The sequence below is a fragment of the Lathyrus oleraceus genome, chromosome 4 (assembly GCF_024323335.1).
Source record: "Lathyrus oleraceus cultivar Zhongwan6 chromosome 4, CAAS_Psat_ZW6_1.0, whole genome shotgun sequence".
NCBI lineage: Eukaryota > Viridiplantae > Streptophyta > Magnoliopsida > Fabales > Fabaceae > Lathyrus > Lathyrus oleraceus.
In genome coordinates this window covers 240,423,680-240,495,768 of record NC_066582.1, presented here as the reverse complement: position 1 = coordinate 240,495,768, position 72,089 = coordinate 240,423,680, and the positions used below count along the sequence as shown (strand labels likewise).

Here is a 72,089-nt window from a genome sequence, read left to right as displayed (position 1 = left end):
AGTATGCCCAATTTTGTTGACTATGCTGCAGTCAGTATTTTCATTGGAGGAAATCCAGTTCCTACTCTGTTAGCTGACACTTACTATGCTATTCACAGTAGGCATGGTAAGGGTGGGGCTATCAGGTGTTGTCTCCCGCTTTTGCTCAGATGGTTCTTGTCTCTCCTGCCAGTCAGTGGACCTTTTGTGGATGCTCAGAGCACGCATAAGTGGACTCAGAGGGTTATGTCTCTTACCTCCTATGATATCAGATGGCAATCTTACCGGATGGATGTGCGTAACGTCATTATGAGCTGTGGAGGATTCCGTAATGTGCCACTCGTAGGGACTAGGGGTTGCATCAATTACAACCCGGTTCTTTCTCTTCGCCAGTTGGGGTTTGTGATGAAGGGAAGACCACTTGAGGCTGAGGTAGCTGAAAGTGTGTATTTTGAGAAGCAGAGTGACCCGGCTAGATTGGAGCAGATAGGGAGAGCTTGGAAGTCTATTGGTGTGAAGGATGGATCTGTCTTAGGGAAGAAGTTTGCCGTTGCTATGCCTGATTACACTGATTGGGTCAAGGAGAGAGTAGAAACTTTGTTGTTACCCTACGATAGGATGGAGCCGTTGCAGGAGCAACCACCTTTGATCCTTGCTGAGAGTGTGCCTGCGGAGCACTACAAGCAAGCCCTGATGGAGAATCGCCGTTTGAGAGAGAAGGAGCAAGATACCCAGATGGAGTTGTACAAAGCCAAAGCTGATAGGTTGAATTTGGCTCATCAACTCAGAGGAGTGCGAGGAGAAGATGCTAGCAGACTGAGAAGCAAGAAGAGATCCTACGAGGAGATGGAGAGCATGTTAGATGCAGAACACCGGGAGTGCTTGAGGCTGCAGAGAGTTGAGGCCAGCTATCAGAAGAAGATCAGAGACTTGGAGAAGCAACTCAGAGATAAAGACATCCAGTTGAAGAAGGAAGTAGACTTGAGACAGGCATCAGAGAACCACCTTGGAGGAGAAGTGGTAGAGCTTAGACGACAACTGAAGGAGAAGATCACTCTTTTGCCAGAATGTTCAGAATGTGACCTGTTGATAGACCAGTGTCAGTACTTGAAGACTCTCATTCCGGGAGGCCGTTTGTCTTAGCTTGTATCTTTGATGTGTATGTTGAGAATCACCTCCAGGCTTGTTGGATGGGATTCATTGTTGTACTCCGATTGTTTGGATTTTCTTTGTCGACTTTGTTGTATGATCCTGTTACTCATATAGATGAGGTTGTTGGTTTCACCTTGTACTCATCACTCTTGTGTATGTTGTTTCTGTGCTTCTGTGTTGTTCTTGCTGCAGGTTGCCATCTTTTGAGGATGACTCAGGCTCTTTGAATGCCTGAGAAATGAACATATCATGTGCATCATACGCATCATTAGCACCATACTCATATCATTTTGCATAACAGGTGTTCTTGGTCGTGACTTCTCACTCTGGTTCCTGTTTTAGGCAGGATAGCTGATCAACGTCCGCACCGCTACTCAACAAGACTGAATCAACAGAGAGGTATGGATCAAGTTCAAGCTGAGTTGGCTGAGATGAAGGCTAACATGGCCCAGTTTATGAATATGATGCAAGGGGTTGCACAAGGTCAAGAAGAACTTCGAGCCCTGGTTCAGAGACAAGAGGCTGCAATTCCACCGGTCAACCATGCTCCGCCAGAGGGAGGCCCGGTCAATGATAATAATGTTGCTGCTGCTGTACCCATCAACAACTATGCTGTAGGTGATGAGTTGGGGGGTATTCGAATCAACGGTCAACCTATTGCTCCAGATGCCGCTAATGCCAGAGCAGTCCGTGCCCCGGCCCGTAATCCTGCTCCGATTGTTGACAGACAAGAGGATATGTTCACTCTGCTCAGTGAAGACGAAGACGTTCTGGGAAGGGTTGATGAGAGGGATCGTAAAGTTGATGCCCTTGCTGAGAAGATCCGGGCTATGGAATGTCAAAATTCTCTCGGTTTTGATGTTACCAATATGGGGTTGGTGGAAGGTTTGAGAATCCCTTACAAGTTCAAAGCACCGTCCTTCGATAAATACAACGGTACTTCTTGCCCTCGCACCCATGTGCAGGCTTATTATCGAAAAATCTCTGCGTATACCGATGATGAAAAGATGTGGATGTATTTTTTCCAAGATAGTCTATCTGGGGCTTCTTTGGACTGGTACATGGAATTAAAGAGAGATTCGATCCGATGCTGGAGGGATCTGGGTGAGGCCTTCTTGAGGCAATATAAACATAACATGGACATGGCGCCTAGCCGGACTCAGCTGCAGAGTCTATGTCAGAAATCCGGAGAGAGCTTCAAGGAGTACGCCCAGAGGTGGCGTGAACTGGCTGCTAGAGTTCAACCCCCTATGCTGGAGAGGGAGTTGACAGATATGTTTATCGGTACTCTTCAGGGTGTGTTTATGGACCGGATGGGGAGCTGCCCATTCGGTAGTTTTTCTGATGTTGTCATTTGTGGAGAGAGGACTGAGAGCTTGATTAAAACTGGGAAGATCCAAGATGCTGGTTCCTCTTCTTCTAAGAAGCCATTTGCTGGGGCACCTCGTCGAAGAGAGGGTGAAACTAATGCTGTTCAACACCGCAGAGATCAGAACAGAAGTCAATACCGTCAGGTTGCTGCAGTGACCATTCCGGCACCTCAACCTCGTCAACAACAACAACAAAGAGTTCAACAACCGCAACAACAACAACAGCAACGTCCGTATCAGCCCAGACAAAGGATGCCTGATCGACGTTTTGATTCGCTACCCATGTCGTACGCCGAACTGCTGCCCGAACTACTCAGGTTGGGGTTGGTTGAGTTGCGTACAATGGCTCCGCCTACAGTATTGCCTCCTGGGTACGACGCCAACGTCCGTTGTGACTTTCACTCTGGGGCACCAGGGCATCATACTGAGAAGTGTCGGGCTCTCCAGCACAAGGTCCAAGATTTGATCGATGCCAAGGCGATCAACTTCGCTCCAGTGCCTAACGTCGTAAACAACCCTATGCCTCAGCATGGTGGGCATAGAGTGAACAATATTGAGGGGAAAGAAGCTGAAGATCTGGTTGTTAATGTTGATGATGTTCAGACTTCTCTGCTAGTTGTGAAGGGCCGTCTGCTGAATGGGGGTGTCTACTCGGGCTGTGATGAGGATTGTTTGGGCTGTGCAGAATCTGAGAATGGTTGCGACCAGTTAAGGGCCGGTATCCAGGGTATGATGGATGAGGGTTGTTTGCAATTCAGTAGGGCTGTAAAAGATCGTGGGACAGTGTCAACTATCACCATTTACTTTAAACCGTCTGAAGGACGTGGACAAAGGGTCGTTAGTGCACCTGCAACAAATGGTACCCCAGTTACCATTTCCGTGCCTGTAACCATCAGTGCTCCAACTACTATCGTTGCGTCTGGAAGAAGGGCTGTTGAGAATAGTAGAGCCGTGCCGTGGAAGTATGATAATGCTTATCGCAGTAACAGAAGGGCTGAAAGTCAGACGAGACCAGTGAATCAAACTCCAGTGACAATTGGTTTACCGAATAGAGTTCCTGCAACTGTTGGTCCGGCTGTGGATAATGTAGGGGGTCCAGGAGGTTTTACCAGAAGCGGTCGTCTGTTCGCACCGCAGCCTTTGAGGGACAATAATGCTGAGGCTCTCGCCAAAGCAAAGGGTAAGCAAGCTGTGGTTGAGGAAGAGCCTGTCCAGAAGGAAGCGCCCGAGGGCTCATTTGAGAAAGACGTGGAGGAGTTTATGAAAATAATCAAGAAGAGTGACTACAAGATTGTAGATCAGTTGAACCAAACTCCGTCCAAGATTTCTATACTTTCACTGTTGTTGTGCTCTGAGGCACACCGTAATGCCTTGCTGAAGATGTTGAATCTGGCTTACGTGCCTCAGGAGATTTCTGTCAATCAACTGGAGGGTGTGATGGCCAATGTGAGCACCAGGCATGGTGTAGGATTCACCAACCTGGACTTAACGCCTGAAGGGCGAAACCATAACAAAGCCTTGCACATCACCATGGAGTGCAAGGGGGCAGTGTTGTCTCACGTATTGGTAGACACCGGGTCGTCGCTGAATGTGCTGCCTAAGCAGATTCTGAAGAAGATTGATGTGGAAGGGTTTGTGCTTACTCCCAGTGACCTGATCGTTCGTGCTTTCGACGGATCCAAACGTTCTGTGTGTGGGGAAGTTACCTTGCCTGTGAAGATAGGTCCTGAGGTATTCGATACCATCTTCTATGTTATGGACATCCAGCCCGCCTATAGTTGTTTATTGGGGCGTCCATGGATTCATGCAGCAGGGGCAGTCTCGTCGACTCTCCATCAAAAGCTCAAGTATGTCTGGAACGGTCAGATTGTGACCGTGTGCGGTGAAGAAGAGATTCTGGTGAGTCATCTATCCTCGTTCAAATATGTTGAGGTGGATGGCGAGATCCACGAAACCTTATGCCAGGCGTTTGAGACTGTGGCTCTTGAGAAAGTGGCGTACGCTGAACAGAGGAAGCCAGGTGCTTCAATTACTTCTTACAAGCAGGCTAAGGAGGTTGTTGATTCTGGCAAAGCTGAAGGCTGGGGCAAGATGGTGGACTTGCCTGTCAAAGAAGACAAATTTGGCGTTGGTTATGAGCCTCTCCAAGCAGAGCAGAATGGTCAAGCGGGTCCGAGTACCTTTACCAGCGCTGGGCTGATGAATCATGGCGACGTCTCTACAACCGGTAGTGGAGACTGTGACAGTGATTGTGATCTGGACAACTGGGTTCGCCCGTGTGCACCAGGGGAGTCTATCAACAACTGGACGGCTGAAGAAGTGGTCCAAGTTACTCTTCTGACAGAGTAATTTTCTGTTGTTTTTTCATTTTGCATGAAAATCCTACGTTCTGCCCAAGGCGTAGTGGTTCATTGTAGGGCCTCATCATGTTTTAATGATTATCATTAATGAAGGACATTTTTTGCAATCAAACTTTGTGATCCCTGTCTTTCTATTTTTTGTTTTCATCTTTTTTCAAAACAATAAAAATGGCAATGTTTTTGTTTTTTGTGACTTTATTGAACTCTTTTTCTAAAACAAAGCATTAAACATGCAGAAGCGATCTTATGGCATTCACTATGAACAGTTCTGTTATGGCTCAGTATGATTTCGACAATCCCATCTACCAAGCTGAAGAGGAGAGTGAGGAAGACTGTGAACTCCCTGCAGAATTGGTCAGATTGCTGAAGCAGGAGGAAAGGGTCATCCAACCTCATCAGGAGGAGTTGGAGGTTGTTAATTTGGGTACTGAGGACGCCAAAAGAGAAATCAAGATTGGGGCTGCTTTAGAGGACTCTGTCAAGAGGAGGCTGATTGAGATGCTGAGAGCATATGTGGAGATATTCGCCTGGTCATATCAAGATATGCCTGGGTTGGATACAGACATTGTGGTGCATCGATTACCTCTTAGAGAAGGATGTCCTTCGGTCAAGCAGAAGCTTCGTAGAACGAGTCCTGATATGGCAACTAAGATCAAGGAAGAGGTTCAGAAGCAGTGGGATGTGGGTTTTTTGGCTGTTACAAGTTATCCCCCATGGGTGGCCAACATCGTTCCTGTGCCGAAGAAGGATGGCAAAGTCAGAATGTGTGTCGATTACCGGGATTTGAATAGAGCGAGTCCGAAAGATGATTTCCCATTACCTCACATTGATGTATTGGTTGATAATACGGCTCAATCCTCGGTATTCTCTTTCATGGATGGTTTCTCTGGATATAATCAGATCAAGATGGCGCCAGAGGACATGGAAAAGACGACATTCATTACACCTTGGGGCACGTTCTGCTATAAGGTGATGCCATTTGGGCTAAAGAATGCTGGTGCTACCTATCAGAGGGCAATGACGACTCTTTTTCATGACATGATGCACAAAGAAATTGAAGTGTACGTAGATGATATGATTGCGAAGTCGCAGACAGAAGAGGAGCACCTGGTTAATTTGCAGAAGCTGTTTGACCGGTTGAGAAAGTTCAAGCTGAGGTTGAATCCGAACAAGTGTACGTTTGGGGTGAGATCAGGGAAGCTTTTAGGCTTCATTGTTAGTGAGAAAGGGATTGAGGTTGATCCAGCAAAAGTCAAAGCTATTCAAGAGATGCCTGAACCAAAAACGGAAAAGCAGGTCCGTGGGTTTTTAGGGAGATTGAACTACATTGCAAGGTTCATATCTCACCTAACTGCCACGTGTGAACCAATTTTCAAGTTGCTAAGAAAGAATCAAGCAATCAGTTGGAATGATGACTGTCAGAAAGCTTTTGACAAGATAAAGGAGTATTTACAGAAACCTTCAATCCTTATACCTCCAGTTCCAGGGAGACCTCTGATAATGTACCTGTCAGTGACTGAGAACTCGATGGGGTGTGTATTGGGACAGCATGACGAGTCTGGTCGAAAAGAGCATGCCATATACTACCTTAGCAAAAAGTTTACCGACTGTGAAACAAGATATTCACTGCTCGAGAAAACTTGTTGTGCTTTGGCCTGGGCTGCTCGCCGACTGAGGCAGTATATGTTGAACCATACTACCTTGTTGATTTCTAAGATGGATCCAGTGAAGTACATCTTTGAGAAACCGGCTCTCACCGGACGCGTTGCTCGTTGGCAGATGATTCTAACAGAATATGATATTCAGTACACGTCACAAAAGGCCATCAAAGGTAGTATTCTGTCAGACTACCTCGCCGAGCAACCGATTGAAGATTATCAGCCTATGATGTTTGAATTCCCTGATGAAGACATCATGTATCTTAAGATGAAAGATTGCGAAGAGCCTCTTGTCGAGGAAGGACCGGATCCGGATGACAAATGGACACTGATGTTTGATGGGGCTGTGAATATGAACGGTAACGGTGTGGGTGCGGTGCTGATCAATCCTAAAGGTGCTCATATACCTTTTTCTGCCAGATTGACGTTTGACGTCACCAACAACGAAGCTGAGTATGAGGCTTGTATCATGGGGATAGAAGAAGCCATTGATCTGAGGATCAAAACTCTTGATATATTTGGAGATTCAGCTCTAGTGGTCAATCAAGTCAATGGAGATTGGAATACGAATCAGCCGCATTTGATTCCGTATAGAGATTACACCAGAAGAATACTGACGTTCTTCAAGAAGGTGAAGTTGTACCATGTCCCCCGGGATGAGAATCAAATGGCTGATGCCTTGGCTACTTTGTCGTCTATGATCAAAGTTCATTGGTGGAATCATGTGCCACATGTTGCGGTGAATCGACTCGAGAGGCCTGCGTATGTGTTTGCAGCCGAGTCTGTTGTGATTGATGAGAAGCCGTGGTATTATGACATCAAGAACTTCCTCAAGACTCAGGAGTATCCTGAAGGTGCGTCGAAGAATGACAAGAAAACCCTGAGAAGGCTAGCTGGAAGCTTCTATTTGAATCAGGATGATGTGCTGTATAAGAGAAACTTTGACATGGTCTTGCTCAGATGCGTGGACAGACCCGAGGCGGACATGTTAATGCAGGAAGTTCATGAAGGTTCCTTCGGTACTCATGCCGGCGGACATGCAATGGCTAAGAAATTGTTGAGAGCGGGTTATTACTGGATGACTATGGAATCCGATTGTTTCAAGTATGCTCGGAAGTGCCATAAGTGTCAAATTTATGCTGATAAGGTGCATGTACCACCAAGCCCTCTGAATGTCATGAATTCGCCTTGGCCGTTTGCCATGTGGGGCATTGATATGATTGGGAAGATTGAGCGTACTGCTTCGAACGGACATCGCTTCATTTTGGTAGCGATTGACTATTTCACCAAATGGGTGGAAGCAGCTTCCTATGCTAACGTTACCAAACAAGTGGTTACCCGGTTCATCAAGAAAGAAATCATATGTCGTTATGGAGTTCCTGAGAGAATCATCACTGACAATGGTTCGAATCTCAATAACAAGATGATGAAGGAGCTGTGTAAAGATTTCAAGATTGAACATCACAATTCTTCTCCTTACAGACCGAAGATGAATGGTGCTGTAGAAGCGGCGAACAAGAATATCAAGAAGATTGTGCAGAAGATGGTCGTTACGTACAAGGATTGGCATGAGATGCTGCCTTTCGCTTTGCATGGGTACCGTACCTCAGTACGTACGTCGACCGGGGCAACCCCTTACTCCTTGTGTATGGTATGGAAGCTGTCCTACCTGTTGAAGTGGAGATTCCTTCTCTGAGAGTTTTATTGGATGTCAAGCTGGACGAAGCCGAGTGGATTCGAACAAGGTTTAACGAGTTGAGCCTTATCGAAGAGAGACGGCTAGCAGCTGTATGCCATGGACAGTTGTATCAGCGAAGGATGAAGCGAGCCTTTGATCAGAAAGTGCGTCCTCGAAGCTATCAGATCGGTGATCTAGTTTTGAAGAGGATCCTCCCTCCCGGTGCAGATAACAGGGGCAAGTGGACTCCTAATTATGAAGGTCCATATGTTGTGAAAAAGGTATTCTCCGGTGGAGCCTTGATGCTTACAACTATGGATGGTGAAGACTTTCCGTCTCCTGTTAACTCAGATGTAGTCAAAAAATACTTCGCATAAATTGACCCGCTGGACAAAAAGAAAAAAAGAGTCCAGGCAAAAATGGGCATCCCGGCGAACCAAAAAACAGAAAGGAAAGGTTCGGGCAAAAATTAGGGATAAAATGAAAAGAATTTGTACACCCGGTAAGTCGAAAACCCGCAAGGGCGGCTTAGGCAAAAATGGGTATCCCGGTGGATTGAAAACCCGAAAGGGCGATCCAGCCAAAAGAGGGATTAAAGCGAAGACTACAGTCTGAGTTGTCTGTACTTCATCAAGCTTTGTCGTCTGCCATCTCGAAAGATGTGATCCGTCCAGTCATTCTTCTCAGAAAGCAAGGAGTTGGGAGGAAAACTGATGATCTGTGAGTTATAACAGAATTGGGAAATAGTGAATGTCGTGTTCACATTGCCATTAGGATAGATTTTTCCTTTTACGCGCAATTACCTCTTTCTAGGAATTGCTTCCCAATGTATTTGCCTTTTCAGGCACATTTTCAATCAATAAAAGTCGTTATTCAGATAAATGGCTCTTTTGCTTTTATTTTTTACTGTTTTGTTTGCAAAAATGTCCGAATTTTTGATAAGCATTGCATATAAGAACATGAAGGCTACACAATAACGTGCAAAAGTGACAAAACATTTGAAAATCATTTTGAATGTTGAGGACACTTGAGCGTATCTTGTCCATGTATCCCCTGGGGCATTTTGTTGGGCTGTTTTTCAGGTTGGCGTCTGTGAGGACATTTCCCCAGCAGATATTTTCCCCAAGCAAGTTTGGAAGCTATCAGAGCTATGTTCCCCTGCGGAGACGTCTGTGGATAGTGCCTTCTATTCCCCAGCAGATCCAAGGATTGCCTATCCCCAGCAGGCCTGTATTTGCCGATTTCCTCCCCGAGTGAGGCAGGTTCATTGAAATTTATCTCCAGCAGTTATCCTATCTATGGACTGGATGGGTCGTCCCCAGCGGAGTAGCTCTTATTTCCCAAAGCAAAGTTTTTTCCTATTTGTGGATTGGTTGGCTTTCCTCCAGTGAAGTCACCAGGTTGTCCCTAGCAAGTCGTCTTATTACTCCCCAGCGAGTGGTTTTGTTTACTCCTCAGCGCAGTCGTTTTGGTTCGTCCCCAGCGTTGTATTGGTTGTTCCCTCAAGCGGAGTCCCCGAGTGGATTAGGTCCTATGAAGGATATCCCCAGCGGAGTTTACCTTTCCCCAGCAGCAGTGCTATTCTCCAACATGAGTGAGAAGTCGTTGCTCTCCCTGCAGAGTCTCCCCGCAGAGTTGGAGTACCCGATCAGTTTTGGCTCCCCAGCCGGAGTTTTTCATCATTTTTGCATTTTTGCATTTTAGTAATCATTGCATCCTCAAACTGCGTAGCGTTCCCATTCAATATGGAGCATTACGCCATAGAAAAATTCAAACATATGCATTCATGTGTTAACCTCACCAGACCGTATCCCCGGCAGAGGCGGATCATTTCATTCAACATCAGCACAGCAAGTCTGCTACAGTTGCTCTTAACAGCATTCAAGATTGATATCCCCACAGAGGTTTATTACCTCACCCGTTGGCGACAGAAAGTTTGTTTCTCCCCAGTGAGACCCCCAGCAAGTGGTCAACCTTGCCTTGACATATCTAAGATGTCGTTCTTGTGATACCGGTAAGTGTCATGCCAGCACCCGCGTGTGTTTCTTTGTTTGGTGTCGGTAAACACCATTGTTTCGGTGTCTGTAAACATCGGGTATTCTCCCCAGTCATCGGTAAATGTCTGGTCATCATTTTTGGTGTCGGTAAACACCATTGCTTCGGTGTCTGTAAACATCGGGTTTTCTCCCCAGTCATCGGTAAATGTCTGGTCATTTTTTGATGTCGGTAAACATCATCTTTCGATGTCGGTAAACATCGAGTCTTTTCTGCAGACATCGGTAAATGTCTGATAATCCCCAGCTAGAGATCCCCAATAAAGTCATCGGTAAATGTCCTATCTGGTTTCCAGTTGCAAATATTTGTTTTTTCCCTTAGTGAAGTGTTCCCCGGTCATCGGTAAATGTCTGGTCGTTTGTTTTGATGTCGGTAAACATCATCTTTCGATGTCGGTAAACGTCGAGTCTCATCCCAGTCATCGGTAAATGTCTGGTCATGCTTTGTTTCCTTGTTGATAAAATCAAGATCCCCAGAAGTCGTCGGTAAACGTCTTGTCTGATTACACCACAAAGATTTTGTTCCTCCTCAAGTGGAGACGCCATCGGTAAATGGCCCTGTATGCTTCGATATCGGTAAATATTGAATGCCCAGTTTTATCCGCCATCGATAAATGGCCCCGTTTTCTTCGATATCGGTAAATAGCGGATCCCCAGTTGCAGTAGCCATCGGTAAATGGTCGAGTTGAAGTTGATATCGGTAAATGTCAAGTTTCTTTGAAGCCACCATCGGTAAATGGTTTTGCTTCCTTTTACATCAGAAGTTGTTTCCCAGCAGCCATCGGTAAATGGTCTTGCTGAAGTTGATATCGGTAAATATCAAGTTACCAGTTTCTAACCATCGGTAAATGGTTTCGCCTTTCTGAAGTTGTCAATTGCAGGCGTCATCGGTAAATGACGTGGTTCTTCTTGTATCATATCCGGCAGAGTGCAAATTTCTACGGTTCTTGGTATTCAATCCCTGTTTACCCTGAAAGTCTGACAGCCGTTGCTATCATCCGTTCGGGTTCCCAGCTGATTGAATAGGGGCAGCTGTAGCACCTCAAATTTGCACCTTACATTTTGTACATACATTTTCATATTAGGTCATAACATAACATGGTCCGCTGCATAGCATTGCATTGTCCTTTTGCCCAAGTGCAAGATCATCAGACAGATTAGGTCAAACTGGTCAGGAGATCAGTCAGTCAAGCAAGCAAGTACAATTTCCAAGGAGACAAGGCCCTAGGGTTGGTCCAACATGTTCACATGACCTAGGGGTCCTTTTGGAGTGTTTTGGTCAAGGATTGGATGTTCAGAAGTCATCAGTCATGGCTCAGTTCACCAGAAACCCTAAAAAGTCAACTGTTGGTCAATTGTGCATTTAATCAGTGATTTGATGGTGGAAATTGGTTTGAGAGGTCTCATTCATGTCCATATAGTCTTCATATAACATGTCAAACATCATCATGGAAGAATTTGAAGGCAAACAAGAAATTTTCAGAAATAGAAAGTTGACCTGTAATTGGAATTTGCCAAAAATGGAAAGTCTTGATCCTCAAACTTACATCATGATACAAGCTTCAAGTGAATTTTTGCCCAAAATGAAAGTTGAAGATCTTGTTCTCCCATTTCCAAAAAGTCCAAGAACACTCAATTCCCATGTATGGTTGGCAAGTTATGATCAATTCATTCTCCAAAATTTTTGAACTTCGAAAGGCCATATCTCTCAAACCATTTGGCCAAATTGGGTGAGGTTTTTTGCAACAAGTCACATTTGATCCCCTCTTTCCAAATATGCAACCATCATTCACCAAAACATCATAGATCAAAATGGCATTTTTGAACTTACATGAATTAATTTCAAGTGAGGTTGAAATTTGACTTTTTGAAATAACCATTTTTAATCATTTTGGCCATTTGGAATAGTTCAGAAATTGTATTTGAAACTTGTTTGAAGGCCCAATTCGAGCTGCAGCCTCTTGCACCATGCACTTAAGTAAAAATGGCCAAATTAGCAAAACACTAAAATTACCAAATGCCAATTACCAAGTTCACTAATGATGCTTAGCATGCTAAACAGCAGTATATAAGATCATTTTCTTTCTGAAGGAAGCCCTAGCAGCCTCTGAACACACAGAAAAATCTCATTCTCTCAAAGTTGGACATTTTGCATTTTGAACTTTTCTTTGAAAAATTGTGAAGCACTCGACCTTGCCTTGCTTACTACATCATCTACCCACCATTTTGAGCACCTTTCAAGCTTAAAAAACCAACTGTAACCGCATTACAAGCTCTGTTTTCTTCAAGCATTCATCCATGGCAGATTTTTGTTTGAATCATCTCATGCCTTGCTGAGCTAGGATCCTCCTCCATACATCTTGTGGAAGCTATTGGAGTACCTGTTTCGAGCTTTCCTCACCAAACCAACACTGTTTCATCACTTGCTTCAAAATTAAGTAAGAACTCGAATCTCCTTATTTGCTAAACCATGGCTTGGTTCTTATAGATCTTTGTTTGCTGGTTTCATTAAGCTTTGAATCGTGCTAAATGGTTGAGCTATGTGTGAGAAATCTGGGTTTTAAGTTTCGCATTCAAACTTGTTTTTGCTTATTTCTCATTGGATAGCTTAATTTATAGAAAATGGCTTTTGGAATGTTGATGTTTGTTGTTTGCTGATCACGATGGTGCTTCCAATTCGAATTTCTGGAAAAATAATTTTTTCGAATTTGATTGATGAAGATGAAGCTTACTGTTGCCTGAAAACCCTAGTTTCCTGCCCAGAAACACGTTTCGCCTTTACATTGCATGTTCCTCCAAACTTCTGGGCCATGTCACCAATCAGCGTGTGACACGCAGGCTATCCAATGCACACCGTTTCATTTAAATTCCCCAATAATTACCACAATGCCATTTCCGGTTTTAAATTCAATTAAATCATTTATTTTCTCAATTTTTATTTCATTTGATATGCTCAACTTGCAAAATTCATAGATCATTCATTTGTGATCCAAATTTCATGGGAATTTTTGCTAAATGCTCAGCATGGTCTCTAGTATTTTATCATGATTTTTCCTGAATTTTTGGATGGTTGGATTTTAATTGGTGCTAGGGTTTTGTTCATGTGTCCATATTTTGTACCTTTTGCCAAAACAATTGTGAAATGATGATGCTTTATCCAATGGCTCCCAAATTTTTTGTGCTTAAACTAGACACATTCATGGTGATTTTGGTGTAGAGTTTGTGAATTTATCATTTCCGGTTTGTGAGTTATGATTTTTTGAATTAGGGTGTGACAATTTGTGTCACACCAATGATGTGCAACTTGATGATTTTCAATACCATGCCTCTTGACCTAAAATTGGATTGAATTTTTGCATGAAAGTACTTGAGTATGTCTAGTTTACATGTGATTTTTCTTGGAATTATTTGTGGCATTTCCTAATTGTTTGAGATTTTTCTCCCCTGTTTGGTCATATGTTGACTTTTTGTGATACATGTTCCCATTTCATTTGTGAAATTCTCATACTTTATTAGATGGACATGAAATTTGACATGTGATTAGTAGACATCTTAAGGTTTATCATGGTGTTAGTCCCATTCATTTATCATTTGCTATCACTGATTTATGATTTATTCAAGTTGGTACATGTTTGGTTGACTTCTTTGAGCATGTTCAAAATTGTTTTGCCTTTCTGATTTTCATTGACCACCTTCTACTTGTCCAATTGAGTTGAAATTTGACATGCTTACCATGCTATGGATTATGTTTGATCTTGAATTATTTGAGAATTTTTGGAATTGTTTATGATTGGTTTTGAGTTGAGTCTTGCTGTTGACTTCTATGAGCTTCCATATGCCATGCTTTGACTTCTTTTGCTTATAAAATGATGATGATGAATGATATGATTGTGGAACCAATTGAGCTTGTTTCTTGATTGTTTGAACTTGATTTTGGATGCTTGCCACTTGCTGTTTTGACTTTCTCATCCCCTTTTGACCCTAGGCTTGTCCTAGTGGTCCTGTTGCTCACGTTTGAGTTCATTTTTTCAGGTTAAGATGCAATTGCCTTAGGGAGATCAATACAAATTGATTGATGCTTGTTTATTTATCATGACTAACTTGTTTGTTTTGTAGGTTGCTTAGCTCACATGCTTTGAGCCTTGTGCATTGCACATTTAACTGACTATGTTGTCTGTTGACTTATGCTATTTTGTTTTAACTTTGTGTCTGGCATACTAACTGTGCTTGACTGATTTCAGGTACTTTAGTTGCTTTTAGTTCCTTGTGAACTTTGCTTTGCTTTGCTTGATAAGCAATTTGCATTGAGGTATAACTTCTTTACTTCATGTAGTCTGGAAGACCTGGCCTGTTACTCGGCCAGGCAACTGTCTGAAGTCCTCCTTAAGAGGCAATGTTTGTGATTGTTTACAATTTGTCCTTGTACATATTTAAAGACCTCCTAAGTGAAGAGGCATTGGCAGACACAAGGGATGTGCAATCCATCCCCTGCTATTCTGTGTGTCATCTGCTTTGCTCACACCACTGTGTTGATGCATTGCAGGTACCAACCCAAGATCTTGTACAGTTGTATAGTTGAGTCAGTTTCAAATGTGTAGAAGGGTTCCTACTTTCTGAACCCACACATTCTTGTCTTAAGCTCTCCCAGGCCAGGGATAAGAGCTGTGAAGTCCTATCTTCACTCACCTTTCATCTGCTTCACCTTAGCCCCTCAATGGCAAGGTTAAGAGCTAACACTACCCAGTTCCAGTGGTTTGTTTGTTGAGGTTGATATGACCCCTCGACTAAAACCTGACCTTGTTTGAGCCCATTGCTTGCATATAGTGTGTGCTACTTGTGCTTGTGTGTTTGCTTTAGCTTGCTTCCTGTGCAAGTTAGGTTTAGTTTGACTTGCTTCCTGTGCAAGTTAGGTGTGGCTTGCTTCCTGTGCAAGTCATGATTAGGATAGGCTTGCTTCCTGTGCAAGTTAGCTAGAAACCTTAACTTAGGGATGATTTTGCATGATAACATCTAGGCTCGAGTCGTAGTCTCCCTAGTTGTGTCTCCCTCTGTTATCTGGTTAGGCTAGTCCTTTATCCCTGCGTAGGGGAACTACGTCGCCCTGATCCTCATACCGGATGAGGTACGTAGGCAGGAGATGAGCTGATCTCTCCGGGCGCCTTTTTTTCTTTTTCAACCTTTTTGTCTTCAACCCCTCTGTGTGTGTTGTTGTGTGCTTGGAAGTTGATGTAAGTCCATCGAGTGGCATTCGGGTTCCAGTGTGGGTGTGTTTTGGTTCGGATGCTGATGCAAGTCCAGTGATTGGCATTCGGACCCCACGTTTGCCTTTGCTTGTGTTTGTTTGTGTGCGTGTCAGCCGAGCTACGAGTGCTCTGATTCTCCTCTCGTCCGAGAAGATACGTATGCATAGGGTGCGATACCCTAGCGAGCATGTGTCGTTTCCCCAGTCCGAACTACTTCGACTCTGATGTCTATGCCTGATAGACTAAGTAGGCCCAGGATGCGATATCCTGCCGAGTCAGTTTCAGTCTTGTCTGTTTTCTTGTGTCTCCTTCAGCCAGTGTGTGTGTGTGAGCAGTGTTTAGCAACCATTTTCCTTTCTATTGTGCGTGGATCCCGTCGAGTACGACGGATGCGTAGGGGTGCTAATACCTTCCCTTCGCATAACCGACTCCCGATCCCATTCTCTTTGGTCGCGAGACCATGTCTTTTCTAGGTTTACTCTGAGCGTTTCCTTTCCCTCTTCTGGGATAAATAACGCACGGTGGCGGCTCTGTTGTTCTTGTTTTCCCGCCGGTTTTTCGCGTGATGCGACAGTATGCGGCTGAATCTTTCTCACATAAGCTCTCAGATGCATCTGAGGACAGGACGCACCATCGTACTTAGTGAAAGTGGGGATTTTGAATTTGCGAGGAATGGTCACATCGGAGACCAGACCCAAACTTTCGAAATCCAGACCGGGCGCCTTCTGACCCTCCATAGCTAGCATACGTTCTTCCAGCAACTTGTACTTATCATCTCTTGGAGAGTACTGTTCATTTTCATAATCTTCATCGTCGTCTTCAGGGTTGAAGAGATCGACATTCTCCTCTTCTGAATCATTCTCTGTCTCCTCTTCTGGACCATTCGGGATCCCAAACTTGACTCCTGCGGCCTGTCCTTTACGCCTTCTTCCCGGGTTAATGAAACTCACAGCTTTCTTGTCTTTCTTCTTTTCGAGCAAAAGAGCCTTCAGTTCCTCCTGCCCCTTGGATAAGCTTAGCATCATCTCCTTGAATTGAGCATTCTGAGTCTGGAGATCTTTGACAGTTTGTTCGAGATCCATTTTTCTGTTTGGAAGGGAGATCGTAAGAATATTGATCTTTTAGGATACCTGTTATGCAATGTTATGTCATGCAATGCAATGTATGAAATGTTTTCAAGGACTTTTGGAATTTAACTTTGCGTAAACTACCAAAAGAGAGAAATTTTTATTAATAGTTTCTTTAATCATTGTTCATTACAAAAAATAAAAAACTCAAATCTCCCAGGGACGGCTCCTTTTTGGGCGAAGATATGTATTGAGTCTTCGTTCCTCATTAAGCTGGCTGGTGAGCTCTAGTACTTTCTTCTTTTCTGCATTGAACTGAGCTTCGAAAGTATCCCTTTCCTCTCTCAACTGGGTCCAGGATCTCTTCAATTCCTCAACATCGGTAGGCATATCTGGATAAGGAATGATCTGAGAAGTATCTCCTTCAACTTCTGGTTCCACAATCAGTGGTCCGACCGCAAGATATGGCATGACAAGTTCACGAGCTCTTGCGCGTACCCATCTGAGATAAGGCTCCATAGGAAGGGAGTTTTTCTGTCCTAAAGTGCTTCTTTTCACCATGTCCCAAGCTCGTACAAACTTTTTCCGGAGACCTTGAGGGTCATTGTCATAGTCAAACATTGTACCCTGAATAATCATTTCATGTGGACCATCTCTTCGAGCATACCCAAACTGGCGTAGGGCTAAGGCCGGGTTATAAGTAATACCTCCTCTTATCCCCAGGAGTGGTACGTTAGAGAATTCTCCACAGTGGTCAATGACGCTAACATTTTCTTTGAAATGAGAACACCAACGGATGTCTGAATGGGAGAGCGACATTATCCTTTGAGACCATTTCAAATTCTGATCATTCTTCAAGACTGATTGAGGAAGGTGCGAAATAAACCACCTAGACAATAAAGGTACGCAACACATGAGAGTCCCTTGCCTTTTCATAGTACGAGTGTGAAGGGAATGCAAGATGTCTCCAAGCAAGGTAGGCACAGGGTTATGAGTGAGAAATATCTTAATAGCATTCACGTCTATGAATTGGTCTGGATTAGGGAATAACACCAAACCATAGATTAGTAATGCTAGGACATCTTCGAAAGCATGGACCTTCATAACTTTTAGGAATCCTCGGGCCTTACTTATCATAAATTTGGCAAGCAAACCCTTAACTCCACTTCTTGTTACCCAATTAGTTTCAAGGTCGGATTTTGTCAAGTGTAAAGCTGCGGCAACTTCTTCAGACTTCGGAATCTTTTCCAGACCACTGAAAGGTGTATGATCAAGAATAGGTATCCCAAGCAACCTGGAAAATTCTTCTAATGTGGGTACCAACTGATAATCTGGGAATGTGAAGCAATGATATTTAGGATCGAAGAACTGGAATAGGACTCTCATCATATCTTCTTCGAAACCAGTGGTGACCAAATTGAGGATAGAACCATGTCTCTTGATGAACTGAGCATGATCGGGAAGTTCTGACACTAATTCCTTGAGTTGAGGAGAGATTGCCATGAGATTGATCCGGATGGTCTTCCTGGAAGCCATAACCTGTTTAACAAAGCAAAGCTAAATCCCTAAGTCCTTGAAATGGTTAGTACAATGCTATGCTGTTATGATGTTATGATGTTATGATGTTATGATGTTATGATGTTATGTAAATAACAAGCACAAGCAAGTCACACAACAATCATTCCTAGGTTTTAAGGCTTGCATGAGTTCCATAGGTAAGTACCCTCCTCGCTGAAGTTTGGTTGGTTCAACCTGTCCTAGAATAGTAACCGGGTTCTAGAAGGATCTCAAATCATTGACCTTCCTTTAAGTCCACTTCAGTGCAATACCAAGTGGTTGACCAAAGCTTCCCTAAAGTCCAATCTCAAAGAGTGTAGTATCGAGTCTCAACCAACCCCAGTCGGAACCGAAGTCAGTCATCTCACTACTTTCTACTGGCTAGGATGAGTCAATTAGGGTTCTAAAGGTCTGGTTAATGCTTTGACGACACCACGCGAATGCCAAATTTCTCCTCAAGTAAACATGAGGAACATCAGGACATCCAAAGTGTCACATTAACCGTAGCCATCATTTTAACCATTCTAGTATACGCCGGATAGTCGCGATGATCTATTGCTACTTACCTAAGGTACACTAGATCCGGGTGTAGGATCTTTCACTCAAAAATACCCTTGAAAGAAGGAACAATTAAAAAACATAAATGATTTTTTTTTAAGGTGACCTCTCTTTCTTATCCCCAGCAGAGTCGCCAGTTCTGTCATACGGTGAACTGACTTTTTTGTGTTTTTTAATCGCAATGTCGCGGTTAGCAAGAGTCGCCACCGACTTTTCTTTTATCCCATAAGGAAAGGTGGAAAAGAACAGGAAAGACCTAAATTTAGATTCTTAGGTTCGGGAGGTACATTATACAAAGGGAAGGTGTTAGCACCCTTTGTATCCATGGTTATCCATGGGCTCTTAATTGCTCAATCATTTATGTTTTTCTAGTTTTGAAAAGGTGGTTGAGAAATGTGTAGGAAATGTTTTGAAAAGGAGAATTTAACTTTGTAATGATTCTTGAATGAATGTATACAAAGTGGTTATCTCGTTTAGTTTTGAAAATAGTTTAGAAAAATATAACTCGGCAATGATTCTAGTGCGAATGTATGCCAAGTGGTGATTTTCTAATGGAGGTTTTGAAAGGTGTAAGGTGTGAAAAGTAGTTTTAAATTGTGAATAAGCAATTAAGAGTTATACCTATCCGAGGTCTTTCCGGGCAGTTCCTATCCTTATGAGGGTAAAACTGTCCTTACTATTGAGAAGTAAGCAGTTTTATCCTTTGGATGTAGAAGGGTCATCGAAGGGTCATCGATTGGTCATCGATTGGTCATTGAAGGCAACAGTTGTGAGGATACCTTAGCATTCGAAGGGACGATCATCATTTAACCGTAGGCTACACCGAAGGGTCATCGAGGGACAAAGGCAACATTCGAGGGACTATGATGATTTAACCGAAGGGTCTTTGCTAAGTGTATCCCCATATTCGCGGGACATGACCTTAATACCGTAATCGTAGGGTAACAAAAGAGAGGTCCAAGATCGCATATTAAAAGGCAAAGTTTTACAATTAATTAGATAGCCGTAGTCGATTAAGTAATTAGGTCCATATTAAAATCAGTACATTAAGATCAATTAAGCCATTAGGGTGGATCTTCACCATGAAATTAATACATTAAAATCAATTGAGTAATTCAGGGTGAATCTCCATAAGGGTATCCCACACATAAAGTGGAATACCTAGCCGGCCATTTCCTCGGGAATATGTAAACCTTTACACAATTCAGCACACGGGTTAGAGCATCAAAGTAAAGTATAATTGAAAATTGCACTACAACACAACAGTCATAATCTCAGGCCAAATGATGCAGAATTATAATAAGTCTTGGTTAGATAGACATAAGGCAGAATAGAAAAGCAACAAAGCAGCCACTGTCCCGTTCGCCTCTGCTTCGCCTAGCGAAGGCTCAGCGAATGCTCGCTACAGGCTCGCTTAGCGATGTGCTAGCGAGCGGCCACGGGTTTGGAGTTTGACAGCAGCATGACCTCCGAAAACCTGAACTTTTATGGCATTTGATTACAGGAATAGCATGGACAAACATTCATGATATTCAAGCATATTTAAATTCGCATGTGAAATCAAATTACATATTCGAAACTTCAATCATGATGCTTTATGTATATAGAGATCACCGATTAAAAGCATAAAACAATAGTGATGCGCAAACCTGTTTGCAACTAAGCTGCTATGTTGGAGAGACTGATCACTTTTGGTATCGGATGGAGTTGGGCGGCGGTAGCTTCGGAGCGGAGGAGCGGAGGAGCGGCCTTCAGGGTTTCTTTATTCGGAACTCTCTAAGGTAGCCTCCAGGGTTTCTGTGCCAGGGTTTCCGTCTGTCCTCCTTCTGTCGTGACTGAAGCTTGGCTATTTATAATGCTCTTGTTATGACCTAATGGGCTCAGAATGAAGCCCAGAAATTCTGATATTCGCAAGCTTCGCTAGGCGAAGGAGTTGCTCGCCTAGCGAGCAAGCTATTTTGGGCTTTTACTGGATCTGGTGCTTCGCTGGGGCGAATGTCATAACGAGGGGTTCGCTAGGCGAAGGAATTGCTCGCCTAGCGAGCAGGCCAGTTTGGGCCATTTTCTGGATTGGGCCTGTTGTGAGTTGGGCTTTTGTCCCTTGAAGACTAGTGTCTTGCAGAACAAGTTGGAGTGCTTCGAGAAATGTTTTGCAAGATTAATGGGCAAATTTTGGGGTATGACAGTGCGGCTGAATCACCTTCTCCTCTTGTTTTAACAACCTGGCTAACTCCCCTGGCAGTTCACAATCTTCTTCGCCTTCTTCTTCAGCAAGATAGATCGGATTGTCGAAATCATATGAGGGTGTAACAGAATTGTTATCAATGAGATCCGGAGAGGAATCGCATCTGCATGAATTTGGATTCATGCATTGCTTAGAACCGGTACGAGACAAATTGAAAAAGAAAAATAAAAACATTGCCATTTTTATTTGTTTTTATCTTTAAACTGCAAAAATAAATGAAAAACAGGGAACACCGCTTTTAACTGAAAAACATCCTTTTATTGATGATGCAGATTTGCAAATTTTAAACATGAGGTGGCCCTTACAATGAACCATTACGTGTCGGGCAACACGTATGGCTTTCATGCATATAAAATCAAAACAGGAAAATATTACTCTTCCAGCAGAGTGACCCGGATGATCTTTTCAGCCTTCCAGTTCTGGAGTCCCATCCCTGGTGCGCACGGCTTTATCCATTGGTCTATTTCACAGTCACTATCAGCTTCATCACTCATCATGCAGATGTGATCCGGATCCAGCATTCCGGCACTAGTGAAGGTGACCGACGTACGGCGTCCTCTGCCTTGTCCTGAGCCTCGGCCCGGCTGGTACCCTACTCCGAAGCGGTCTTTCTTCGCAGAGATATCCATCATCCTGCCCCAACCAGGAGCCTCTCCATTCTTTACCACCTCAGCGGCCTGCTTGTACGAAGCAATGGACGGTTTCTCTTCTTCTTTTGCAAACAAAGCATTCTCCACCTTAACGGTTTCGAACGCTTGACTCGGCGTCTCCCATATCTCGCCGTCCATTTCAACGTATTTGAATGAGGACAGGTGGCTGACAAAGATGTCCTCTTCCCCGCAGACGGTAACAACCTGGCCTTCCCAGATATACTTCAACTTTTGGTGTAAAGTCGAGGTCACTGCTCCAGCAGCATGAATCCACGGCCTACCCAACAAGCAACTGTATGCCGGCTGAATATCCATGACATAGAAAGTCGACTTGAACACCTCCGGGCCTATCTTCACAGGAAGCTCAACTTCTCCAAATACAGCCCGCTTTGACCCATCAAATGCCCGCACTATCAGATCAGTCGGAGTCAGAATCAGCCCGTCACAATTCAGTTTAGCCAGAGCCTTCTTTGGCAACACATTTAATGAGGAGCCGGTATCAACCAACACATGCGAAAGCACGGCTCCTTTACACTCCATCGCTATGTGTAACGCCCGGTTGTGATTTCTCCCATCTACAGTCAGGTCCATGTCAGTAAAGCCCAACCCATGGCTGGCATGCACATTAGACACGACCGTCTCCAACTGGTTAATTGTTATCTCTTGGGGAACATAGGCTTTCTTCAGGATCTTCATCAAAGCCTCTCTATGCCCCTCAGAGCTTAACAGCAATGATAGAATCGATATTTTGGAGGGAGTCTGCTGCAGATGGTCCACCAACTTGTACTCAGACTTCTTGATGATCCTTAAGAATTCCTCTGCATCATCATCAAGTTTTTCTTCCGACCCAACCGGCGCCGGTGTCACCACTGGAGTACCATCACTCACCACTGCTTTCCCTTTCGCCCTGGCTAAAGCCTCGGCCTTTTCTTTTTTCTCTTTTTCTCCTTCTCCTCCCCTCAAGGCATCAGGAGCAAACAGTCTACCACTGCGAGTGAAACCGCTGGGACCGGCATTATCCACCTTTGAAACGGTGGTTTCACCTGCAGTCTGGTCTTCCACTTTCTCACCGTTACAGTAGACCTCTCCCCCATAATGCCATGGCACGACATCATCTTTGTCATACGGAATTGGTCCAGGTACCGTGATGGTAACTGGAGCCGCCTCAGCAAGAGTTGACAAATCCACCGGATCAAAGTAAATCGTTATGGTGGAGACTTCATCCTTTCCCACATCAGCCTTCTCAATCAAAATACTCCCCTCGTCCATCAGGCCCTGGACAGTCTTCCTCAATAATTCACACCCATTGACAGAAATAGTGCACTCAGCACAATCAACACCGCAGCCCGGGTGAACCCCATTCAACAACAACTGCCTCTTGACCTCAGCCAGAGGAGTCTTCAACTGATCAACCCTCAACAACCCGATCCGGCCCTCCTCAGAGATAGCATTCACCCCCCTTTGACCATGCGCGGGCATGGGATTAGCATTGACGTTGGGAGATGGTGCGAAGTTGATTGCTTTCGAATCCACCAAGTCTTGAACTACGTGCTTAAAAGCTTTGCAGTTCTCTACGTTGTGTCCGGGAGCACCCGAATGGAATTCGCATTTAGCATTCTCATCATAACTGGCTGGCCTCTGATCAGGTCTCAAAGGTGCCAAAGTCCTGAGTTGTACCAGCCCCAAATCCATCAACTTTTTTAACAAAAAAGAATAAGTCACCGGCGGCCTGTCAAACTGCCTATCATTCATTCTCCCCCTGACTTGGTAACCAGCCCTCTGCGGCCTCTGCTGAAACGGTTGTCTCTGCTGTTGAGGTTGTTGTTGTTGCTGTTGTTGCTGTGCAGGCTGATGCTCAGCAGGAATAGTTACCGCAGCAGTGTGCTGGAAGTAACGATCCCTACTGGGTCCTCTCTGAGCATATACCGCACTGGTATCCCCCTCTTTCTTCCTCTGACCATTACTGAAGGGCTTCTTCGATCCTGACGACGAAGCATTACCCTGAATCTTCCCGAGCTTCAACCAGCTCTCAATTCTCTCTCCGGCCACGACGATGTCTGAAAAGTTGGTCACAGGACAACCAACCATTCTCTCAGCGTACGCCCCTTGCAGGGTCCCCATGAAGAGATCAGACATTTCCCTGTCAACTAGAGGAGGTTGCACTTTGGCAGCCAACTCCCTCCACCTTTGGGCATATTCTTTAAACCCCTCATTATTCTTTTGAGACATACCCTGCAGCTGGGTACGACTCGGGGCCATATCAGCATTGAACTGATACTGTTTAAAGAATGCGTCCCCAAGATCTTGCCAATTCTTGATATCTGAGGACTTGAGCTTGGTGTACCACTCCAGTGAGCCTCCGGACAGGCTGTCCTGGAAGAAATACATCCACAGCTTTTGGTCCATGGTGTATGCAGAGATCTTTCGGACAAACGCCTGCAGATGAGTTTCGGGGCAGGAACTCCCATTGTACCGATCAAACGCGGGCGCTTTGAATTTCTGCGGGATCACAATCCCCTCCACTAGCCCCATGTTTGACATGTTAACCACCCCAGGAGTGGCATAACTTTCCAAGGCCCTGATCTTCTCAGCCAGCAGCTGAATCTCTTTGTTCTGTGGTGGGGCACTGTATTGACCGAAAGGTTCGTTGTGCATCGAGAACTGATCAGCCTCTCTGTCTTCCTCTCTGTCATCTTCAACCCCGAAGAATGGCGGGAAAAGACTATCCTTCAAGTTCTGACCAGGGTGACCACCAGCAGCACCAAAACCAGCAGCGTTATTCACTATACCCACTGTCGTTCTCTTGCCACCATCTCGGGAACCACCCAGCCCCTGGTTGGAGACACCATCCAGGTTCACACCACTATTTGCCGCTGAAGCCCGCTCGAGCTTCTCGACTTTGTCAGCTAGAGCTTTCTGACCAACTGCAAAACCTTGCATGATGTTGATCAGCTCGGTCATCTTGTCTTTTAGCTCGAGGATATCAGTATTCGGGAGATCCATTAGTCTGGGAGTATTACATCGCATAAAGTATCTGTGAGGGCGTGTTGAGTGCAAAGGTATAACTCTACGAGCACGAGCAATGATTCCTGAAACAATCAAGCACGTTAGAACTGATACCTGCAAAATAAAAACACGAGTTATTATGATCAAGCATGAATGCAGTATTTATCCATATGAGGAACACTTTGTCTCTCAATCCTGGTTTCATCGAGATAGATAATAACCCGGCAGCAATATTCTGATATTCGTCATTTGATTTCATCATACAGATCAGAGATATACAATTTAGCAAAATACCTCCAACCATGTGTGTGCTTGTGTGAGTGCATATGGTAAAGCAAATAAAGCTTGAAGATCGATCACTGAATGAAAACAATCATCACATAGCAAAATGCACAATAAGCGCCATAGTCATACATCAAATCAGATACAAATCCCCAAAATCAGGAAAGAAATACAACCAAATGAATTCCGTCAACATGCCTGACGGTAATTCAACACAAATGACAAAGGTCTAGCCTGATGAGGGTCCCACAGAAGGCCCTATATCATCAACCATCTTCGCGAACTCTGCGGCGAACCTGAGCTCGGTGTTCTCCTGCTGTAATCTCCCCACCTCTTTCTGGTGAATCTTCATCTGCCTGAAGTAATGATCCCTCTCAGCAAGGTAATGATCTCTCTCGGCGATGATCTTTGCTTTCTCCGCTTCCCACTCTGCAGCGAGGACTCTGGCTCTGGCGTCTCTCTGATCTCTCACGAGGATTTGCCTCCTCTTCTCATCTTCAATGACCTTTGAAGCTCTAGCCAATCTCTCTTTGGTGACGTCGTGCTCCTTTGTTGAAGATGCCAAAGCCTGACTGACCTTCCCATAGTAGGCAGTATCCATCTCAAAGCGCTTTGCTTCCAGGGCATGTCGCTTGTCTTGATCTTCCATCTTCCCTTTGATCTCCTGGTTAGCCATCTGAACCCGAGCAACAGTCATCTCCAATTCCGCTTTCTCTGCAAGCAACTGATCTCTCTCCCGCTTCATCTCTAGGAACTCATCCATACCAACAGAAGAAGGAGATTCCTCAACCAACGGATACCAAGGATCGACCATAGGAAATGGTGGACAAGTAAGCTCCACTCTCTTACTGAGCCAGTCATCGAACGGAGGAAAAGATCTGTTATTAGCTCTACCCCAAGAAACCTTGCCTTTCCTTTGAATGCTACACCATGCCTCAGCTACCTGCTTCAACCTGGCCTGATTGCCCTCGGCTGGGAAGTACAAAGTCTCCTGAACCTCACTCTTGAACGGAGGAAGCTCCATAGCGAATCCCATTTGTCTCTTAAGAAGTGTCGGGTTATAATTAATGCAACCCTGCACTCCTAAAAGTGGCACATTGGGAAAACCCCTACAACTGCAGATGAAATCTTGTCCAACCCCACTATTGTGAGTCCAAGCTATGTCCTTGGCCCTCAAACCCATCAGCTTGGTTGCCCAATTAACATTTTGGCCAAGCAGAACAAAAGCACCCTTGGAAGGCAAATAACCCATAAACCACTTGTATAGCAATTGAGCGCAACATCGAATCAACCCCCCACGCCTCTTCTCGTTCCGATTGTGGACCGAGTAATAGACATCTCCGATCAAGGTAGGGATAGGATTCCTCTAAGCAAACAAGCGAATGGCGTTAATATCCACGAAGCTCTTCTGGTTAGGAAACAGAATGATCCCATAAATGCCCGCAGCAATCAAAGCACAAACAGCTTTCCAGTTACCCAACTCAGCATGCTCCTTAGCCTTAGCCTCTAGGAAACTCAGATGAAAACCAGGCAACTTCCCCTTCTCTTTCAGACTTCCCTTCACCACCTCCGGACTCAAATAAAGAGCACGGGAAATCCCTCCAATATCGGGTTCTTCCTTAGTAGCATAGAAAGGAACCTGATTTCTGATCTGGATGCCCAACATATCAGCATAATCCTCCATCAAAGGCCCGAGTAAGTAATCTGGGAAGACAAAACACCTCAAACCAGGATCATAGAACTGGAGAAGAGTATGAATGGCGCTCCTGTCTCTGTCAGTGAGTCTGAAAACCATCTTCAGAATACCCCCATACATCTCACGAAACATCCCCACATGGTCGGGTGCAATCAATGCTATCATATCCTTCAGCGCACTGATCTCGGGGTCAAAGAAACTGTAAACGACATCGTCCTTCAAACCGGGCCTTCTCATATTTGAGCAGAAAGTCTCTCAACCAGGATCTCGATCAAAAGGGTCCCTGCATATGGGTAAACATGTATTAGATGCAGATAAATGCAAAATGTAATGATGCTGATGAATGAATGCAATGCACTGCCATCCTCCAAGTCATCTGAACATCTGTTGCTCTGAATCACAGCCCTGATCTCTGAACTGATCACAACCATCTGAAGGAAAATGCAACCACAAATCCAACTCAAGGGTTCCGAAATAAACGGAACTGAAAGATGCATCATCATCATCACCAGGCAATCTCTGAGCAGATAAGCATAATCCTCTGAATCGGCCCGGGGAATCCTGAAATAAACGGATCCCCACTGATAAATAACTCGGACAGCACTCCGGCGTCTCAGAAATAAATGGCCATAAATCCGACTTATAAATAGGACTCTGATCAACGGAACCAATAGTTACCATCAAAGTCACCATCTGAACATGCATCTGTAAGAATCACCCTCCCCTCACAGGTAAATTCTAATCATGTCATCCTAAGGCGGATAACAGTCTCAACAATCGGGCAGAGATACTCAATGGGTTTGCCCTTTCGGGTGTGCCATTGTAGCTCTCTTGAGATCGCCTAAACCAAAGATCCGGGAAATGATCGGTCACCGAAGTCAATAGCTCAAAAGAGGTAACCCAACCAAAGTGGAAAACCCCACTGAGGAAAAGCACTCTCAGATGAACCTCGTCCGGCTTGTGGTATGTCACGTCGCAACAGCATGCCCAACCGGCATGTGAGGAACGTGAGACCACACTAATCCTAGGTGTATACTCGGGCCTGGGTTTTAGCCCCACTCAGAACACCCACCCCAAAACAGAGGAACCACCTGCACAGAGGACGACAACATGATAGTATGATGCATGCAAATATTTATGCAAATATATACACAGTCAGAATAATAAATGCAATAAATAAAGCGGCATAAGCAACCTAAACTATCCTAAAACGCTAGGAGAGACTCGCTTAGGGAAGATGGACCAGCACAGGTCAACATCTTGCAGGTCCCCAGCAGAGTCGCCAGCTGTCGCATCCGCGAAAAACAACCGGCAGGCTGAAACAAAAACAACACAGAGCCACCACCGTGCGTTATTTATCCCAAAAGAGGGAAAGGAAACGCTCAGAGTAAACCTGGAAAAAGCATGGTCTCGCGACCAAAGAGAAAGGGTACGGGAGTCGGTTATGCGAAGGGAAGGTATTAGCACCCCTACGCATCCGTAGTACTCTACGGGATCCACGCTCTAAAAGAAAGAAAAGGTTGCTAAAACAAACATCATACACACACACCGAAGACAACACAGGTGGGGGAAAAGAGGAGAGGGCTCGCTAGGACATCGCATCCTATGCCTACGTATCTCGTCTGGAACGAGAATCAGAGCTGCCGTAGTTCGGCTCACGTACGCCAAACAAGACACACACAAACACAGGCAAACCTGGAACCCGAACGCCAATCGCTGGACTTACATCGGCTTCCGAACCAAACAAACACAATCAGGATACGGACAGCCAATCGCTGGGCTTACATCCATATCCTGACACACAAGAGGGTTAACAAGAAAACACACACAAAAAGGAAAAAAGTGCCCGGAGAGACCTCGCACGGTCTCTTGCCTACGTACCTCATCTGGTATGAGGATCAGGGCGACGTAGTTCCCCTGAACGGGAAAGAAATTCTAACCAGATACAAAGGGAGACACACTACTAGGGAGTTGTACTCGAACCTAGGTGTTATCATGCATCATTGCCCTATGTTATGGTTTCTATCTACTTGCACCACAGCAAGCTAATCCTAACCAGGAAAAGCAAACACACATGCTCAATCAAAATAAAGCAAACATTCACATAGCACACACTATATCCAGTCAAGTGAGGCTCAAACAAAGGGGTTAGACTGCCAAGGCAAGTCAACTGTACAGGGTAGTGTTCGCTCTTAACCCTGACATTGAGAGTCAGGGTGAAGCAGATGAAAGGTGAGTGAAGATAAGACTTCACAGCTCTTATCCCTGGCCAGGGAGAGCTTCAGACAAAGGAGTGTGGGTTCAGGAAGTAGGAAGCCTTCTACACTCAAGACTCGGACTCAACTGATCTTGGGTTAATGTCCCAATGCATCAACACAGTGGTGTGAGCAGAGGGACGACTCAACAGAATAGCGGGGGATGGATTGCACATCCCTTGGGTTCCGCCAATTGCCTCATAGAGGTCTTTACCTGCTTGGGGACAAAAGTAAACAATCACAAACATCGCCTCTTAAGGAGGACTTCAGACAGTTGCCTGGCTAAATAACAAGCCAGGTCTTCCAGACTACATGGAGACAAGAGAGTCTACCTCAACTGGTTTATACAACCAAGCAGCAGCACAAAGCAAGTTCAAAGATGAACTAAAGCGACTATGGTACCTGAAATCAATCTAATACAGTCAGTATTCAAGTCACAAAGTCAACACAGACAAGTTAAGAACCAACAGTCAATGTAATCAAACAATGCAATGTGCAAAGCACAATCAACTCAAGTGAGCCAAGCATCCTACAAAATAAACCAAGTTAGTTTACAACAAGCAACCAAACTCAATTTAATCAACTTGCATTTTTCTCCTTAAAGCATTTGCATCTCAACCTGAAACACAATTCAAAAGTGAGAAACAAGACCACTAGGACAAGCCTAGGGTCCAAAGGAGATGAAAAATCCAAAACAGCAAGTGAAAATCATCCAAAATCACAATCAAACAAATTAGAAACAAATCCCATTGGTCCCATGCTCATATCATTCATTATCATCATTTCATAAACAAAATATCACAAAGCATGCCATTTGCAACCTCAAAAGACCAAACAGAATGATCACAATCAAATCAATATCAAAACAGCTCACTAAATTCCACAAAAATTCCAGCTTAAACAGAACACATTCAATGAGTAGCATATCAATTTTCATGCAATTTGGATAAGTGGAAGTAGGGAAATTAAATTCATAAAGTTCAGACAAGTTCAAGCAAGCCAACACAAGTCATCAAAACAATCATCAACTTCCATCAATCATAAAACAGTGACAACATATGATAAATGAATGGGATCAAAACCACAATGACCTATAATGTGTCTACAATGCTCATACCAAATTTCACACTCATTCAATTAATGACCAGAATTTCACAAATCAAATGCCAACATGTGTCACAAAAAATCAACAAATGACCAAACAGAGGGTAAAATTCCAATAAAATAGGAAATTCCATCAATAAATCCAGAAAAATTTTCATGTGTTCCCAACATACATATGCTCAATCATGCAAAATTTTGGCTCAATCCAATGTCCCTAATCATATTAAATAAAATCATGAAGTTCACAATGCATGGTGTGACACAAATTGTCACACCTCTAATCAAAAATTCATATCTCATCAACCAGGGATCCAAAAATGGCAAACCACATATCAAAATCACCAGAAAAAAGTCTAGAACATGCACAAAAAATTTCATGAATTTCTATGGAAGCATCATCATTTTATGAATGAAATGGCAAAACATATACATGAAGCATACATCCAAACAATCCCTAAGCAATTTATTTTTTCACACGTACACAAAAATCATAAAAATCACCATTAAAAACTACACATCATAAGGAGAATCATGCAAAAAACCTCACAAAATTTGGACAAGAAATGAATTAGATATGGATTTTTGAAGTCATGTGATCAAAATGAAATGAAAAAATGAAAAAGAAAATGAAATAATGCAAATAAATTGGAATAATGGCAGTTTCGTAAATACTGAGAACGAGACCAAAACGCGGTCGTTCTCATTTAAACGCTGGCGTGCTCTCACTGGCTCTTGGAAGCGGGAAACAGGAAATTTAAACGAGGCCAAGGCAAAACGAATCAAACACGCTTCTGCGCGAGTTCTTCACCACGTTCAACACCAGAATTCCAGAAAAATCATGACGAACATTTTCTCACCAAAATGAGCAAACTATATACCAATGGATTCGTCTGAACACGTACATCATGGATATGGATTTAGTTTAACCTAACTCTAACTATGCTAAGCAAATCGAGCAAAAGAACAAATGCACATCAAACTTCAATTCGAGATTTCTCATCCAATTCTCAACCAAAATCAAAACCACAAGCAGCATGATAATCTACATTGAAAGATCTATCTAAGCCATATGACAATTCAAGCAATGGTTGAGATCGAGATTTTACCTCTTGATGATGGCAGATGCGAATTCTTGTGTTTCCAAGTGTGAAATGCCAAAACAGATGAAGATCCGAGCTATGGAAGATGATTGGAACACGTGCCTCAGCTCAACAATGCTTCAGATGCAAGAATCATGAAATTGCCATGGATGTGTAAGCTTCCAACAGTCCAAATTCAGCAAGCTTTTGGCATGGATCTTGTGAAACAGTCGTGCACCAATGCTTATGGAGTGTGGATCAAACAAGAATGATCAAGATTGGTGAAGAATTGGATGAGAATTGATGAAAACGTTTGAAGAAGCTTTGAAGAAGATAGAGAGGTTTTGGATGAAAAAGTTTGTTAGATCTGGAGAAATGTGAATGTGATTATCATTTTCTATTACAATTAATGTTATATACCATGCCTTAATCCATTTCTTAATCCAAATTAGCAAAATTGAAATGATTAGTACAAATGCAATTTCAAGTGTAATGGCAAAATGGTCCTTTTCCAAATTAGGCCAATGTAACAGTAAATGACAGCTCAAGCAAGTTCTAATTATCATTTGGGATGTGTTGGAATAGGCTTTGTGTGCAAAAACCTTGTATTTTGAAATTTCGCCTATTTTCCCACCAATTTCCAAATAATCCACTTGAAAAATGACTTTTTGCCATGATTATTTTTGATGAAATTTGATGATGCATCATGAAAGTGCATGTAAAATGTGGTTTGCTCAAAGAAAGATCATCCAATTTGGCCATTCCATGTGAAAGTTATGCCACTTTGAATTTAGGCATTTTTGGAAAATGATTTGATCACAACTTGCCAACCACACATGAGAAATTCATGTTCTTGGACTTTTTGGAAAGGTGAGAGCAAGATCTACAACTTTCATGTTGAACAAATTTTCATTTGAAGCATTTTTGGACATGTAATTTTGTGGTGAAAAACTTTCCTTTTTTGGAAACTTCCAATTACAGGTCACTTTCCATTTTTGGAAACTTTTCATCTGACTTTATTTTCTTCATTCTTGATCTTTGAAATGTCAAATGAAACTTGTTTCAACATGAATGAAGTGTATCCAACCCTCTCTCACCTCCAAATCCATCAATTCTTGCACAGTTGACCACCGTTGACTTTTTCAATTGATAGATGAATTTGGCTATGCACTGATCAAGTTGAGCCCCAAACTCCTGATGAAATGGCTCAATGATGAAACCCTAGCTTCCATAAGCTCAATATAATCATGAAATGATCCCCATATCCATTGTAGACCCCATCTCCTTGCCATGCCCTGATTGGCCCAATGTAGATGATTAGGGTTGACCAGTGGTCAAAACCCTAATCTCAAGGTATCTGATCAATCTTCTGAATCTCTGGATGATGACAAAACCATGATGATGATGATGATGTCTCATTTCAACCAAGATGAAGATCAATCTCCTTGAGAAATCATGAAACCCTAATTTGTACCACACATCCTCAGATGATTAGTGATCAATTCAACCAATGAAACCCTCAGCTTGAATCTAAACCTCTTGTCTTCTGATCAAGACCTAGAAGGATGACTTGCTCCATGTTACCACATGATATGCAACATGCAATGCCTAATGACCTAACAAATGATATGCAATATGTTAAGCTAGTCCCAAGAGAGGAGGGCAAATTTTGAGGTGTTACACTACCCTCTCGGAAATCTGATAGGGACCAATGAAACGCGGCGTCAACTTACGCGACTTCAAAGCTCTACCAACACCCGTTATTGGCGTAACTCGAAGAAACACATGCTCATCTTTCTCAAACTCAAGAGCCTTCCTCCTCTTATCATGATAACTCTTTTGACGACTTTGAGAAGCCTTCATCTTCTCTTGAATCATCTTAATCTTATCCGTAGTCTCTTGAATCAACTCGGGTCCAACCACATCACTCTCTCCCGATTCGTACCAACACAAAGGAGTTCTACACCTTCTACCATAAAGAGCCTCAAAAGGTGCCATTCCAATACTCGAATGGAAACTGTTGTTATACGTAAACTCGATCAAAGGCAAGAAACTATCCCAATTTCCTCCTTGTTCCAAAACACAAGACCTCAAAAGATCTTCAAGTGACTGAATAGTCCTCTACGTTTGACCATCAGTTTGCGGATGATATGCCGAACTCAAACGCAACTTCGAACCCAAAGCACTTTGCAAACCTTCCCAAAATCTCGAAGTGAACCTCGGATCTCTATCCGAAACAATGCTCGACGGAATACCATGCAAACACACAATCCTTTCGATGTACAACTTAGCAAGTCTCTCCATCGAATAATCCATCCTTATCGGAATAAAATGAGCACATTTCGTCAACCTGTCCACAACGACCCAAATCGCCTCACAATTACTCGATGTTCTCGGTAAACCCGAAACAAAATCCATAGAGATACTATCCCACTTCCACTCGAGAATAGATAACGATTGCATTAAACCAGACGGCTTTTGATGTTCAATCTTTGACTTTTGACAAGTCAAACATGAATACACAAATTCCTCTACATCCTTCTTCATACCTTGCCACCAAAACATCTTCCTCAAGTCTTGATACATTTTAGTAGCACCAGGATGAATACTCATACCACTTCTATGCCCTTCCTCAAGAATCCTCTTTCTCAAATCCGCAACATCCGGAACACAAACTCGATCACGACACCTCATGATACCATTCTCATCAATCCGAAAGTCACCACTTTTGCCTTGATTAATCAATGTCATAACATCGACTAATTTCAAATCTGACTTCTGACCTTCTCTAATCTCGTCAAGAATGCCACACGTAAGCTTCAACATACCAAGTTTAACACATGAAGACGTTGCTTCACAAACCAAACTCAAATCTCTAAATTTCTCCAACAATTCAAACTCTCGAATCATCAACATAGACATGTGCAATGACTTCCTACTCAATGCATCGGCTACAACATTCGCCTTCCCAGGATGGTAATTCAAACCAAAATCATAATCTTTCAAGAATTCCAACCATCTCCTCTGCCTCATATTCAATTCTTTCTGATCGAACAAGTACTTCAAACTCTTGTGATCACTAAACACATCAAATCTCGATCCAAACAAATAATGTCTCCAAAGCTTCAACACAAACACAACGGCGGCCAACTCTAAATCATGCGTCGGATAATTCCTCTCATGAACTTTAAGCTTCCTTGAAGCATAAGCTACCACTTGCCCTTTTTGCATCAAAACACCTCCCAAACCCAACAAAGAAGCATCACAATACACAACGAAAGGTTCTAACGGATATGGTAAAGTCAAAATAAGATCCGTAGTCAATCTTCTCTTAAGCTCTTGAAAATTCCCTTCACACTGCGAAGTCCAAATGAAAGCTTGACCTTTCCTAGTCAACTACGTCAACGGTAACGACAACTTAGAAAATCCTTCAATGAACTTCCTATAATAACCAGCCAAACCAAGGAAACTTCTAATCTCAGCAACAGACTTAGGAGCTTCCCATTGAGATACAACTTCAATCTTCGTAGGATCCACAGAAATACCACCACTCGAAATCACATGCCCAAGAAAACTTACTTCACTCAACCAAAACTCACATTTAGAGAGTTTAGCAAACAACTTCTTCTCTTTCAACACCGATAACACAACCTTCAAATGCTCGGCATGGTCCTCTTCACTCTTAGAATAAATCAATATATCATCGATGAACACAACAACAAACTTATCTAGATAATCATGAAATTTTTTATTCATATACTCCATAAATACACCAGGTGCATTAGTCACACCAAAAGGCATCACGGAGTACTCGTAGTGACCATACCTTGTCCGAAAAGCAGTCTTTTGGATATCCTCAGCCTTTACACGAATCTGATGATACCCAGGCCTCAAATCAATCTTGCTAAACACACAAGCTCCAACCAGTCGATCCATCAGATCATCAATCCTCAGAAGTGGATACTTGTTCTTAATCGTCACTTTGTTCAGTTGTCTATAATCAACACATAACCTCATAGAACCTTCTTTCTTCTTGACCAACAGAACAGGTGCACCCCAACGCGACACACTAGGACGAATAAACCTCTTCTCAAGCAAGTCTTCAAGTTGACTCTTCAACTCTTTCAACTCGGAAGCAGACATTCGATAGGGGGCCATCGATACAGGACTAGTTCCAGGAACTAAATCAATCGAAAACTCAACCTCACGTTCCAGCGGTAAATCACTTATATCTTTAGGAAATACCTCTGCAAACTCACAAACTATTGGCAATTCTTCAATCGTCCTCTTCTCACGAATATCTAAAGTTGCCAACAACATAAACAACTCGGCACCACCTTGCACCGATTCATCAACTTGCTTAGCAGACACAAACCAATCTTCCTTAGCACCAACCTCAGGAAAAATAACCGTCTTCTCAAAAGAGTTGATATACACCCGATTAAATTCTAACCAATTCATACCCAAAATCACATCAAGCTGCTCTAAAGGAATACAAACTAAATCAATTTCAAAATCCCCACCAAAGATACTCAACGGATAATTCAGGCATACAATATCGATCGTGTCAGATACACAAATCAAATACAACAGGATTGGAAAACGTTAACGACTATTGACGAACTGGTTGACCATGCTCTGATACCACTTAATGTAACACCCCTTTTTATACCCCAAAATACTTAACGTATAATCAGAGTAAATAAGCACGCATATAAACAAAAGGGCGTCACATCGACGTTTTCAAAAACTAAAAGCTTTCAAAAACCAACATCATTCATCACCAATATACAATACACCTGGTCATTTAAAATAACACATTTCAAATATCATGAATATTCAAGAATATGTGTTCGCAACGGAAAATAATGAATACTCATGCATTTCATAAAATGATTCATGTCCCATACCATGATCATCTCTCAATAATCTCCTCAGGATAAAATAAAACCATATCCAGACTATTTGGCACTATGGCCTCTCAAACAGCAAATTGCAATTAAACATGTTCACAAGTAATAACATAATACTTATCCAAATAAGATATGAGTTCAACACTACTAATCTACCCCGTGTTACATGACCAGAGCATTGACTCACTACCTAGTCTCTAAACCAAAACACGGAAACTCTCCGGCTAAATCTCGAGTGAGCTACCGTCCACTTACTTCAGCAATACTACTCTTGAGTATCTGCACGATGCCCATGTAAAGGCAACATTCAAATAGAAGGGTGAGAATTCGAATCATTATGAAGGAGTATAATAAAGCACAATGATTAAATCAACAATTAAAGGAATTCATTACACCTTGTATAAACATGTAAATAATACTAACCAATATTTATTTCACATGTTTCAAGCATACATCAAAACTCAAGGAGTGTAATATTAGAATCCAATGCTATATTTCCAAATGTACACATAACTATAATTATCACATATTTCACCAAGTTATGTATCCAAACATCACAAAATTCAATTACCATATCTCATACACACATAACAATCACATCAATGCATATATTCAATTATCACATAACTCTAATGTGACTCAATGCAAGACATGTGACTCTATGCACGTGGTACCGCAATATGAACCCAACGTTTCACCGTTTTCCGATTCAATATCTAGAATCCAAGCCACGCTTCCGATCCGGACAAGATCAAAGCCACTACGTCTATTTCCAATTAAGGATCAACGTCTGCTACGCCTATTTCCATTCAAGGATCAACGTCTATTACCATGTGAACCCAACGTTTCACCGCTTTCCTACCTGAATTCGACAAAGAAAATCCACTTTAACATGATTTGGGTTCGAATGTTAGTTTTTTCTGATTACAAAATATGAGGATGATACGGGTAATGATGACACTAGAATCTATCTGAACCCGTCCTATTTATTTTATTATGTACTTTATATTTAGTTTTGATAATTTAGAATATTAAATATGTGGTCAATATTTTAATATTTTGATTTATATATATTATTTAAAATATTTGAAATGTATCTATGAATTATTTTGATATTGTTTTATTTGTAATGTAATTTCATTTTAGAAAACATAAACATTTCTATTAAAAAAAACTGATTTCACTAAATATATGGTGGTGGGGCGAGGATACCCGAACCCGAATCTGTTTAAAACAGGTTTGAGTTTTAATTATCTATCTCCGTTGGGGATCAAAGCAGAGAACATGGATTGTTTGGGGATTCGAGTTTGAGTTTGGAAGAGGTAAATATCATTCCCGACCGGCCCCATTGTCATGCCTACCCAAAATGAAAGGTCCAGAGGTAAGAGGGAAGGAAGTAAGAGTGAGAAACACATGTTTATCGTTCTCACCCAAAGTAAATAAATAACTGTAGTCTCTAATGTACCATCCACCGTCTAGTTCAAACAGACGACTATATACATAACACGTCACGTTCCTCGTAGATGGTTTGAACCATTCGTAGTATATAAAAGGAAAACTTGCAATTCTTAGGTATTAAAATTTGTTCCCACTCTCCCTTTACTTTGATTCTCTCACTTATTTGGGCGTTGAAGTGTTAACCTTTTAGGTTGGAACACTACACCTTTTCACAAGCTATCTTACTGTTTTATCAACAATTCTAGTTCCAAATCGAAACAATGGTGCTTTTGTGGAAATTGAAATTTGATTCCCACGAGTTTATACAAAGAACTACATTTTTGTCCATCGAAGATCCATATCTCAGATCTTCGTCCGTTGAATCATCGATCTCTTCTAGCGAGAGCCTAATATCAACTTCTTAAGACTATGAAAACATCAAGAAACACTCGATAAGAAAAAGTTATTGCGGCTGCCACCATTACCATAACTCAATCACTTCCTCCAAAAGTTGAATATTAGGTCCTCGTGACCTCTCCATCAGATCCAATGCTAAAGATATGAATTCCTCTAGATTCCGCAGAGGAGAAGTCCAAGGCGAGCCATCAATCGCCCTCTCTTGCAACCCCTAGAACCTAGAAAAGAGGCACTTCCCGAACTTCAACTATTGCAAGCCAATCTAGGCGTGCAATGAGCGACGGATCTGTTGAATAACATGTATAACTTGGTCCATCAATAAAATTTTCAAGTCCAGAGAGAATTTGCAATTTTATCCTCCAAGAAATAACACAGTAAGGGGGGAGGGGAGGCCTCACACGACTAGATTGCCTTCATTCCAAAGCCAATCCTTGATGGAACGATCATATCGCATGAAGAAGTTCCATAGTACCCATACATACACCGGAGCAGGACACACATATCTCATTTGTTGGAATTATATCAATAACAATTAATAACATATACATGTTATACATATTATGTCACATACTTTAGTGCATAATAGAATAGATAATACAGGCATGTATATAATTACAGGATCTACGACAAGTTAGTATATGAGATAAGAGATTGCAGGAATACCTGAATCTATTGAGAAAGTTTTGTTAGCAGTAATCCTGAAAGTTAGAAGACAAACAAAGAACACCTAGTAACTTGTATGGTTCTTCCTCAACCAGTACTCCTAATGTCTTGAATACTCTTCAGATGGGGAGAAGAGATAAATTGCTTGTGTACAATATATTGGGGACCATAACCTATATATAAGGTGATGACCAATTAGAGTTCTCATTATTCCGAAATGGGACATCCTGACATCCACTCATATTTGAATCCATATCCAATTAATTAATTACTAAATAGAAATAGAAATAGTCTTTTAAATTTATTTGACCACTTAATCAATTAAGGCTCTTAATTTGATAAATAGATAATATAATTAAAATATATATGCCCACATAATTATTGGAATATAATAATTAAATGATATTTAAATTATAAAATATTCCAACAATCTCCCACTTGGACAATATATTTTTAATAATTATATCACAATTCTTTAGGCATGCATCCGGATGCTATTTATCTTTAGATTTTAACTTTACAATTTGGTCGACCTCATACATAAATAATAGGACCACCACAGTTGTTGTCACTGACGTATAACGTGACAGAACCCCGACGACCACCACACTAATGTACTTGATGACATAGATCGATATGGATGAGTGACATGGAAATTTCATGTAATGTGATCTCTGAATCATGCCTATTTCCAACTAGTCAAACTGAATTCTTTATTGAGATCAAACTGAAGTTTGCAAATTCAATATTTGCACAAACGGTACAGAAATGGTTACAACAATATAGCTTTTCACAAGCTATCTTACTGTTTCATCAACAATTCTAGTTCCAAATCGAAACAGTGGTGCTTCTGCGGGAATCGATAGTTGATTCCCATGAATTTATACAAATAACTACATATTTTTCCATTGAAGATCCATATCTCAGATCTTCGTCCATTGAATCATCGATCCCTTCTAGCGAGAGCCTGATATTAACTCCTTAAGACTATGAAAACATCAAGAAACACCTGATAAGAAAAATTTACTACGCTTGCCACCATTACCTTAACTCAATCACTTCCTCCAAGAGTTGAGTATTAGGTCCTCGTGATCTCTCCATTAGATCCAATACCTAAAGATCTGAATTCCTCTAGATTCTGCAGAGGAGAAGTCTAAGGCGAGCCATCAAATCGACCTCTCTTGCAACCCCTAACACCTAGACAAGAGGCACTTCCCGAACTTCAACTACTGCAAGCCAATCTAGGCGTGCAATGAGCATCGAATATGTTGAATAACATGTATAACTTGGTCCATCAATAAAGTTTTCAAGTCCAGGATGATAGGATCTTGAGAATTGAAGATAATTTGCAATTTTATCCTCCAAGAAACAATACCGTAATGGGGGAAGGGAGGCCTTGCACAACTAGATTTCCTTTATTCCAAAGCCAATCCTTAATGGAACGATCACATCACATGAAAAAGCTCCACATTAACCATAAATATACAAGAGCAGGAGGCACATGTCTCCTTCATATGATTCCTAGGGAAAAATTGGGAATCATCAAAAGAATGGTTCTTTGTTTCTATCTCAAACCAAATATATCAAAGATCTTCTATCTAAGGCTAATATATCAAATGCTAAGAACATGCCAACTCCTATGGTATATAACCACAAAATGTCTAAGCATGGTTCTGATTATCTAAGTGACCCTACCTATAATAGGTCTATTATGGGAGTCCTTCAATATGCCATTATTACGAGGCCAGAAATTAGCTATGCAATAAACAAAGCTTGCCAATTTATGTCTCAACCTCTAGAAATCCATTGGACTACAATAAAAATAATTTGAAGGTACTTAAAAGGCTCTCTCTATCATGGTGTTTTTCCTCCAACCTTCCTCCATTCATGTTCCTCTTTCAATCAAATCCTTTTCTGGTGCTTGCTGGGGTAGAAATCTTGATGATAGGAAATTTAACTTAAGTTCCCGTATTTTTTGGGCTCTAACCTAGTCTTATGGTGGTTAAAGAAACAAACCTTGGCGGCAAGGTCCAACACTGAGGCTGAGTATAAAAGTAAGTTTTTCCAATACAACTTCTGAAGTTCTATGGATTCAATCTATTTTCACAAAATAAAATTTCCTTTCACAACACCTATTATTTCTTGTGACAACCTAAGCACAATTGCATTCTATCACAATCTCGTTCTACATGCTAAAACCAAACACATATAGCTTGATATCTTCTTTCTCTGCGAGAAAAATTTCAAAAAAAGCCTCATTCTTTAGCACGATCATGCTACTAATCAATATAAAGATGCTCTTACAAAGTCCTTGTCTCCTCTCAGGCTTCTCTAGCTTAGGTACAAGTTGCAAGTTCTAGACAAGTCATCTCTTGCATAAAGACGACAATGCATTTGAAGAGAAGATAATAAAGTAATAGGAAAAAAATATTTGGCTAAGGCCTAACTAACTTGTTATAAGTACTCAATCCTAAACGAATGTAATTAACTTTTGTAATAATTTAAAATTAAAACAGTTAGATTTTGTTTGATAACTTAGAGAGAAAGCGAGTAAAAAAATTTGAAAAAAATGAAAGGAATGGGTGAAAAGAATGGAAAGTTTTAGGTAAAAAGGAGTTTAAGAGGTTTATTTTTTTTCATAATACAAAATTTCCTTAGTTTGAGGAACTAAAAAATCTTATCGGAAGAAAGGTTCGAAGGATTTTGATAAATGATTAAAATATAATATATGATGTTATAATTTTTTAAAAATTAAAATAAATTAATGATAAAAATTTATTTATCATTTTATATAAAATTATTCTTTAAAAAAATATTAAAGATTTAGCTATATTTTATTAAATTTATTTTTTCCAAAACCCTCACTTCTCCTCATAACTAGTAAAAAAAAAACTTAGAATTTAGGGTTTAGTGTTTTCTCTCTTTCATTTCTTTATTTTCCTCTTATTCAGTTTTTATTATCAAGTACAATTTTTATTTAGTTTGAGAGCCCATTTGAAAGCAATCAAATAATTAAGGGGATTTCTTATCCCAGCCTTATGGGGTGGAAAAACACCTTATGAAAAACCCAAAATGCTGTTCAGTTTCAAAGATGCATCTCCGGACGTACCATTGCACCACTTTATGATACATCAAATGAATGCCACCCTAGAGTAAAACAAAATTTTATTCTAGAGATGTATCTCCGAGTATTTTCAACAAATATATTGATATTTGAGCAGTCTAGTGGATATTCTGAAGATGCATCTTGGAAGGTTTGTGGTGGGATTTTGAAATATCTCTCACATTTGCATGTCAGGTATTTATGGAGATGCATCTCCGGAATTATCAAACGTGATTTTGATAAAACATATACCTGCATGATTATATCCATATCCCCATTTTTACTCTAAAGTCTTTCCAATAACCCTTATATTCTCGATCAATATTTTCACTTCAAGTCTTCATTCTTGTGTTTCATCACATCAAAATGAGTAAAAGAAGCTGAAATTCCAGTTAAGATCATTTATTTCAAGCCTCATTGCTCACATTAAATTTGTTTTGTATCTGAAAAAATATTCGTTTAATCCGGAGATGTATTTCTAAAGTATATATGAACTCTTCCGAAGCCTGTCTGTTCTCCTACCTTACGGAGATAATTAAAAAAATGTGAAGTTCGAGTATCGTTCACCGTCAATTAACAACGAAGACAAGATTGAATTCAACAACTATGAGCTCAAGACAAATGCAAATGTAAGGGCTACGTGGAATACATTTTTCCGTTTCGAAACAAGAGTTCCGATCGAGATGGAAGCGACGATTTCAAGATCGGTAGAAGATATTATGAAGATGTTGAAGCGTCCACATGAATATTAAAACGCAATGTTTGATTTTATGTTAACATCACCTATGTAATGCTGATTTTATGTTATGAATGATAATTTTATTTTCTCAAAATACAACTTTCTCGTTTTCTACTTCTATTTCTCTTTCAATATGCTACGAAGATGCATCTACGGACAGGTTACAGAGATGCATCTCTAAAAAAAAAGTCACATTCCTAAGACGTGACTCAGAATTGATCTTGGATGTGTGTTTGAGGTACGTCCGGAGATGCATCTCCGAAATCTGAGAATATTTTTGTATTTTCACGTGATGCCTTAGGAATATATATAGTGCATTAAGAAATGCCCATAATTAAACTAATTAAAAACATAACATGCAACCCTAAATTATGCAACATAGTTGCCAAAATCTCGCAGTTTATAACAGAAACAAAAATGGGATTAATTCAAGTGTTTTTCATATCAAAATAATGCATATTGCAAAATTGATAAATAATAATGAACTTCAAAGTAATTTCACCTAAATACATATTTTCTTTGGATTCTATTATAAGTAACTGTTTCTTATCCAAACATATACCTAACACAATTTTAGCAGTAATAATTCAAAGCTTTTCAAGCTAATATACTGATATTTACAAGCATAGCTCTCTACCCAACCTTTACAACCAAAGGACTAGTAACTTGTAATCTTTTATTTTTCCATGACAAGAATCCAAATTTGTATCCTTTTGAAGGAGAAGTTACTTTGAAATTCACACTGAACTTGATTTTCTGTCCCATTCTTGTGAAAACTAACCGGCTCGGCGTAACCGTGACATTAACACCAGGAGGTGACGAAACTATAGACTTATATATACTTGTTGCTTTTCCAACATTTGTCACAATCCTTGTAACTGAAAAGCTGTTTTTGAGATTAGGAACTGAAATGGATGGGTAGTTGAGGTTTGATGCAGTGGTGAATTTGTTTATGCTATTACATGTGCTGCTGTCTCTAGTAACTAAATGAAGTGATCTTTGATCGTAACCGAGTGAACATAGGAATGCGATAAAATCTGTTGGTTCAGAATCATAGATGAGACCGGGGTTAAGAACTCTTGCAGGGTTTAAAAACCCTGATCCGTAATCGAATGCATTAGCCCTTGTTTGTTCTGGATCTACGCTGATCGGTTTGTGGCGTTTATCTAGGATTGTTGCTGCATGATAAAAAAAGTCATGATTAGTCGTGCACTCGAGGTTATAATATTATATATGCAGCGACCGCGTTAAAGTGTGTAATACCAGTTGTCATGATGGCGGATTTGATGGCAGATGGAGACCACGAAGGATGAACAGCTTTGACTAAGGTTGCGATTCCGGTTACATGAGGACAAGCCATGGAAGTTCCCGAGAGAATGTTGAACATGTTTCCATCCGCTGGAGACCATGCTGCAAGAATGTTTATTCCCGGGGCTGTGATATCAGGCTACGTAGAAATCACCGCATTACAGTTAGAGATCATTTTACAAAGTCAAACTTTTACCTCAGACATTTCATGGACTATTCCAGTTAGAAGTTCGACAAAGAAGTAAAAAAAAAGAAAGATAAATGTTGTAAAGAAAGCTCAGATAGATTTTGGTAGTTGGATTAAAAATGAGGAATTCACCTTCAAAATTTCAGGGTTTAGAGCATTAGGACCTCTAGAAGAAAATGCTGCTACGCGCGGTGCTGGTTGAGCTCCTATTACCGTCTTTGCTCTTAATATCCTTGACATAGGCTTACTGTTCGACATATAACAGAATGTGAAGTTAAACTTCCGAAAATAGCAATATAAGTAGAAATTGGATCCTCTACCGATGCAATATGGTGATCCAGAGTTTTAGGGACCGTTTTTTTGAATATTTCTAAATTTAACGGTCCCTACATCACCATATTGCAGTTTTAGAGGATCCATGTTTCTAAAAGTACAGTGCTTTGTAGATTATAAAACGAACCTTGTAGTTTTGAGATAAGATAGAATCTTTTCTCCGATTTTCTTTCCAACAATAGCTGAAGGGATCACAAATGGGATAGCAACATCTTGATCTGTCTCATCAATAAGTATCATTCCAACTCCACCAGCTTCTTTAACCACCTTGCTCTTTTTCACCTTTGAATCAGTTGAACTCTCTACATGTCTACAAACTAGAACCTTCCCTTTGGTCTTTGTTTTATTCAAAGAACTCTCTAAACAGTAACTACAAAACCAAACAAAATAGAACTTAAAAGCCGTTTTTTCGCGCAGATTTTTTTGTTAGTTCTCACTTTTAAGTACCTTGCTTCACCTGGATTGATACGGAGTGAAGTATCCCGCAAATGCTTGAGAAGCCGAAATTATCCTCGAAGATGCATTCATTTCAAACAGACTCAGACTTTCACCCTGATCCAGTAACAGCAAAATCGTAAGATTCCTCTCATAATGTGCAACAAGTTATCTTGAAATCGAGTATCAGCAAAACTTTGGAGACTAAACAAATTATGACAAAAGCTTTGTTTTACCGTGACTTTTGCGCCATTTCCTAACATGATATCAGAAGTGAAATCCCTATCAGTTGAGCTAGCAGCAACTGTAAGCATCCATGGTGCAAGATTAGTAGCAGAACCCGGAATTCCTTCATTTCCAGCAGATGAAACAACAAGCACTCCGCGGTTAGCAGCATGAAACGACCCTATAGATATAGCATCACTGAAATAATCTCCTTGTGGCGATTGAGCACCAAGAGATAGCGACAAAATGTGAACTCCGTCTCTTATAGCATCATCAAATGCAGCTAACAAGTCCACGTCATAGCAACCCGAATCCCAACATGTTTTGTATACAGCAATCCTAGCCATCGGTGCACCTCCTCTCGCACCTCCACTTGCTAGTCCTTTATAGTTCATGTTTTCTACGTATCTCCCTGCCGCTATAGAAGCTGTATGGCTACCATGACCAGTGCTGTCCCTAGCCGATTTGAACGAGACTTTTTTGTTTGACTCTTCCTCAGCTTCGTATCCACTTATATAGTATCTTGCACCTATCACTTTCCTATTCCATAAATCATATCAACGAATGAACAAGAAACAAATGGAAACAAAGGTTTCAAATAACGGTTGCAGTAACAGAAGTGTCTGTGTTGCCTCAATCGCAGTCGCATTACACTTTTGGTGATATAAAAACTGTCATGCCACGGCCCAAATTGCAGTTGCGGGGACCTTTATTTAAAACTCAAACGGAAACTAGTGGCTATGATGCCAAATAAATAAATTGAAAGGACATGAGGGTAACAGTTAACAACAAACCTGTTGCAAGTTGAGGCATTGAATGCTTCTCCTGATTGACATTGACCTTTCCACCCTGGTGGCACTGCAGGCATGTCGGTGTCACCGAAACTCGGAGATTCTGGCCAAATTCCTGTACGTAATACATAATTATTAACATAACTCATTGAAATAGATTCGTGTTTATTAACACTGACAATGACACGTAGACACTGATAATAATTGAAGAAAATAAAAGTGATTGAATGAAACTGCGCGTGTCGGTGTCAGACACTAACACATACCGAACACCAAACATACATTCAATTTGAAATGTCGGTTTCATATAGATTTGTACTAATTCACCCCTCTTCAAGTGGATTATTTTTCACATGGTTCGAAGTAGGGGCCTCCATATTGAGAAAACTATAGAATTCAATTTTGGATGTTACTATTAATCATACAACTTTCCTTAAACCTGCTACTGTAAAACAGAAAAATTAAAGTAGCAGTTTTTCTGCTAGTAAAGTAATAAATGAGTGTGGAAGTGAAAATTCTTGTGAACCGAGCAATAAATGCCATTATGGAATAATAACTGAACTTGAGCATAAAGGAATTGTTACATAGAACTTATCAACTTTACCATAAATGATAGGATTTCACAAAAACTAAGACATTATTCAAATAGTATTCACTCCACTAGCTTCTCAGAACCACCGTGGGACAAAAACTACACATACCAGCTTCTCAAAATCACGATGAAAAATGCCTTAAACGTTCGGCAGCGGTGGCACACCGTGTTACCAGACATAGGCTAAACCATAGTAAAAAAAACATAATTTCTTTAGAAAAACCTTAAAATAACAACAAAAATACAAGATACTCACCAGTATCAATGAAACCAATGATGATATTTTCTTGGTTTTTAATAGAGTAGCCAAGAGTTTCCATGGTTTGGTCATCCAAAAGTCCCATGAAATCCCATGAATGAGTTGTGTGAAGCTTTCTTTTAGAATTTGGAAAAACAGAAACCACTCCTGCCATTTCTGCTCAGTTTTTGAAATTACAGAAGCCATTAAACTCTTTCTGTATCAATTTCAACATTAAAAAGCTGAGAAAGTGAAAAGAGAAACAACAAAACTTACTAGAAATTTGGGAAGCTTGTTCATCACTGAGCTTAGCTGCAAAGCCTCTAAAACCATGTCTATAGCTATAAACATGAGAAGCTTGTGCTAGTTCAATGCTGTCAAAAACATTCAAAATATCAAAATTAAGAACAAAAAAAACACACTTTATCTTAAACAAAGCAAAATTTGTATTAACCTTCCACTATGAACAGAAGCAAGTATTTGATGATTTTCCTTCAAAATATCATCAGGGTGTTCACCACTTTTGCTTCCCATATAAACAACATAAACCTGAAAATCAAATTCATTCAAGATTCAAAAACCCAGAAATAACCATAACAAAAAAAGACACTACTTTTGAATTTACCTTGGTTGAAAAGCCAAAGCTAACTTTTGCAATAAGCACAAAAAGAAACAGAGAAAACAAGGCACTGTTCATAATAGGATAACGAGAAGAAGAAGAAGACATTGCTAAAGTTTCAAACTTTGTAATGTATAGACAAACTAGAGCAAGGTTATATAAATAAAGACAAAAGGGTATATAGAAAAATGTTCAAATTTCCAAAATTTTGTGAATAAAAAATAAAAATTGAATCTTTATAAAGAAAAAGTGAAGGGTGAGAAACATGTTTGATCTGTCATGTGGTAAGATTGAACTAGGTTGTTAGTATATAACAAAAAAAAAAGTGATGGTTGCAATGAGAGAACATGGAGTAGTAGCAGTAGTGGTGGCAGAAGCACTAGTTGTTAAATGGTGAATTATATGATGACTATGAGAGAGAAAGTTAGAGAGAGAGAATAGGGTCCCTTATAGTGTGGATACTGTTTGGAAGTAATGTGATTAACACTCAAGATTAGTGGAAGAAAGGTGGATGATTAGCTTAGCAATAGCATAAACCATGTGACATTACTTATGTTTTGGTTAATGAAAATGAGAATCTAATAATGATTTAAGAAATTGGAATTTGGTGGTTGATGTTGTAAAGTTTGTCAGATTTCAATTGATAATTGAGTGGCAATCCCCAAATTCTGAAGGATAATTAATGGGTCATTAGTTTAAGAGTTGAATCTAAATTATTGATTAGTTATGATGTATTGAAATGTTAGATTTGTGATATTTGGATTTCATATTCATACAGCTGTTTGAAACAGAAGAGACAAATTCATTATGATCTATGATCCATTGATGGTGAACTCAAATAATTTAGAACAATTATGGTGAAATATATGAATTTAGAATTAAAATAATGATTGCAAATCTTATTATAAACACTCTTTGAATTTTAAAGTCTTCTATGCCTTCTAAAGAGTTAATCAAGGAGGAATATAAGGAATATTAGATTGTATTTCCAAAATGCATCACACATTTAATAATTGTGTTTGTTCAATCTCAATCAATTATCTATTAATTAAAATAAATTACTATCAAATTTTTTAATGTATTTTTTTTATGAAAAAATTATATTAGTAAAATAACATATTTATAATTAAGAAATGTTAAAAAAATTGAAACTAACTCCTTTTCTCACCTCATTCAATTTTCACTTGACTTTCTTTTTATATTTTTTTATTAATTTAAATTTCAAAATTTTCTCACACATTCTCACTTTCATTTTAATTTTTTCTCTCTCCATTTTCTTTTTTCTATTTTATTTCTTAAAATATAAATAACAAAATTTGAATCTCTTTTTAATTTAATAAAGGACAAAGAAAAATATTGAATTTTTAAAACATAAAATTTATCTAAAATAAAAATATAATTATTATATATAAAAAAATATTTATAATTTATATTATTATTGTTTGTTTTATAATTAAATAACTCATTTCAAAGTGACATAAGTATCTAAATACATTTTATACTACATCAAATTGGATAACACTTATTAACAATGCTACAACAAATTTTTTATTTCACATGTCACTATCATGTCACTATCAGGACAATATCTATTTTATTTTAATCAACCGTTATCTTTATTTGAGAGACAAATTATATATTTTTAAATGTGAATTTCTTTCTTTCTTCATATCACGTGTCTCTTTTTTTATATGATTATTCAATACAATTGAGTTTATATGATCATTGTTCATTTTACAATTAAGTACCATTATAAATTGACACGTATATCTAATTTTTTTTTTATATTCTATCAAATTGAATATCATTCAATAATGATGCACATCATTAATGTTCCATTTCAAGGGTCACTATTAGGACAATATCTATTTTATTTTAACCAACAATTGTCTTTAACTGAGAGATGAATGTTTTATTTTCAAATGTGGATTTTTTTTTCCAATTTTTTTTTATTTCAAATTTATACGTGTATCTAATTATATTTTATACCGTATTAAATAAATTTACTCGTGCGGACGCACAAGTATCTTGCTAGTTTAACCTTGAAGATTAATAAAAAGTAATTTGGTGAATATGCAATGTGAACATGCCGCTCTCAAACAAATGATCAATATCCATCAATAAATCAATGTGTGTGGACTTTTAAATATCGGAATCAAGATACTAATCTTAAAGAAAACTAGAGATGACAATTAATAAGATATTGTTAAAAGTTATAATTCGATATTCTGTCGAAAGCTAGCATTCGATTATGTCGAGGTAGTTAGTCGAAGGTGTAGAAGACAACTATATTTGAAAAATTGAATACAACATTTAAGTTATTGTGTCGAAGCCAAGATATAACTTATATATTTTGGGCTTGCATTGATTTGTATAGTTTTGGGCATGGGTTTTAGTTGTTTATATAAAGTCATTGTATGATATAAATCCTAACAACTTCAATCAATAATATTTCTCTTTAGAATTTAGTTTCTATCTTTTCTCTATTCTTCTTCTTCTCCCATCTTTCTTGAAAACTCGTTTGTTCAAACAAATTGGTATCAAGGAGTTCAGGTTGCGATTCAGTGAGAATCTATAATGGCAAATGGAAACATAACATCAACATAATTTTCAGCAAATCTACCAACTTTCCAATGTGAGAACTACAAACGACGGATTGCGTAGATGAATGTCATCTTCAGATTTCAAGATGTGGCTGAAATCATGAACGATGAAGTACCTGCATTGGAAGAGAATGAGAATAATGTTCAGTAAGCTGCGCACAAGGAACGAAGAAAGAAAGATGGAAAAGGTTTGTTCTTAATTCACCAGTGTGTGGATCCTAACGTGTTTGAGAAAATCATTGAAGAAAAAATAACAAAAGGAGCGTGAGACAAGTTGAAGAACTTGTACGGAAGAGATGAAAAGATGAAAAGGCGAAGTTACAGACATTGAGAAAGCAATTTGAGATGACTCAGATGAATCAGTCTCAAAATACTTTTCACATATGGTGTTGTTAACGAACCATATGAAGATGTGTGGTGAATCAATAAACGATTTGCAAAAGATTGAGAAAGTGTTGAGATCTCTGGCAGCAAATTTGGATTACATGATAGTGTCAATTGTAGAGTCCAAGAGTCTAGCTAAGATGAAGTTAGAAGAACTTCAAGCTTCGTTAGAGGCTCATGAGATGAGGTTGAAGCAGAGGAACTAAAAAAAGGAAGAAGGTGGTTGAATAAGCACTACTAGCAAGATTCATCAAGAAATTTGGGAAAGAGAAGGCGTATCAGGGAAATAATCTTGCTAATGATGAGAAGTCAAGCAAGAACTTGAAGAATCACTCTGATTCAATCAAGAATGGCATGGGCAACAAGTATTTTAGGAAGAAAGTTGACGTGAAGGAGATGCAATGTTACAACTGTCAAGGATTTGACCATTATGCTCGAGACTAACGAAGAAAGAAGGAAGTATAAGCGAAAGATAATGGTGAAGTGCATTATGCACAGGTTGAAGATAATGATTATGAGGATGTGTTACTCATAGCCAACACTCAGTCGAACACTGAGCAAACTAACATGTGATACATAGATTCAGGATGCAGTAACCATATGAATGGTAATAAAAACTGGTTCACTAAGATGAATCGGTTGAGAAAGTGATAAAGTTTGCAGATAGCAGGCACATCACATCAAGTGGAAAAGGAGATATCTTTGTTGTCATAAAGGATGGTCGAAAAGTCAACAACACTTATGATTTATCGGCAAATGTACCGATAATATCGAAGTAATAAAATATTGAATCCACTAGGACTGCCTCCAAACAAGAAAAAAATGTGTGCAAGTTATAAAAACTAGTAAAAATAGGGGTTTTCGAGTTTCAGTGCGAAAAGTAAATAAACGAGTAAACAATGTCACGAAAGCGGCCAAGTTGTGTTGTAGAATCTCCTATTCATCTATTGTTGATGTTTGCTGCCCTGTATGAATGATCTAATCACTATAACCTCACGGCGAATTAATAAAATTGTTATAGTCGATCCCTCACAAAATAACTCAAACCACTACTTAGAGCTTTCTAAACCTAGTACGTCAGCGTAAGTAGGGTTAGGAAATGTATAGAACGTTAATTCTCTATGACATTACTCGGGGTCTCACATCCCTATTCAACTAGCGTAAGTATAACAATTACCCTAGGTCCAACATATAGACTAATGTCAGTATTCTCTATGTGCCCAAAGCAAGAAGGAAATCAATGTGAAGTGGATATACAAGGTGAATTTGAATCCCAAAGGAGAAGTAACTCGACACAAGTAAAGACTTGTGGCGAAAGTATTTCTTCAGAAAGAAAGAATCAACTTCGACAAAGTTTTAGCATCTGTTACTAGAATCGAAACAATCAGGTTGATTTTTGGTCTAACAAACATGAACAATTGACACATATGTCAGATGATTGTGAAATGTGTATTCTTGAATGACCTTTTAGATGAAGAAGTTTATGTTGCATAACCAGTTGAATTTATGAAACATGGCGAAGAAAATAAGGTATATAGGATGCATAAAGTCTTGTATGGACTTAAGCAAACTCCAAGAGCTTGGAATAATAAGATAGGCAATTTTCTAAGGGAGAAGGAATTTGTGAAATGCACTATTGAGTATGGAGTATATGTAAGACGAAGCAATAATGAATTTCTTATACTATGTCTCTATGTCGATGACTTGTTGATAACAGGAAGTTGCAAGAAGGAGATCAAAGATTTCAAACACGACATAAGTGAGGAGTTTGAAATGTTAGACTTGTGAAATCTCTCATATTTCCTTGACATCGAATTCTACAAGAGTAGTAGAGGCTTGATGATGCACCAAAGAAGATATGCAGGCGAAATACTCAAGAGATTTGAGATTCAAGATTGCAATCCAATTTCGACTCCAATTGAGCCCAAATTGCAACTATCGAAAGACATAGATGAAGATGATGTCAATCCAATGCAGTACAAAAGACTCATTATATATAAACACATTTGACTATATAAAAATAAGTTAGTATTAATTTACTATTAATTTATTATTAGTATTAACACAATAAAAATTGAAATTATTAGTATTAACCCATTAAAAATAAAATATAAATTTACATAATAAATATATATTTACATAGTATATATTAATAATTTCAATTTATTAATTTAATAATTTTTATTTAATAATTCCATTTTATTAATTTAATAATTTATATCAATAAATTGAAGGTTTTTAGTTTATTAATTATTTTAAATTAATAAACTAAATTATTATAGAGAAATTTTCATTTAATAATTTCAATTTATTTTATATATATATATATATATATATATATATATATATATATATATATATATATATATATATATATATATATATATATATATAAAATTAAGCTGTCAAACTTAATAATATGATACCTCCGATAATTATTTATTATATGTCGTTATAACAAAATTCACTGTTGGATTGAAAGATATTATCATAAAGATCACGCATATAAAAATTCACATCAATAAAAAATAATTTGATATATTAAAAAGAATAATAAAAATTAACGATTTTCATGAGATTTTGTAAGACGTTGGTTTTTATGTATCTCATTGACATGTCAAATCATTTTCGGTTGATATTAAATTTTATAGACATATGATATATATGATAATAGCTTTTAATCTAACCGTAGATTTTGTTATACGAATATACGTTAAAAAATTATCGAATGTGTCATATTACTAAATTTGACACATTGATGTCATTTGATTTTATATATATATATATATATATATATATATATATATATATATATATATATATATATATATATAATATATATATATATATATATATATATATATATATATATATATATATATATATATATATATATATATATATATATGTAACATGTCAATTTTATCGATGAAAAGCACATTGGCCCAATGGTAGTCAATTATGTCTAGTAACCACATTGGCAAATGGTTCAAATCTGGTCTAGTTCATGTAAGCATATCTGTAATTTTAAAAAAAAAATATATACACTAGTATCACTTATCGTGACACATAGGTATAGACACATGTGTCATTTTTCCTAAAGTTTAAACAATCATAATTTTTATATGGTAAAGTTATTTTTGCAAATTTTTTTTAAAGAAATATATATCACATATATTCAATACCGTTAATGAATGATAATTTTATAAAACTTTTTATAATTTATCTTTTTATACTATAATTATTATATTTTTTAATAAGTGTAAAAAGTAAAAAACGACTTATAATAAAAAACGGAGGGAGTATAAGTTATTTTTGATTTTTCAAATGTATTAAAAAATATAATAATTATATTATGAAAAAAAAAATTATGAATAATTTTATAAAATTGTCATTCATTAATAGCATTGGAAAAACAAAGTTCTATAATTGAAAAAAAAGAGAAAATAATAAATATTTAAGGATATAATAAGAAAAATAACATTAATAATTCATTGATATTATAATACGACTTATATTATGATATAAAATATTTTTTCACGACTTTATACTAAAAAACGAAGATAATAAATTACATTAACAAAATTTTCACTTTATTTCTTGTGAATATATATACCATAGGTCACACTAGATATGAATTCAACTGTCATTTTTTAATACCCTTATTAAATTAAGAGATACTCTTTAATAATTCAAAAACAATATTTATTAAAAATATCAAACTATCAGAATTTTCAATGTATTTAAAACAAATTTATAGAATAACTTTTTTTTTTTATCAGTTTATGTCTATAAAGAGTTACTCTATTATCAATCGTATTTGTCTAAAATAAAATGATATAGTGAGATTCATACAATATTAAAAATGCAGTCACAATTCACTGTAATCATTGTAGTAGAGAAGATACTCACTGAATGATGGGCAGATGCCGAGAAAACTTACCGTTACCAAAATCATTCCGATGGAATTTTAGTGCCTAAAGTCAAGTTTCTTGTTGATTATGCGTGCTTCCTTTACTCCAACTACTCACCTCACCATGTATATCATTATCACTAATAGTATGGAGTAGTTTTTCTTTCATATCCACAAAGCATAATAATTACCTTCATAAAGAACAAAAATTAAAAATTCCCATAATCATGATTAAAATATCCCATCAATTTTTCTTTTTCATATCACCAACACAGGGCACACATATACCATAAAAAGACCGTTGGATGGTTATAATAGGATGTATGATCATAACAATGTGACATAATACTTCATGTTTGTTAAAAATTAGTCCGGTTTTAATTTCCATAATATTTGGAATAATCATTTGACAATATTTTTATTTTTTTACATTTAATTAGAAGAATTCTTTTAGTAAACTTATATTATAAGTGATTTATGAATCTCAAGATAAATCAAACACATTTGTTATTCAATAATAAAATCAAAATAGAAGAACTACTTTATGTTGTTTGTATTTCAAAGCTTTCTATTTAAGTTGAGATTTCAACTAGCATTTGCATTGTCTTTTCGACCAGCAGTTGAGCTGAGATCGAAGTTGTGCTTAAAAGTATAGTTGAAGTTGTGTTGATGATGGAAAGTCACATGTAGGAAATTTGACTAGAAATACTTGGAGCACAAGTTAGTTAATTAGCTTTGTATATAAATATCTAATATTTGTAACTCCTGAATGTATTTGGTACATAACTTTATAACTTGAAAAGGAACACATAGTGTGAGAAGCACTGTGTGCGATCAATGAAGAAAATTTCATTACCATCCTCCTTCTTTCAAAAACCTAAATTCTTTTATGTTCCAACGAATTGGTATTAGTGAGTTTGGATGCGATTTAAAGAGAATATGTAATGGAAAACGGTAATACAACATCAACGCAATTTTCAACGAATCTATCAGTTTTCAAAAGAGAAAACTATGAGAGGTGGATTGCGCATATGAAGCTCATATTCAGATTTCAAGATGTGAGAAATTGTGAATGAAGGAGTATCACCGTTGGAGGTGAATGCAAGTGATGTTTAGAAGGCTGTGCACAAGGACATGAAGAAAGACGAAAAAACCCTATTATTGATTTACCAATGTGTGGATCCATATATCTTTGAGAAGATAATAAAAGAAGAAAAGGCTAAAGAAACATGGGATAAACTGAAGAAGTTGTATGGTGGTGATGAGAAACTCAAGAGAGTGAAGTTATAGACCTTGAGAAAGCAATTTGAAATGACTCAGTTTCAGATTTCTTATCACGATTGGTGCTACTAACAAACCAGATGAAGGCGTTTGGTGAATCAATCACTAATTTGTAGAAGATTGAGAAAGTGTTGGAATCTTTGACTACAAACTTTGATTATATTGTAAATTCTATTGAAGAATCCAAGAACCCAGCTGAGATGAAGTTCGAGGAACTTCAAGCTTCATTAAAAGCTCATGAGATGAGGCTGAAGCAGAGGATCTCAGAAAGGGACAAAGTGGTTGAACAGGCATTGCATGCAAGATTCATCAAGAAGTCTTGGAAAGAAAAGACCGAATAAAGGAGGAATCTTGCTAATGATGATAAGTTAGGAAAGAATTCAAAGAATCGTTATGATTCAGCCAAGAAAAGAATGAGCAGCAAGTATTCAAGGAAGAAATTTGATATCAAGGAGATGCAATGTTAAATGCGCACATGCTTGAGGCAATGACTCAGATGATATGCTACTCATTACCAATACTCAGTCGAATGGTGAATAAACCAATATGTGGTACCTAGATTTAGGATGCAGAAATCACATGATTGGGGATAAAATTTGGTTCATCAAGTTAGATGAATCAATTAAGAAAGTGATCATATTTACAGATGACATGTATGTTACATCAAAAGGGAAAAGTAACATAGTTGTATTAAAGAAAGATGGTTAGAAGGCTACCATCACTGATGTGTTGTATGTGCATTAAATGACAAGTAATTTGATAAGCATAGGTTAATTACTTATCGAAGGGTTTATCATGAAGGTGGAAGCAAATCAGATGAAGGTATATAATGGTGAGAGAAGGTTGATCCTGAAGGCACCCTTAACAGACAATAAAACCTTCAAAATTGAGATAAATGGAATTGATAATCAATATCCTGGTTCGACTGCAGCAAAAGACAAAAACTGGTTGTGGCACCAAAGGTATGGACATTTGAACATTATAGGTTTAACTATGCTCAACCAAAAGAAGATGGTGTATAATCTACCTCAGATAAATGAACCAAGTCAGATATGTGAAGAGTATTGCAGATAAAAGCAAGAAAGGAAGACATTTAAGCATGACTTGCCTATGAAGTCGAAGGAAAAACTGGAGCTTTATTACTATGATGTGTGTGGACTGTTTGCGGTAAGGTCAAACAGAGGTAACTACTATTTCCTGAGTTTAATAGATGAGTTCACCAGATATATGTGGATTTACCTCATTAAAAAGAAGAGTAAAGTATTTACACAATTCAAGAAGTTTAAGTTGCATGCTGAGAAACAAAGTGGGTGCATGTTAAAGAGACTAAAAATTGATGGTGGAGGTGAGTACACTTCTAGAGAATTTTTAGAATATTGCAATAATGAAGGTATAGAGCACGAGGTCATTGCTCCCTATACACATCAACATAATGGTATAATTGAATGGAAAAACATAAGTATATTGAACATGACCAGGAACATGTTGAAAGCTAAAGAACTGCCAAGCATATTTTAGGCTAAAATAACTTTGACAATAATATACATTCTAAATAGATGTATAACCAAGAAGATAGTCGAGAAGATACCTTATGAGGCTTGGACATGATCAAAGCCAAGTGTTGGTCACTTAAAGGTTTTTGGATCAATGTGCTTCAGGCATGTACCTGAACAATTGAGAAGAAAATTGGATGATAGAAGTCAAGTAATGGTTCTTAATGACTATCATTCGATTGGTGCTTACAAATTGTATTCACGAGATGATGGTAACCTAGTGATCATTCAAGATGTTCAAGTAGATGAAATAAAAAACTTGGATTGGACTAACTAGTAATCTCAATCTTAACTAGATGCAATAAGAAATATGCTCAAAGAGGAAGAAGAACCAAATAAAGAGGTACTAACTCATGAAAGAGAAGCACCTGAGCAACATGTCAGAAGATCCACAAGAGCAAGATCTGAATCAGTGAGGCTCACTGATTATGAAAGATTTCCAAATTAGCAAGTTAATGCAAGAAGGTGATATCATTGTTTACCGTGAAATTTAGTAAACAAAAAAAAGTTTGAATTTACTTCAGGGATTAAACTCAAAAAGATCCCGAGTCATATTTGTGTGAATCATAAGCTTTTAAAATATTTTGACATCAATGTCGAAATGTAAAGTTTGAGAATAATAACTGGAATTGAAACTTAAATCAGAATGCAAAGAACTTAAAATAAAGTGACTGAAAGTAATTCAATTGTAGAGAATGATTTGAACATAGACTTTAATTTGTAAAAAGTGGAACACATACATACATTCTTAACTCTTTTCTCAATCACACAGATACTTTGAGTTTTGTAGAATTTGTGGACCCCTAAAACTCAAAGTGAATGCTACTTATATACTAATCCTAAATTAACCATCTATAACGGTCGACTAAGCAGAGTATTCCACGTATTTGCTTCCATGCAACTTCCGTCTCCGACAAGCTTCCATGTGTCCTTCAATAACTATTTGATCTTATCCTCTCTACACCTCATTCGACTATAGAGCATATCATGGAAATTCTGAATTTCACTAAGTCCCAAAAAAATCCATGGTCTTTGTCTGACTATGATTTCGACCATAATTAGGTCCCTTTTTCGACAAATCAAGTTCTTCGAGATCTTTATGGCTATAACTAGCCATTTCGATTTTTCACTAAAATCATTATTACATGATTCTTATCATATTCCTGTAATTGAATGCTGGTGTCGAAAATTTGAGATAACAAGTTGCCCCCCAAAATGCCATGTTTCGATTTTGAATAAAAATTAGAAAGGTGGAGTTTTTTTATCATATATTTGACATTGTTCATCTTCTTACGCGACATCATCATCATTACCACTTTACGTGCATTGTCATTTTCCAGAAAATACTCTAAGAATCCCATTATTGCTCCTATTTTATAGGAGATCATGCTTTTGCATGTCTCATTATCTGCTCCACTCACATCAATATTTTCCACTTCTTGAAATAGGAAACCCCTCACATTAACACACGTCCGCCAAGTGTCTGCTATTGGGAAGGAAAGAAACTCTATAAATACTCCATAATACTCTCTTCTCATCTTCTTCACTTTCACTATCAAATTTTCACACACAGAGAAAACCCTTTTTCACGTCAAGCTCTTCAAACTTCAACAATGGCAACCAACACTTCATCCAACAAATCTGGTATTGGAAAGAATCCAATGGTTTACATGATTTTGCCATCAGAAACTAATGAAGGAAGGTATTTCATACCTGAACCTCCAATGGCTAAAGAGAAAATCTCCATTTAGAAAAAAAAATACTCATTCCCTTTTCACTTTTTAGTAAACTGTTAGCATTCTTAGGATCATACCCAACTGCTAAATCTCAACCTAAAAAAGTGAAGAACTTTTTCCCATGTTATCCTGTCACCATGCCTTTAGCGTTTGAAGAATGCTCTCTCGATTTATCCTTCACAAAAAAACCTGCGCGCGTCTTTCAATCTGCGCCTCCTACCCAAAACAAAAAGTATATTGTTTTGCTCAATAAAGTCGAAAGAAAAAGACAAAAACAATGGGAAGACCTAGATATCTTCGACATGATTCAAACTTCTAGAACTGGACCTAGGTATAACCCAACCATGTTACTTACGCCAATCTTCTTTTAGGAAGGTTCGACTAACACTTTCTAGTTCCCTTGTGGAATGCTTATGCCAACCTTGTTCAACGTAGCAGCCATCATGGGACTGAACCCTCTAGCAAAACTTTCACCCCTACCATAGAAACTGACCATGATTTTTTTTCCGAAAGCTTTAGCTTCAAAAACTTCATTATCGACCACCATGACAAGAAAACTAAAGAGGTCTCCAACCAAGAACACATCTCTTTCTCGACCCTTTGTTTCTCTTACTATGTCTTCTGCTCAGGATCTTTATAGATAGCTAAAAAGACATCCCTCTAGAAATCCAACTCCACGAGGGTCGAAATATTTCTTTAGCCAAACTGCTTTTAGCTAATTTATATCATTCACTTGGAAACGCTTATTACAAGTTGAAACACCTTCTGGAAATCAACAAATCATACCTTTTCTATGTCCCTCTATGGATTTTACAACTCTGATTAAGCGCTACGTTTGAACCTAAGTTGCAATTAACACATCCAAAAGCTTTGCTAGAAGAAACCGACAATATGAGCATCGAAGGTACGAGACTTTCCTTGGTTACCCCTTATGACAACTCCTAAGAAATAACCTTTATGAAATACATCAATCTTTTCCTTGATTTGAAATTTTTTGTTTCAACCATGGCTCCTTTTGTGGATAGGTGTATTAGTCCATCGTGGGTTCAAAACAAATTCCCTAGTGTAACCCCTTCAGACACTACAATGTCGAACTCTGTATGGGCAACCTTTTAAACACCAACACTCCTTTCAACTCAAATTGAAACTGGAACTGCTGGCTTTGGTTTTATTCGCTATTAACCCAAAAAGTGGCTAGACAGTTCACTTTTAGCCAAATTATGCCAAGCTCGCTCTACTCTTGGGAGAATGGAATTTGCTGGTCCAAAAGGAAATTTACTCCAACAGAATATAGAGACTGTATGGCCTTCGCTTGTCAGCAAGCTCTCGAACTTCCTACTTCCCACTTCCAGCAATCTTTCTTTCTAACATTAGAATTCGACAACTCGTGGACAACCTACTTTCAAGGCCACTTTTCTGAACAGTTTTTTTGTAAGAGGATGTTGACTGCCTTATCTAGCTTACAAGATAACCCATAGAATAAAATAGGTATATATTTAGTCATTCAAATTATTTTCCTTAATACCTTCGATTTATCATATGTTTCCATTATAGATGAAACTGCAACAAAGGGTGACACAAATGTTGAAGGCCCTTCTAATGTGTCGTACCCCAAACTTTTCCCTCCCCTTTTCATCTTTTTACTCAACCTATAACTTAAGATTCATCTGTACCCATTCACACTTCATTCATATGCATCATGCATTCATATTAATACAAGTATCATGGATTCAAAGTTTGTGGTTAATTCAAACTAGGGTTTGTTTGAGGATTGGAGAATTGCTCATCACATGGAATGAAAAACCTAATTTCATGCTCTCTTGGATCTTAATTCATGGAGTCTACATCATGATACTAACTTATTCATTCAAAACCTAATTCTTGACTTTACTATCCTTTGACCTCATGAGCTTTTATCTATGCATCTGAAACCCTAATCCATTGGGAAGAGGCTCTTGGCTTACATGTCCACTTGCTGGGGATTTCCTTTGGTTCAAGGTTTTGTTTAGAAAGCCATCCATGTAGTACTTTCAAGATTCATAGGCCTTTGATTCATGTTGCATTAGTGCACTGGTCTTTTGGTCCTTTATTTGTCATTTGGTTCATAAGACATTACAATTCATTCACCCTTGATGTATATGTGTACATTGGTCCTTTGGTCAATTGCATTCATTTTACTTGGTAAGTTTTGAAGGCTACATAAGCCACTTGTTACACTTAAACCATGCCATTATTCATTCAAAACCATGAGTGCATTACAAGTCCTTGCATCTCCATTAAGCAATTCAAAACCCTATAATCCTAACCCACTGTTGACTTTGGTCAACTGTTGACTTTTTGGCCAACAAGTTGACCAAAGTCAACCATCACCCATAAGTTATCTTCAAGCCCATGCTCATTTGGTTTTGTTCAAGTTATTTCATAGTTTAACAAGCCAAATCATTCCATTTTTGTTGCTAATTTTTGGACCTAAACTTGTGTTCATTCTTCATTTCATCTTATTTTTCATTAAACCATTCAATTACGAACTATTCTTTCCAAATCCCATAGGACTAATTCCATTTAGATTTCCATATTTCATTTAATTCAATTTCTAATTCCCATATTCATTTATACTTTCCATGATTGAATACTTTCACATTCAAATTTTGATTAACATTTCAAAACTTTTTCAAATCAATTTCAAGTTAACTTAAAACCATTTTAGCATTAACCTTTTCAAACCCTTAAAACCATTTGACATTAATTTTCCAAAACCTTTTTAATTGACATTTAAATCCATTATCCTTTACAATTGTGTTCCATTAAACTAATCTTCAAATTCATTTCAATCATTAATAGTTAGATCCATTTCAAACAAACTTTCATTAACTTTTAAAAACATTAAAAACCAATTCAATAAGTATTCAATCCATTACAACATTACAAGTTCAAACAAACTTCAACCACAAATACAATGAACATTTTCATTTCACCAAATTCAATTGCACATTCCATAAAATTGTAACATTTCCATACAATTTATTTCCAGATATATTCAATATACTAAGCTACACTTTTTTCTAACAATATTTATAATGTGCTTTTCCTATACTGACATCAATTCTAATCTCCACAATTTTCCCATAAATCTTCAAACCAAATCTCTAATCAACACATCCAAACTAATTCCTAATTATTCCTTTCTGCTTTAGGGAACCATCCATATCTTTCATGATCCATCATCTACCTTCAATCATAACCAGTCACCCTAGTGACACGCTGTTTCTTTGGAACCAAATACCAGTTTTCCCTGGGATTCTACATATACCCTTTTAGAACAATTAACCAGTCTCCACATTTGTACCAAGAGATATTTTCCTTGATGCCAAACACTCAATTCCTTTCTTTTTGGGCTTGATGCTTGTTTACTCTATGTTTCAAATTTCATTTCCTTGATGGATCCCAATAACGCCATTGTCCTTTGGTACCAAACTATACCTTCTATCATTTTTACCAAATCCTTCAACTCTTTCCAGATTAATTATTTATCTTTACCCTATCATTCACTTTCCATTATTCAATACTCATTACCTACACTCAAGGTCTTCTACCTTCATTCACTTCATGTGATATAATTTTTATTTTAGCCAAATACACTATTTCTTTGAGCTCAATCCAGTGTTCATCTTCTGAACCAATTTCCATTTATTTTTGGCTTGATGCTCGTATACCCCTATTTTGGCTTGATGCCAGGGTACCCCTTTTGTTTTAGCTTGATGCCAGTTTTCCCGTTGGTTCAAACATACCTACCCTTTTTGGAGTCAAACAATATAATCCTTTGGTTCAAACCATACTTGTTATCACTTTTATTTCATCTCTCATCATTAGTTCTATGAACTACAAAGCTCTGAATTCCTTATTGCACTATAAGGATACATAGGCATAAGGGCCCCAATCCTCACCGAGCACTTTATATATTCCATTATTTTTTCCTTCATTCTTTTGCGAGTAACTTTAGATATAACACCCATTCGAGCAAGAACAATCAAAATGGTTCCTGTTGAGTACAACGGATGTTAGGGGTGCTAATACATTCCCCTTGCATAACTGACTTCCTTACCCAGTATCTCTTTCCCCGGGTTTTATCGATGTTTTCCCTTTCATTCGGGAATAAATAAAGTTTGATGGCGACTCTATTGTATGTTCGAGCGTGTGATGCATTCAGGTATATTTCCGCTAGCTTTATTTGGCGACTCTGCTAGGGAGTTTGCTTGCAGTTGGGGATCTCTTCTTTAGCATTCCCAGCTTCAGCTGGGGACTCTGTTTAGGACTTCCTGCTACTTGGGATACTCCCTAGTTGCCAAAAGGAGTCGAGCCTAGTTTTTATTGCTTCTCTGTTTTGCTTGGATGTTTACCTTCATGTTTTACTCACTTTATTTATCGCATTATTTATTGCTTTAAATATTGTTTATACTAGATATTATCTGTTATACTCTCTCTTGGGTTGGGCTATGTTACATGAGAGAGAAACTCTATACCCATGCTTAAGCATAGACATATGATATAATGTGACTAGAGTCGTGTTTGACATCCGTGGAGTTATTCTGCGATCATGGTTGACACGAGACGTCCCACCTAGAGTAGATCCTTTTGAGAGCATCATTGTCCGACGAGTCAGTCGTCTAAGGCAATGGTATCTCAAAATGGGTCCTCGACTCTAGGAACCTTTTTAGGGTTGCCTTTGAAGGATAAAACCTAAATGTGAGGGGGATATGGGTTTTTTGGCAGGAAACCATAGACTCTACATACCTTCATTCTCATGTACGTCGAACCTTTGATCCTGCACCAGGCAGTATCACAGACTATCCTGATTATTTTGTGTTGCTAACATACATTATTGTATACCATTGCTGCATTGTTGTATATATGCCATACTTTTGAACCCGAGTTATTATACCATCAATGCTTTGAATCTATGGATGTTGCATAATTATTTGCACTCCATCCCCCACATATGCATTCATTCATTTGCATCTCATGCCTATCAACCAGAAAAAGCTCACCTTGTCCTTTTCTCATCCAAAAAGACGACGAGTCTTTGACACCAATACTTCATGAGAGCTAACAAATTGATAATTATTATAGATATGGAACAAGAGAACGCTACCTATAGGGAAACCTTGGCTCAGTTACAAGGCAAAATAGATACCTTCCAAGGTAACATGAACACCATAATGGAGTACCTTCAAGCTCAGAAGGCTGCCTCTACTTCTGCCAATCCTGCTACTGTTGTGGTTACTGATGCCATTGTTGTCACCTCTTCTGTGGGTGTTGTTGTTGACACTGTAATTCAACCTATGGTAAGCCAGCTAATCTGTCAGTCAGGACCTAGTAGGCGTGCTGCTTCCTGTCCGTGGGGGTTTCATCCAAACTTTACTCCCTAAGTTACTCCCTATGTTGCTAGTGGGAATACTTTTATACCATATCAACCGTTTGTTGTGCATCATGCTAATGGTAAATTTGTTGCCCATCCTTGGGGCATGACCACTCACTCTCCTTAGATGGTTAGTGCCGAGAACCGTGAGATCAATCCAGAACGTGCTCTTTAGACTTCTAAACCAGTTATTGAAACTCCTGATGATAATGAAGATGAGTACAGAGGGCCCCACCTTCATTTTCATGTTCCTCCTCGGGCTACTCAACCTACTGTTCAGAATTTGAATCAAGGTGTTCATGCACCTCCTCCTTACCCTGGGGTATCTTCTATTGTTGCACCTCTATTTGTGTATCCTGGGGCACCCTGTGCTCCATGTCAGGGTCAGTATGGTCAGACTGCTGGTCAAATGGTTAATCCGGGATTGATGTATCCTCAAGGGTATCCCCACTTTGCTTCTCCTTCAGTTATTGCTCAAGAAACTTCTCGGGGTGTTCAATTCCCCAACCATAAAGCTAATCCTCAACCTGCTAATCAAATTGCTTTTGGTTCAGATAAGGACAGACATGCATACTATCGATTACTAGATGAGAGGATAAGAGCCAATGAAGGTTTCTCTATTTACGATATGGATGCTAAAGACTTATGTCTAGTTCCTAATGTGGTGTTTCCTCCTAAGTTTAAAGTGCCATACCTACCAAAATACAAGGGTTAAAGCTGTCTGATAAGTTATGTTATTATGTATTGTAGGAAGATGGCATCCTACATTGATAATGATGAGCTTATTATCCATTACTTCCAGGACAACCTATCCAGGGAATCCTTGGATTGGTACATGATCTTGGAACGCAGTAAAATCAGATCTTGGAAGGACTTTTCTAGAGCGTTCCTCAAGCAATATAAGTATAACCTGGATATAGCTCCCAACAGGTTACAACTACAAATTCAAGCCTGCAAGAGCAGTGAAACGTTCAAATAATACACTCAGAGGTAGCGTGAAATGGCTTCCCGAGTTAGACCTACGCTGACACACGCTAAATTGGTTGATATTTTCATGAGCACTCTTCAAGGTATGTACTATGAGAAGATGGTTGGCAGCTCGTCGTCCAACCTTGCCGACATAGTAACCATTGGAGAACATATTGATAATGGGCTGAAAACATGAAAGATTGCTAGTGCTGATAATCAAACAATGGTAAAGAAATCTCAGGGTTTTGCTAAGAAGAAAGAGGCTGAGGCAAGTGATGTGATAGCAAGTGTCTACCCTTAAGTTCAAGCACATATGGCTCATGTGCCATACTACCCTTATCAGTACATTATCGCTGCCAATATCAACAACTTGCATATCAACCTCAGTATTAGTAGCCTCCATAGGCTCCAGTTTCTTAGAATCAAAGACCTCCGCAAGATAACAGAAACCAGAGCCAGGATCAGGGAAGACATTATGATAAGAAGCGTCATCAACGTGACCGAATCCATGTATCATATGCTCAGTTACTACCATATCTTGTTTAGCAAGGAGCCATTGTGTCAAAATAAATACCACCAACTATTTATCCTTATGGCCTGAAGTATAATCCTAATGCTTCTTGTGCGTTTCACGCCGACTATATAGGGCATTCAACCGAAGATTGTGGGATGTTCAAGACCAGGGTTCAAGAGTTGATTGATCAGAGGATCTTGTCCTTCTCTGAGGCAGGGCCTAATGTCATAACTAACCTATTTCCAGATCACTATGGATAGATAGTGAATGCAGTTATTGGCGAGAATTACTCAAATTCAGTTACCTCTTCAGAGGAGTACCAAGGGTAGCAATATCATATTGTTCAATCATGCCTCATTTGTAATCCTTTCTTGTTTGTTATATGTTGTTCATTTGTAAAACTTGTCTGGTTTTCAGATGATAATAATGATGAAATAAATGTGCATGTCTTGTTTAAATCAATTCGTGTTCACTCATATTTTATTATCAGTATCAAGTTGTTGCTCAAGCAAAATCCAAAGACAATGATGCAATATAGAGTACGCACGGTCGTTACCTGTATACTTTTGAATAAAACCGTGCTGATGATGAAAGTCATTTTTTAATCCCTAAACACCGGAGATATAAGGAAGATAATCCCTAGTCAACCCGTTTGGGCCTTGAAGTAGGAGTTTCTTTCTTTACACATAAAACCATCATGTTTAACCAGGGGCAGGGTAGTCTTCGGTTAGTTTGAACTTGCATTCAAATTTCAGAAGAAGAATATCCCATCAAGTGATCAATCATATCATATCCCTCTCAAGAGGATGTAATCACACATTTAGAATGGTTATCCCTTACCTACAAAAGGAGTGAGACAGTCACAAACCTTGCAACAAATCCAAATCAAGAAAGTACAAGGTCACATGATTTTCTCCAATACAAAAAGAAAATATGAAATGGAAAAAAAATCAAAAGCAAAAGAAAAGCCCGCTAAATCAAGAGTTTGAAAACAAGAGTGACTTAGGCAAAAGTTAGGGCATCCCGATGGGCTGCAGACCCAAAGGATCAACCCAGGAAAAAATAAGGGAAAGTAAAGCAAAATAAGAATAGAGGATCAATAAAAAAATTCCTCGGTAAAAGCAAATCTCTGTGGCTGCAAATCAAAGAAAAAGGTGAGTGATTGTCACTCTATACTCTTAATGGGTGTCATAACCATAATTACCGAAATTCAAAATCCTTTTCTGAAAAATGGACGTTTGTTTCAAGCTAACTGAATGTAAGACTGGAGAATATCATGGAGAATGAGTGGGTCAGAATAGGTTTTGAGCCTTATATCCTTTCTTTATGAAAACCGTGAACCAGGCCACGTTACAACCCTCAAAAGACCTAATTGAAGCAAGATTTATTTCGAAAGCATACTAGGGTAAGATCGCGTCAAAGCTGACTCATAAAAATTTGCTTGTCAATTGTATTAATGCTGATATGGCATTGTAATCAGTGATTCATTAGCTAGATGTCATAATCTTAGTGAACACACTTGAGTTTCAAATTTTGCATGAGCATTATGTTACAATTATCATTTGCAAAATGAGCATTTTTACTTGTGAACAGGAACTTGACATCAAAAAAGATTACATAATAGGAAGATTGAACATTTCTTCTGATATCCCATAGCCCAGATCTCTCCAGGGTATAGTCAATCTGGGGAAATCACGTCAAGATTCAACAAATCTCTCTGAATCAGCCAAATATGGGCCAAGTTATTTCAAGGCTCATTTTGGGGGAGGCCACCTCAAGAGCATGATAAGTCAATCACTCCCAGGAATGGTAAATCAAGGGAATACAGTTTCAAGATGTTGGGGCAAGCCAATTTGAGATCTTATGATGATGAGACTACTCCATAACTTGTGATTGGGAAAATCGGTACAGATACCCAATATATTAGGGCAAATGCAGTCTACACAAGTACAAACTCTCTCCGTGTTTCAAATCGAGTCCTGAGGTGCGACAACAGTTGTTGAGCTTGAAGTAGGTGTTGAAGAATCACGTATACATGGCCATTATCCTAGCCCAAAATTCCTACCTCCCTATATATGAGCATCTGGCTTAGCTATTACATAAATCATCATCATATATTAATCACGTCACTTCACTCATGCATATCATTCATCTAGCATATCATGAAGCCGTGTGTGCAAATTTGGAGAATCAAAGCCTAGTATTTTATTGGTACCTTCAAAACCCGACTTGCTTGGCATCTTTTAAAAGTCAAACTACCATCCCTATATCTCATATGACCATTTACAATGGGCAACTTTTTGGATACTTTGGTATTTAATCCACTTATACCTCGAGTATCCGAAAAGCTCTCGTAATTCAACCATTTAGGTTTAAGTAGATTAAATAGGGGCAACTATCGTACCCCAAAATTTCCCTTCCCCTTTTCATCTTTTTACTCAACCTATGACTTAAGATTCATTTGTACCCATTCATGCTTCATTCATATGCATCATGCATTCATATTAATACAAGCATCACGAGTTCAAAGTTTATGGTTGATTAAAATTAGGGTTTGTTTGAGGATTGGAGAATTGCTCATCACATGGAATGCAAACCCTAATTTCATGCTCTCTTGGATCTTGATTCATGGAGTCTACATCCTGATACTCATTTATGAATTCAAATCCTAATTCTTGACTTTACTACTCTTTGACCTCATGAGCTTTTATCTATGCATCTAAAACCCTAATCCATTGGGAATGGGCTCTTTGCTTACATGTCCACTTGCTGGGGATTTCCTTTGGTTCAAGGTTTTGCTTAGACAACCATCCATATAGTACTTTCCAGATTCATATGCCTTTGATTCATGTTGCATTGGTGCACTAGTCTTTTGGTCCTTGATTTGTCATTTGGTTCATAAGATATTACAATCCATTCACCCTTGATTTATCTGTGTATGTTGGTCCTTTGATCAATTGCATTCATTTTACTTGGTAAGTTTTGAAGGCCACATAAGTCGTTTGTTACACTCAAACCATGTCATTATTCATTCAAAACCATAAGGGCATTACAATTCCTTGCATCTCCATCAAGCAATGCAAAACCCTAGTTCCTAATTCACTATTGACTTTGGTCAACTGATGACTTTTTGGTCAACAAGTTGACCAAAGTCAACCATCACCCATAAGTTATCTTCAAGCCCATGCTCATTTGGTATTGTTCAAGTTATCTCATGGTTTAACAAGCCAAGTCATTCCATTTTTGTTGCTAATTTTTGGACCTAAACTTGTGTTCATTCTTCATTTCATCTTATTTTTCATTAAACCATTCAATTACGAACTATTCTTTCTAAATCCCATAGGAATAATTCCGTTTAGATTTCCATATTTCATTTAATTCAATTTCTAATGCCCATATTCGTTTATACTTTCCATGATTGAATACTTTCACGTTCAATTTTTGATTAACATTTCAAAACTTTTTCAAATCGATTTCAAGTTAATTAAAACCATTTTAGCATTAACCTTTTCAAACCCTTAAAACCATCTGACATTAATTTTCCAAAACCTTTTTAATTGAAATTTAAATTCATTAACCTTTACAATTGCATTCCATTAAACTAATCTTCAAACTCATTTCAATCATTAATAGTTAGATCCATTTCAAACAAACTTTCATTAGCTTTTAAAAAGAATTATAAACCAATTCTATAAGTATTCAATCCATTACAACATTACAAGTTCAAACAAATTTCAACCACAAATACAATGAACACTTTCATTTCACCAAATTCAATTGCACATTCCATAAAATTGCAACATTTCCATACAATTTATTTCCAAATACATTCAATATATAAAGCTGCATTTTTTTCTAACCATATTTATAATGTGCTTTTCCTATACTAATATCAATTCTAATCTCGACAATTTAACCATAAATATTTAAACCAAATCTCTAATCAACATATCCAAACCAACTCCTAATTATTCCTCCTTCTGCCTTAGGGTACCATTCATATCTTTCATGATCAAACATCTACCTTCAATCATAAACAATCACCCCTGTGACACACTATTTCTTTGGAATCAAATACCAATTTTCCTTGGGATTCCACATATACCCTTTTAGAACAATTTACCAATGTCCACATTTGTACCAAGAGAGTTTTCCTCGACGCCAAACACTTAATTCATTTCTTTTTGGGTTTGATGCTTGTTTACTCTATGGTTCAAATTTCATTTCCTTGATGGATCCCAATAACACCATTGTTTTTTGGTTCTATACTATACCTTCAACCATTTTTACCAAATCCTTCAATTCTTTCCAGATTAATTATTTTTGTTTACCCTATCATTCACTTTACATTATTCAATACTGATTGCGTACATTCAAGATCTTCTACCTACATTCACTTCATGTGATATAATCTTTATTTGAGCCAAATACACTATTTCTTTGAGCTTTGTCCAGTGTTCATCTTCTGAACCAATATCGCTTTATTTTTAGCTTGACGCCAACTTTGTGGCTTGATGCCCGTATACCCCTATTTTGGATTGATCTCAGGGTACCCCTTTTGTTTTGGCTTGTTGCCAGTTTTCCCGTTGGTTCAGACATACCTACACTTTTTATAGTCAAACAATATAATCCTTTGGTTTAAAGCATACTTGTTATCACTTTTCTCTCATCTCCCATCATTAGTTCTATGAACTAATGAGCTCAGAATTCCTTATTGCAATATAAGGATACGTAGGCATGATGGCCCTAATCCTCACCGAGCACTTTATCTATTCCATTCTTTTTCCTTCATTCATTTGTGAGTAACTTTAGATATAACACCCATTCGAGAAAGAACAATCAAAATGGTTCTTGTTGAGTACAATAAATGTTAGGGTTGCATAACCGACTTCCTTACCCAGTATCTCTTTCCCCGAGTTTTATCGATGTTTTCCCTTTCCTTTGGGAATAAATAAAGTTTGATGGCAACTCTGTTGTATGTTCGAGCGTGCGATGCGTTCGGGTATATTTCCGCTAGCTTCATAATGTAGGTGAAGATAAGAAAAAAGAAGAATCCCAACAGAAAAGGCAAAATTTTCTTTCTTCCCATTTAGCTGATCTTCAAAATGGTTCAAATATTGCTTTCTATTCAGAATCGAAAATACGATCCTGACTCCCCAACAACTACCAAAACAAAGAAGAAAAAGAAATCTAAAAAGATTACCACTACACAGGTATGTATATGATTTCTGCTTTGGAGGCTTCGATGACAGTAAAACTAAGCAATCTCTTTCAACAAGCTACTCCAAAACCAGAAAAGGCTGTAATGAAGTCGAAAGCTCAAAAGATAGTGAAAAGACTCTGATTTTCTCAAGACCTAAACTGAAGATGCCTTCTAAACCAAATGTTAGTAAAAAATATGTTGCTCACAAAATTATCACTCCAAAAGAAATGACGACCCCGACTGCTGGTCCTTCCAATAAAGGCAAAGGAAAAGAAAACTTGCCCACTAACGAACAAGTGCATGATGAGCCAAAAGGTCTCTCAGATGAAGAAAATAATCCTAAGGTATTGCTTCACACTACACACATTTACTTCTCGATTTTTTAACTCCAAAACTAACTAGTTTTCCATTTATAGGAACCATCGAAGCTGGACGAGAACATGGTGGACGAATCAACAAGTATCCATAGTTTGATTCCTTCTGAAACCTTTTCTTAAATTCATTGGTCATACTTTATTGCCTCTAGCCTCTCCTCTATTCATCTAGAGAATAAAACAATCAACGATAGTACAAGTATCTCCACCGAACCAAATTATTAGGAGGAGGCTAATGTCGAACAATTGTCCCCCCAATGAAACGAAGAATTGGATGACACCATAGCTTTCATTCATGATAAATCATCTTCTGATAAAGCACTAGCAAAAAACTCTGAAGCAATGGAATAGGAGAAAACTATCCCGAATGTCAAAACTATTTCGACAAGAAAGGAAGGTCAACGTGCCACCGTTACGGAAAAATAAGCCCAACCTGTTGTTCATGACTTATCATCCAACACCTCTCTGAGCCAAGAAGAAACTCTTACCCTTAAAAGGAAGAACCCTACAGAGGCTCTAAAGAGACTCCAAAACTCCAGAAGCTTTTGACTGGCTCTAGATCCTTCCACTCCTCTGATGCTTCATTGGCTGACACAGGTGACGAATCGGTGAACCTCTTGATCCAGAAACTAAAAGAAAATGTCTTTAAAGTTGATCTCATCAATTCCATTGAAGGAGACACTCGAATTGAAACTTACATTCAAACATTATTGGCCGATCTCAACAAACATCGGGTCTCTGATTCTATGGTCCATTTCTTGTTCGACTTTGAAGCTTATTTCAACCAGGTCTGCAGGGACATAGACCTCAAAAGGACCAAATACACTCGAATCCAACAAACAAAAGATGTTATGGTTATAGCCTGGGACTTGAGTTATGCATCTGAAAAGGAAGTTGATAGGCTCTAACTAAAACTCCAAGAGTACACAAACAAGAAAGCTTCACTCGGCAAACATATTGCACAAAGTCGTGCCAAAATTCTTGAGTTGAACGAAGACATCGACAACCTGGAAAAGAAAAAATCCGAGCTTTCCTGGGAGGAATCACTGTCTACTAGATAAATAATTGATTAGGAGGCCATTAAAGGTGTTGAACATGCTGAAACTACTCTCAACCTGGGACTTGAAATCAACCTTCTAGAAGAGGCCCG

The 72,089-nt window shown here is 38.6% G+C and overlaps 1 protein-coding gene across 1 annotated transcript; it reads right to left on the bottom strand.

Annotated features, from left to right (window-relative positions):
- Positions 1–42,738: 42,738 nt before the first annotated feature.
- On the bottom strand, positions 42,739–47,664 carry LOC127074806 (subtilisin-like serine-protease S). The gene is made up of 11 exons (XM_051016180.1): positions 47,000–47,664; positions 46,829–46,923; positions 46,651–46,748; positions 46,393–46,551; positions 45,548–45,659; positions 44,765–45,293; positions 44,551–44,645; positions 44,221–44,463; positions 43,893–44,007; positions 43,529–43,712; positions 42,739–43,443 (listed from the first exon to the last, which is right to left on the bottom strand). Exons 1-11 carry the CDS (start codon positions 47,099–47,101, stop codon positions 42,899–42,901), a joined length of 2,277 nt encoding a protein of 758 aa, XP_050872137.1. The 5' UTR covers positions 47,102–47,664; the 3' UTR covers positions 42,739–42,898.
- Between the last annotated feature and the right edge of the window lie 24,425 nt (positions 47,665–72,089).

Excerpts from the sequence above, each read along its gene's own strand:
- LOC127074806 (XM_051016180.1), bottom strand. The coding sequence starts at position 47,101 with ATGTCTTCTTCTTCTTCTCGTTATCCTATTATGAACAGTGCCTTGTTT. Across the intron at positions 44,008-44,220 it reads TCTTATCTCAAAACTACAAG|TAAGCCTATGTCAAGGATAT; the intron begins GTTCGTTTTATA and ends TATGTCGAACAG. Across the intron at positions 43,444-43,528 it reads ATCCGCCATCATGACAACTG|CAACAATCCTAGATAAACGC; the intron begins GTATTACACACT and ends TTTATCATGCAG.